This window comes from Daphnia pulicaria, chromosome 2, assembly GCF_021234035.1.
Source record: "Daphnia pulicaria isolate SC F1-1A chromosome 2, SC_F0-13Bv2, whole genome shotgun sequence".
In the NCBI taxonomy this organism is placed as follows: domain Eukaryota; kingdom Metazoa; phylum Arthropoda; class Branchiopoda; order Diplostraca; family Daphniidae; genus Daphnia; species Daphnia pulicaria.
The window spans coordinates 6,912,960-6,984,431 of record NC_060914.1 but is presented as its reverse complement, the minus strand read 5'-3'; the positions used below and the strand labels follow the sequence as shown (position 1 = coordinate 6,984,431).

At 46.6% G+C, this 71,472-nt stretch overlaps 3 protein-coding genes and 2 long non-coding RNA genes across 5 annotated transcripts; 1 reads left to right on the top strand and 4 right to left on the bottom strand.

Annotated features, from left to right (window-relative positions):
• Positions 1 to 19,195: 19,195 nt before the first annotated feature.
• On the bottom strand, positions 19,196 to 21,147 carry LOC124327673. The gene is made up of 3 exons (XM_046786669.1): positions 19,986 to 21,147; positions 19,816 to 19,940; positions 19,196 to 19,738 (listed from the first exon to the last, which is right to left on the bottom strand). The coding sequence occupies exons 1-3, from the start codon at positions 21,145 to 21,147 to the stop codon at positions 19,196 to 19,198; spliced, it is 1,830 nt and encodes a 609-aa protein (XP_046642625.1).
• Positions 21,148 to 22,349: 1,202 nt separating this feature from the next.
• LOC124325905 lies at positions 22,350 to 22,930 on the bottom strand. Its single transcript, XR_006915445.1, has 3 exons — positions 22,776 to 22,930; positions 22,612 to 22,714; positions 22,350 to 22,547 (listed from the first exon to the last, which is right to left on the bottom strand). It is a non-coding gene; the product is annotated as an uncharacterized LOC124325905 (long non-coding RNA).
• Positions 22,931 to 31,724: 8,794 nt separating this feature from the next.
• On the top strand, positions 31,725 to 31,863 carry LOC124327558. Its single transcript, XR_006916183.1, has 2 exons — positions 31,725 to 31,765; positions 31,826 to 31,863. It is a non-coding gene; the product is annotated as an uncharacterized LOC124327558 (long non-coding RNA).
• A 677-nt stretch (positions 31,864 to 32,540) lies between these two features.
• Positions 32,541 to 36,740, bottom strand: LOC124327672. The gene is made up of 5 exons (XM_046786668.1): positions 36,156 to 36,740; positions 35,271 to 36,071; positions 33,149 to 33,748; positions 32,924 to 33,095; positions 32,541 to 32,881 (listed from the first exon to the last, which is right to left on the bottom strand). Exons 1-5 carry the CDS (start codon positions 36,738 to 36,740, stop codon positions 32,541 to 32,543), a joined length of 2,499 nt encoding a protein of 832 aa, XP_046642624.1.
• Positions 36,741 to 37,065: 325 nt separating this feature from the next.
• Positions 37,066 to 37,905, bottom strand: LOC124327671. The gene has a single exon (XM_046786667.1). It carries the CDS (start codon positions 37,903 to 37,905, stop codon positions 37,066 to 37,068), a length of 840 nt encoding a protein of 279 aa, XP_046642623.1.
• Positions 37,906 to 71,472: the final 33,567 nt, after the last annotated feature.

Sequence of the window (71,472 nt, the reverse complement as noted above, 5' to 3'; positions counted from 1 at the left end):
AGGAAAACTACATCGACTTGTTTTAGGTTAGGGAAGGTTGCTATTTTTGTCATTGTAGATTTTACTTTATATAAACCAGCAGAGCTATACTAGACTCCTGGTCGCTTCACGGCTGTGTTGGCTTCACCCATCCCGGTTTCAGGGTAAACGTAAGCCGATTTTTCAGAGATTTTAGGGCGGGGCCTGTCAGAATTGTGCTGTGGAAACTGGAAACAGCGCCATCTAGGCTCTCAAAAGTAGCTGGACGTTGTAGCTGACACACTCACTAGAGGCGCTCATTCCAGTTTCCAAATCGGCTTACGTTGGCCGCTGTGGTGCGCATCGGCGTAAACTGCGCACGACTTTTTGGCATGTCTACTACTTTTTCATTGGAATAACATCTATAAAGTATGTCTCGCAAACAGAAATGGCTGCAGGGTCATTCCATCCCAACTCGAATTTTTCCGTCGCGGAAAAAAAAAGAATATTCTGATTTTTTACAGAACATTCCCTATACACCGATCATGTAACTGTGTAAATTATTCGATTTTTTAAACAAACAGGAAGCTGAATAATTGAAATTGAAGTTTCCGTTTTTCCGTATTTTTTTTCTCCGGAAATTGCGGTTTTCCCGTTTTTCGACCGTTCTTCTTATTGAAATCGAAAAACAAATTGACAAGTTCCGGATGCTGAGTTGCACAACCGCTAAATTAGGATCGTGCGCCAACGTGTCCTTTTAACGTTGTGGGGATAGTAGAAAGTGGGTTTTTTATTATTTAAGCATAGAATTACTTATCTAATCTTAGAAATGTTCAGGATTATCGTTGTTTAGAACATTCTGCTTTTTATAGAGTAATTTTAAATGTATAATTCAGCTTAGTTTACCCATTAAAATTAAAGAAAGTCCAAGCCTGGGATGCTGTTTAGTCTTTTCTTGTGTGTTTGAGGCTTTGAGCTTGTCACTTGTCAGCACTATCCACTTTCAATAACTTTTCAAGATACTTTTCTTTTTCTTTTGGCACTAGTCCTTTCGCGTAGTCGGACAATTTAAAAAGGGTTAAAGTTTGCCCAAGTATAGGATCACTAGCATTAAGATCACCCATGTTATTGTTTACATCTAAGATTCTAAGTATTAAACACAAGAAAAGACTAAACAGCATCCCAGGCTTGGACTTTCTTTAATTTTAATGGGTAAACTAAGCTGAATTATACATTTAAAATTACTCTATAAAAAGCAGAATGTTCTAAACAACGATAATCCTGAACATTTCTAAGATTAGATAAGTAATTCTATGCTTAAATAATAAAAAACCCACTTTCTACTATCCCCACAACGTTAAAAGGACACGTTGGCGCACGATCCTAATTTAGGGGTTGTGCAACTCAGCATCCGGAACTTGTCTATTACAGGAAAAAACTGAAAATAATTCAGGCTTTCTGGTTCTCTTTTCAAAAATTAAATTATGTTTTAATAAGTTACCTTAATGTTAATTTGAAGTAATCAATTTAAAATTAGTAGTGATGAAATCTCTGTTGCTGCAGAGATTGGAAATTTTTACAGCATGTAGATAATATGAGCATAAATATCAATAAAAAGTTTTCTTTTGGGTCAGATTGTCGTGAATTAGCTATGACTTATTTGAAATTAGAAGTTAGCCCTATCCTTTAACATGGGACAAAAGTTCTAGAAGGGGGAACGGCCCCAAGGGATATATGCGTCTTGCGAGTTGCGCAAGGGGAGATCCTACGTCGTACGACGGACGGATGTGGTTTGTCGTACGACAGAATAGGAACAGCAAACGGGACGAGAAGGAGTAAGGGGAGACCGGGGCTATATGGGACAAATTCTCAAAAACAAATTAAAGTTGGTTTAAGTAGCATTAAATTAGATGGATTTTCACTTTTTTTGTATAAAAGTTATAGGAAATTTTCTCCTCTCTTTTTAAAATCTTCTTTCAGAATTCATTTATTTGAACCTTTTAATTAACTACAATTTTTTGAATGAATATATCTTTTTTTGTCGTACGGAAGAGAGTGCCGGGTTACTTGGGACACTAATTTTTTTCTATTTTTTAACTTTAATTAAGAAATATACGTGGATTTTCAGTATAGCGGAGGTTGACAAAGAAAACGCACCAGCAGAACTTAGTGTTATCAAGGAGCTGGGCAACTAACGCAAATAAGGTGTATCTCTAAAGCTAACTGGAAACGAAATAATGGCCCACTCAAATCTTCTTTGCATAATATTTGCATTGAGTTTATTGATGAAGACGAGCAAGATGATTATTGGGGGCTGTCGCTGCAACTTCAAAATCTTACAGATATTGCATTTTCTCCCACTCTGAAAAATAGCGTGTTGGAGTTTTACAAAGCACAAGAACAATGAATCAAAAAAATGGGAAGTAGCAACTTGCTACTTCCCATTTTTTAAATTGCAAATTTTTTGACTTACGTTTAGTTACTGGTCTCTAAATGTTTGTGTGGTGTATTGCCAAAAATGTCGAAAATCTATTGCCTTTTTTTAAAGAAAGTGGAAAAAATGCTGTCCCCCGGAGTAGTATAATGAAAAGCACAATTCTATGGTTTAACACTCTTTATTTTTTGAGCAACTACCCGTTGCAATTCAGTTACATTTAATTCACTAACAAGTATTTCACGGAGACTCGTGAGAGCTACCGCTACAAATCTCACATTCAGACAGACAGAAACCAAGACAAAGACTCCACCTACTCACTGCAGAGCGCCATCTCTTGCTCTCTGTAAAATACATTAAAATTATTCAAATTTAGAATTCTTCTTGGCTTGACAACGCGCCCCGATCTGGTCACTTTATAGTTTTCACGACAGAAGGAAACCTGTTTGAGATTTTCTTCAATTCAGTAAATTTATTTTTCTAACTAGACTTTTTCTTTTGTATTTAGTTACCAGTTATTCCAGCCGTATATTTAACTTTTGTGAATATTTATAGTGGGGGCAGAATCAAATTGTCAAAAAATTGAAGTTCAAGACTGTGACGGCTATGAAATATCGTCAGACAAGGAGTTTCAGCGTATATCTTCAAAAAAAGAACAGCCGAAGGTTATCGTTATTTATCTGGAGGAAAACTCCGTCGGCGCTGATTAAAATTGTGACTCTATTCCGCCAGCTGAAGTGGAAACTTCTGATACCGTTCTTGCAAGTGACAGTAATGAGGTGGTTGTCCTTGACAAATCAAAGGTTATTTCTCCTTTTTAAATAATTTAAATTTGTGTATAACGTTTTTAAACGTGTAATGTAGTGCCGTTTCAATGTCAATGTCGTGGACATACAGTGGGTACCGAAAGTATCCGTACGGTTGAGAGGATCAGTAGGAAAAACGCGTTTTTCAAAACGCTCCCAAAAATAGAATTCTCAGGGGAATTCAATAATTTTTTTTTCAAAGGTTAATATTAGAGCGAAGTATCATATGATTTTTTTTTTGAATTTTTCAACAACGCGATATGTGGTTTTTATCGCGATGCGTAAGTATCCGTACGGCCGAGAGGCCTAGTAGGGAATGGGCTAACTTTGGAGGCCTGTCATTCGGTATCTACGTAATATTATAGGGTGGGAAAGTTCTTAAAAAAAGAGCTGCATTAGCTCTATGTGTGGTAATAAGATCAAATTTTTCAAGTTTCATTTATAATAATGAAATCGAAATTGAAAACACGAATTATAAATTTTCCGTTTTCGTCCCCTCGATTCCCCATCACCAGTGTTGCCATATCCCAAAATATTTACCCTTTCTCTTTCTCCCTCTTCCGTCCAAGGGAAGAAAGAGATTTTGAGAAATAGAATGAAACCAGACAGGTTGTCTGGAACAGCCTTAGGCTCACAGTTAATTTTTGAAAAAGTGACGGGAAAACCAAAAAGCTGCTAATGAAAAACGAATAAGAAAACGAGAAAAACTTAAAGGAATTGCCTTAAGTAACTTGTTTAACAATCGGCAATGAGCTTAATTCGGTTGAATTCATTTCTCGCGCCATGAAAATTCCAGATAGCCTGTCTTATTTCATTCATATTGTCACGGGTGAGGAGGCTAACACGTTCGGTTTTGAGAGCGACCTGAAGCTGTTTGGTAAAAGACAAACAAACAGACTGGAGGTCGCGACTCCACCACCGACACACACACCAACACAGAGAAAAGTCCAACCGACACGCACACCAACACAGTGGAAGTCCAACACCGCAGAAACATGCTCACCCTTTTTGTATGTTTCTGTAAACGTTGTCTCGTCCTTAATGACTATTGTTGTCAAGCGTCGGGGAATCGTTAAGTTCTTAGGACTAGGATCGTATGGGAAACGTCGGTTCTGGGATTGGTAAATGTCTGTTCTGGGAACTAATCGGTTGGAACGTGACATTTTCCCCGCCCACGTAAATGATCGTCCCGATCATGGCATTACTTCCATAACGACATTGATGATGGAGAGCTCTCAGATGGATAGCTTGGTATCTGGTAGAATACATAAATAGTAACTGACATGTATCGACGTTATCCAGGTTAAGGTGAATACATCCACGAAGCTCTTGATCTAAACTTGGCTAAGAACACACGCAAATATCACACACTAAAAAATACATTCACATAATGATTATTTTGCAACTCCAAGTTGCTCAACAGTTTTTAACTCTCGTCTGGACCGTAAGTTATCATAAATAACACGGGGGTTTTGGGAGCCATAGAAGGGAATTGGGATTGGTTTGGGATTTTTTGCCTCTGTCAGTGTAATTGTCCAGGAGGTTCCGACCGTATTGTCTCCTCCCGGATTTCCGGCAAAGTCCTCGACTTTCCTACACTACCGACCGCTCTCGAGATTTCGGCAAAGTCGTCCTCGACTTTTCTATCTCTGTAGGTAAAATAGGGTCACAGAATGGAAAGGTAATTTTTACAAGAATTTTTACATTTGATTACATAAGTAACGTTCGACAGCTTTTTGACAATAGGGAAAGGACCGTGGTGGGAAAACCGAACGTGTTCCTCTCTACCCTGCATCTCCACCACATGTCACGGGTGAGGAGGCTAACACGTTCGGTTTTGAGAGCGACCTGAAGCTGTTTGGTAAAAGACAAACAAACAGACTGGAGGTCGCGACTCCACCACCGACACACACCAACGCAGAGAAAGTCCAACACCGCAGAAACATGCTCACCCTTTTTGTATGTTTCTGTAAACGTTGTCTCGTCCTTAATGACTATTGTTGTCAAGCGTCGGGGAATCATTAAGTTCTTAGGACTAGGATCGTATGGGAAACGTCGGTTCTGGGATTGGTAAATGTCTGTTCTGGGAACTAATCGGTTGAAACGTGACAATATATACATACAGTCGCGGCTGAAAGTTTGTATTCCTTGTGTTCAAATATACGCCTTTTTACTCTGTATTGGCGGATAGTGTGAGCCTATCACAAGAGAAAAGGTTGTTATTTGTGCGCATTTTTCCTTGTTAACCCAAACCCCTCTATCCCCTCTTTTCTTAATTCTACCCCTTAACATCACTAGCTATTTTCCCGCGATGCGGCAGACGGTTAAGCACCTGACGCTAAATGAATAGAGAATAAGGTTTATAGACCAATTCTATTAATCGCCCCTATTCTGTCATATCACCGTTTAATTCTAGAACTCTTGCTAATCTAGCGTTCGTAAATTTCATTTAGTGTTCCGTGCTACGGGCTTTACCCTATCTTATATAACATCTTTCATAACTTAGAGAGGATAATATCGGATTTAAAAAAGGCCATACAACATTCCTGCGAACAGGCTTTGATAGAATTTGAGGTTTTTAGCTGCTGGTTCCACTACGACTAAGTAAACGATACAATCTAAATCAATCCATTATTGCTACAGGACATCTCGAGAAAAGCCCAAAACTTTAGATTGCAGTGCGTGTTAAAGATGACTTGCACTTAAAACCTGTTTTCTCCGTAGATTCCGACCTAGCCTCCAGCTAAATCTGTGAAGATACTGTTAGCCCCACCGAATGTAGGTCTGCTAGTTAGTGTTCCTAATTTCGCCCCTTGTCTTTGACGTTTAGCTCTTTAAGAGTCTACATCCGTCAGTGTGTGTTCTCTCAAAAGAGTAAGGTATGTCCGTTTGTACATGTATGTCTATCTTGCTTGAACATACAGTAGGCACCAAAAGTATCCAGACACCCGAGAGAACCTTATGGGAAAACACCGTTTTCGCAAAGCGAAAAAGTAGTCAAATTTTCATTCGATTTGAATGAACATTTTTCTGTATGTTCTCTCGGGTGTTGGGAACAATCCTATTTTTTTTTTTAGAATTTTAAAATAATTGGAAGGGTAAGATTTTGACGAACCTAAAAGTATCCGGACAGGAGAGAGGCCCATATGTAAATGGGCTTACTTTAGGTTCCAATTGTGACTCACTGGGAAATGCTAGAGAAACGCAAACGGTCTTAAAAAAAGATCTGCGTTTCTTCTATGGCACCCGCCCTTTGTTTCAGAAAAACGTGGGGGAGAGTAAGCAATTCCGTAGACCTGGCAGCAGTGCACGGCGATTTTGGCAATTTTGTAAATGATGTTTTTTTTATTCTCTAATCTTTTTTTCTGAATTTCTGATTAATTTTGCGAGTTTTTTGGGAAAAACAAAATAATTTGAATCGGAAAAAAATTTGTTTGACGTTTGGTTTTCAATTTTTCTTATACTTATATAAATATTTTCATAAAACCCAGATAGCTATTTGATAAGGTTTTCTTTCTAGTTTAAGATAGTATTTATATTTTATAAAAAAATGTGTTTCCAAGTATTTGATAATTTAGTTTATTTGATGTTGTTGGGGTCCAGCCATTTAAAAAAAAGGTTAAATGGTACAGCCATCTGTTGCCAGGTAAATGACCAAAACAGATCGAAAAAAAGACATCATTACTATTTTGATTGTATCTCCATTTATACTCAATAGAATGAATAAAATTGCAGTAATTCTGAAAGAGAAATGAATTTCCTTTTCACTAGTGCGTTTTTCAATAAATTTAATCCATCCATTGCAGAGAAAAATGGTGTTCCGTTTTGCCCCTGGCTCTGTTCCGTTTAACCATAAAATTTTTTTCCTTCATTTTTTTCAAATTAAATGAAAACACATTTAATTAAATAACTATTACATAGTTTGACGAAAAAATTTGAAAAAATAACCTAATGTAGAGAAATGCATGGGAATCACTCCTATACTACTGCGACCGTCAAACGAATAACAAATTATTTTTTGAACTATTGGAGTCAGAATGTAACGTCAAAGTAATTTAGCGTCTTCCGCAGCAGATTTAAATTTCGAGGAAGACGCGTTTACTAAATTGGATTGTCATTGGTGGTTCAAAAAGCGTTAGAGAGGTAGTCTTCTGAATTTTGTGGATTTTTTACGCAAGTAAAGGATCAATAGTTTAATTGCACCAACACCATTCAAGAAATAGTCGAGCATAATTTTTTGATGCAATAACAAATTGCTGAAAATTCTACCAAGATATAACAGAAAAAGGTACACTCTCGGCTATCCCTAAGACCGACGGGTGTTTAGTAACGGTCCCAAGATTACTCGCTAGGTTCGCAAGGTTAGGAATCTCCTCGCCTCTTGGGGATAGCAAAAATAGGGGTTTTTCGTTCGTAATCTATAAAATTACTAATCAATGTGTCCAGACATTAATTTAGTTCAAACTCAATTAAATTCCCTATCCTTAAATTCCTTATTCATCTAGATTAGCCAATTTTTTAAATGCTAAATTCGTAATTGAAATTCACAATTTTTTGAAAATTTCGCACAAAAAAACAAATCAATTGTGTTTTTAATTAATTTGTTTGTTTATTCTATTTTAAAATAGATTACAAATGAATTTTAAAATATTAAAAATGAATTTTTAAATATTAAAAATGAATTTTTAAATATTAAAAATGAATTTTTAAATATTAAAAATGAAAATTTTTAAATATTATAAATGAATTTGAAAATATTCAAAATGAATTTTTAAACATTATAAATGAATTTGAAAATATTAAAAATGAATTTGAAAATACTAAATGAATTTGAAAATTCTGAAAATGAATTAAAAAATGCATCGTTAATATTTCGACGCTTCATTACATCATCCACCGGACCGATGGATTATGTCCCGTAATCCCAAGTTCAATATCGTCGTCGTAGTTGGTTGTCGATGAAGTCGGAATCCGCAGAAAACTGCGGAGGTCCCCTATGAGGCTGCAACATCCGCAATAGATGCAAACTCGTCATCAGCTGTTCTAGCCACGATTTTTTGGCGGCGGCGTCTACCACTCTACTGAGAACTATTGAGGTGCCCAAGGTGTGGGCAGCTTAGTAGTTTCCTGCCGAATGCTCGTTCATGGCGGCTACGATGTCGGCCATGATGTTCATATGGTCCGTTAGCATGGTGAAAACAGAACAAGTTTCCAACCGTCTAAATTGAAAAGTTTTTATACTTTGGCTGCAGGCCGCACAAAGTCAGTTTTGTTGAATTATAAAAGTAAAAGGAGAGACGAAAAACACACTTTTGTACGCTCTAGTCAATTTGTATTGAATCTTCTGAATAAAAAGGTAGATCTCTGTAAGAGGGCTTGAAAGACACTAAGCCAGAAACTTCTCTTCCACAAAGAAGAGGGAGAAAGAAAAGACGATTAGCAAACGATCCGAAATACTTGGAAATACAGATGCTAAGTAAACGTTGATTCAAACGTCGATTCCGTGTTTACATTCAACACCCTCCCTTAAACAAGGAATACGGTTTTTATGAGACATATGAGACAACTCAGTATTGATTTTTAGAAGTTAAATACTTCTTCTAGATTTAGAAGGAAAAACATAAGATTTAAATGTGAGAAATTGATGATGAATCATCACTCAGAAAATGAAACAATACTTCTTCCAAATTTAGAAGGACAAAACAAATCGCTTGAACAGTATAAGAGTTTGAAGAATAGATTTAAAATGTCAGACCATATTTAAACTAATAAATCTTCAATCCCAATTTGCCGGCGTAATTTTTCGAAACGTGGGCCAGGAAGAGGTTTAGTAAATAAATCTGCGAGCTGTTCTTCTGTAGGCAGGTACTGCATATGAAGAGATCCATCATTCTGCTTTTCACGGATAAAGTGGTGCTGAACATCGATGTGCTTAGTTCGCTTGTGAAATTCAGGATTGAACACAAGGCGGACAGCACTTTGATTGTCACAGAACAAAGTGGTAGAATCAACTTGCTCAAAACCAATCTCATGAAGTAGATTGCGCAACCAAACTATCTCCTTTGCGGTGTGGCCGGCAGCGATGTATTCTGCTTCTGTAGTAGAGAGAGCTACACTTTTTTGTTTGATGCTACCCCAAGCCACTGGTCCGGCGTTCAGTGTCAGCACATAGCCAGTTGTAGATCTTCGGGAATCCAAGTCACCAGCATAATCGGCGTCCGTAAATGCAAACAAAATTCCATTTGATTGATTCTTCTGAAAACGTAAACCATAAGTGGATGTTCCCTTCAGATAGGAAAGTATACGTTTTACAGCCTCGCAATGAGACTTTCCGGGATAAGTAGTGAACTGAGCCACTTGGCCCACTGCATAGCTGATATCAGGTCTTGTAGTGATCATGCAATATAGGAGACTGCCGACCACTTCTTGAAAAGGGAATAACTTGCTGGAATCTGAATCTGCAGTTGAAGACTCTTTGGTCAGTCTATTAAATGGATCGGCTGGAGTAGCTTTAGAGTGACAATCCTGTATACAAAATTTGGACAAGATTTTGCTTATGTAAGTTGGCTGGGAGAGATGCAGATACTTCTTGTCACGGTTTCTGTTAATCAAGAGGCCAACAAATAAATCAGCCGGTCTTGATACAATTTCAAACTGGAGCTGCAGATACTCGATGATTTCTAAAACAATTTTCTTACTGCTGCTTGCCACCAAACCATCGTCTACCCAGATGCTTACGATAGTAATCTCTGCATCCTTTCGAAGAAAAAAGACGCACAAATTGGCTTGACTGGGGGGACAAGTCCAAATTTGGTCAGAAATTCATCAAATTTCTCATTCCAATTTCGCGACGCCTGTTTCAAACCGTACAGGCTTTTTTGAAGACGATAAACTTGAGTTTCTTGTCCAGGGATGACATGACCTTCTGGTTGTCTAAGGTAGACTTCTTCTTTTAAAACACCATGAAGAAAAGCCGTGGTCACATCTAGTTGATATAATTCCAGATCTTCTGCAGCTGTAACTGATAAAATAGTAGCAAAGAATCATACTTGACTACTGGAGAAAAAGTTTGGTCGTAATCAATTCCGGGACGTTGGGAAAAACCTTTAGCAACCAAGCAAGCTTTGTATCTTTCGATAGAACCATCAACTCGGTGTTTAAGCTTGTATATCCAGCGGCAATCTACAGGCGAACGACCTCTAGGCAAAGTAGTCAATGTCCAGGTATGATTGCGATTGAGTGCTGCCATCTCCTCCTCCATGGCTTGTTTCCAGAGCAAATAATCCGGTGACGAGATAGCATCGTCGTAGCTTAGTGGCTCTGTAGTTGAAGTTTCTGCACTTAAAGCATGAAGCGAACTTTTTGGAACTGCTTGATGTCTCACTCTAGCTGGATTTCGGCGATCCCCCGGAGACGGAACATCTTTGTTGATGTCAGATGGAGGAAAAACGATGTTCTTTCTCTTCGGTAGAAATGAAGTGGACGAAGGGAGTCCGTTGCTTATTTTCTCTGGAAAAAGCGGATTGGCAGGAAACACGGTTTCGTCTTTTTCACAAAAAATAGCGTCTCTACTGATTACTATTTTTCTTGTCTCCTGACACCAAAAACGATATGCTTTCTGAGTATCACTATAACCAACAAAAATGCAGAGTTTGCTCTTCGCGTCAAGTTTTTTACGTTCCACCCCAGGGATATGAACATATGCCTTAATACCAAAAATTCTCAGATGAGAAATAGTTGGTTTCTGTTTGTACCATCCTTCAAAAGGTGTACAGATTTTGTTGTTGGTACTTAAAGCACGATTGAGACAATAAACCGCGCATGCCACAGCTTCAGCCCAAAGTTCAAGAGAAATGGCTTCTGCATGCAATAGACTCCTCGCCGACTCCATGAAGATCCGGTTTTCACGTTCGGCTACTCCATTCTGCTCCGGGGTATGCGGCGCACTGGTTTCATGTTTGATCCCTTCTTTGCTCAGAAAATTTGAAAATTCACTGCTAGTAAACTCGCCTCCATTATCCGTTCTCAAAATCTTTACATGTTGATTAGTTTCGGTATGAAGTCGAGATGAGTAAAGTTGAAAGTAATGAAACACCTGTGATTTGTGAGTAAAAAATTTAAAACTCTAAAACCAGTGTAGTCATCTTTGAAAATCAAAAAATAAACAGCCCCACTTGGTGATGCTACACTCATTGGACCGCACAGATCCGAGTGAACGAAATGACCAATTTCGGTAGCTTTGATGTGTCCGGAAGTAGGAAAAGACAGCCGTTGACTCTTGCCGTACGCGCATCCTTCACATTGCTGTACTGGAAATTCTTCTGATTTTGACAATTGTAAACCAATAACACAATTTGTTGACTCCATTAACTTGATAATTGTTGTGCTGATATGCCCCAAACGCAGATGCCAAGTTGAGAGAGGAACAGATGAGACCGACAAAAAAAGCACTTGCCGTGGTTGGTACAAACTCAATATTTAAATAATACAAATCGTCTTGACTAGAGCGCGTGCCAACAGCTACTGGAGTATTATTCTGACAAAGTTGGATCTGGTTTTTGTCAAAAGTTACAACACAGCCAAGATCAGCTGCTGTCCCGATTGAAAAAAGAGTGATTCCCAAGTTGGGCACATACAGGACTTTTTCCAAAATACCATCATACCAGATGCCATCAACTTTACTGCGAATGTTAACTGTGCCGTAGCCGTGAACTTGCAGTGCTGAATCGGTTCCAATTCCCTTTATTTTCCAATCTCCAGGTGTAACGGCTGTAAAAACGTTGAAGATATGCAACTGATCACTCATATGATCAGTAGCTCCAGAATCAGCTACAAATAAAGTTGATCTAGACCGTCTAGAAGAGGCAGATGAATACGCCGGAAACGCCATAGTGTCATTGTTTGGATGCCGATCACCATTCAGATCTTCTTTTTCTTTTGCAGAAGCATCTTCCTTTTTAGAAGCATAACCGTTTCGATCCTTTGATTTCTTCGCTCTTGTTTTTGTGGCAGCTAACTCTCGTTCATGCTTCAATCGAATTGAACAATCCTCAACGCGATGATTTTCCCAGGTACAATAAGTACATTTTTCCTGTTTTTCACTGCTACCTGAAGGTGGGACGTCAGTAGATTGATTCCATTTACGTTTGCGACAAGTGGCAGTAGAATGAAGTCCAGGTCCACAAGCAGAACAAAATAATTGTTTTGCAGACAAACCGTGAGATCTTGGAGGGTGAGATCTTGGAGGTGCTGAACCTGTTCGTTTGTTAAAAAATGCTTGATCTTTTTCAGTGTGGCCACCAAAATGCTTGTTCATTGTTTCGGCTAAAACAAGTTTCGATGTCAGAGTGGCCAAGGTTTTTTCTTGATCTGGTAAAAGATCCCAGGCAGACTGAAAACTTTGAAAACTAGGTGGAAGAGTAAGAAGAATCTTAGTCATTAATTGCGTAGCACCAATTTCCACTCCTAAGTCTGTTAGTTGAATTGCCATGCCTTCAATGGCAGAGATGTGTGCCATTACTGAATTACCGGGTTCAAAGGCATATTGATAGTATTGATTGCAAAGAATATGCTTACTCTCAGCTACATTTTGCTGATACTGAACGGTTAACCTTGTCCACATTTCAGCCGCTGTGCGACAGTTTAACAAACTTCTTTTGCAGGAATCTTCAATTGTGCTGATTAAACACGAACGGGCTGCAACATCTTTCGTCTTCCAAAGGGTGATTGCGTCTCGATTAGCAATTAGTTCGTTTTCTTGGACATCAGGTAACGGACAGTTTTCTCGACCCTTAACAACACTCAAAAGTTGATGCTGTTCTAAAACCAACTCCACTTGAAACTTCCAGAACGAAAAATCCGTTCCATCAAACTTTTTAATGTGACTAACATCTTTTGAAGAATATGCCGCCATCACTTAAAAATTTGTAAATTAAACAAAAAACAAATAATTCTCTGGGCTCATAACCTGTTGAATTATAAGAGTAAAAGGAGAGACGACAAACACACTTTTGTACGCTCTAGTAAATTTGTATTGAACCTTCTGAATCAAAAAGTAGATCTCTGTAAGAGGGCTTGAAAGACACTAAGCCAGAAACTTCTCTTCCACAAAGAAGAGGGAGAAAGAAAAGACGATTAGCAAACGATCCGAAATACTTGGAAATACAGATGCTAAGTAAACGTTGATTCAAACGTCGATACCAAAAGTCAGTGTATCGCTTCAAAACATCAAGTGTTTCGAGCAAAATTCCCTCACCAACGGTTGCCTTGGAATTCACCGGATGTGCACCCAGTGAAATAGCCTTTCATGGAATGAAGGTCACACCAAGACCATACGTCCCCGGCCCCGGCCCCCCAAGATGCTCGAAGAGATGCCAGAGACTTGGCCACACAAGTAACCACTGCAAAGAAGAAGTAAAGTGCAACAATTGTGGAACAGCGCACGACGATATGGCCAACTGCACAGCCCCACCACGTTGCATCAACTGTGAAGGGAAACATCCCGCGATCTCCGCTTCTTGCCCGAAATTCCAAAAAATGAAAATGGCCACCAGGACACCAACAAACGAGCAAGGTAAATCAATTTCCCCACACAGCTCCAGTCGTTTTATCTATAGCCAGGCCCTATGTGAATCAATGCACAGCACAAGCCCTACAATAGCGATCTTGGAGGAAAAAATCACTGCCATGCAGCAAAATCTTGCAGGAATCACCTCTAAACTCTCGAAAGTGCAAGAACTGGATATAAAGGTTAAGGTACCTTAGACTCTATGGTTGCCAAAATTCAAAGCTCGTTCAGCAAGCTTGAAGCCGGACAGGAAGCTTACAATACCAAAAATTGACAAGTTGTGCCTTCTACTAACCAAGTTACTCCCGGACCTAGAAGTGGAAAAAATGGATACAAGCCAGCCAGAGGGAGACGCCCAGAACAACCAAAAATCCTCAAGCGGACAACAGATGAACCCCAGTACCAAAATTCCCCCAAGAAGTGAATCGTCTGATCCTGCAAGCTTAAAGCTAAGAAGTGGCCCAGGCATTCAACAAACAAGAAGATGATTAATTTAATTCAATATATTGCAAGAAGCCTCACAAAATCTAATTTAATTGAGTTTAAATCGTACCTACACAAGCACAAACCGCATCTAGTCTTAATCTCAGAAACATTTTGGAAGGACACGTTTAGTGTCAAATTCAAGCAATATTATGTTGTCAACAAGAATCGCTCAAACCAGCCGGAAGGCGGCGTAGCGATCCTGATCCACAAATCGCTCCAATATTCGATGCTACAGCTCCCAAATCTGCAAACAATTGAAGCAATAGGTATATCGGTGTCAATAGAAAACAACGGCCAGAAAGAAATGCTAAAAGTTGTCTCCATCTACATACCCAATTGCCACCAGAGCAACGAAGACGAGCTAGACCAGCTAATAGCAGACAACAATAGCCTGATCATCAGTGGTGACTTCAACGCTAAGCACGGACTCTGGGAAACCGACTGTCAACACCCCAACCGCAGCGGTCGAGCAGTTTTCAGCCTCCTGGAAAAAGAAGACAAAATTATGTTAGCAGATTTTTACCAAGATAGCGAACCCTCAAACAAGCACAGGATATTCTACAATACCCTAGTGGCAGCAAACAAATCGAGCGGAATCAAACTGAAAAAAAACCATCGAATGCCCTTCAATCAGAGCCCCTTAAAGTGTGGTGGAACGAGGACTACAGGAGAGCAGTCGCCCAATCAAGAAAAGCGAGAAATGCATGCGATCCCAAAAGAGGAGGGATAAACTGCGAGACCAATAGAGCCATCTGGAGAAAAAAGGAATCTGAAAAAAAGAAAACTATCCTTAAAGCCAAACAAACGGCCCTCAACAAGCACATCAACAGCCTAAACCCAAAAAGTTCCCCAACCAAAACATGGGCATTTAAAAGAGCCTGGACAGGTAGCCCTCCAACGCCAGATCTATATTCCTCACCTCTAAGAGATCCAGAGACAGGCCAGCTGACAACGGACCTCGATGAAAAAGCTAGGATCCTGGCACAAAAATATGACCACACTGACAAGAACTCCCAAGACAACCCGACCAACGAACAGCACATCGCAAGGATGATGGACACCCCTGAATTGAACGGCCTAAATTCTCCGATAACGGAGCGAGAGCTGCGGGACGGGATGAGCAACCTGAAGAGCAACGCAATGGGCCAGGACATGGTCCACAACATGATGCTGAAGAACCTATCGAATGAAAATAAAAGCCCCTTGCTCCACCTCCTAAACTCCATGCTCCAAACAGCCAACGTGCCAGATGACTGGAAGAAAGCCTCCTCTCCCTCCTCCTCATTATCTTAATCCTTTAACCAGGCAAACCATCTACCGAATCAAAATCATACCGTCCAATCTCATTAACATCGTGCTTAGGAAAAATCATGGAGAGAATCGTAAACAAAAGACTATCATGGCTTCTTGAGAAAAATGGCAAGAGGCTAAAAACACAAGCAGGATTTCGCAAAGGAAGAAGCACCTTGACAACATTATCAGTCTGAACCACTACATCAGACAAGATTTCAATCAGCCCAAGTCACTCAACACCTACGCAGTCTTCCTCGACATCTCAAAAGCTTTTGATTCGACATGGATTCAAGGCCTTCTGTTTAAATTAAGCAATATCGGTATAACAGGCAACGTTCTCCGCTGGATATCTAATCTACTCCGCAATAGAACCTACAAACTCAGGCTAGGGCATACAACTTCTGAAAATCGCGATCTAAGAATAGGCGTCTCACAAGGTTCTCCACTTAGCCCATTCCAGTTTTCAATCATGATCGACGACTTCCCAATACTCGCAAGGCCCGGTGAAACCCTACTATTTGCTGATGACATTGAGTGCAATGCCCACGCAAGAGACGGAGCCGAAGCTGAGACCATCCTAACCCCTTATCTAAAGAAAGTCTCCAACTGGAATAAAAAATGGAGGTTCAACTTCTCCGGCCTCAAATCCAGACTCGTTAACTTCTCAAGACAAAGAAAGAAAGAAACAAAACCGCTACTCTTCATTTCCGGATCAAGAATTCCAGAAGTCAGTGAAATAAAACACCTGAGAGTCTAATTTGACAAAGGGCTACGATGGGCCAAGCAAACAGACGAAGTCTTACTCAAAACACCCAAGCTGAAAAGCCTCCTTAAAATACTCACCAACACCAAGCATGGACCAAGCATCGAATCCCTCGTCATTATCTACAAAGCACTAGTCAGAAGCCGCATCGATTACGGCATCGTGGTCTTCGGCTCTCCGAACCAGGTCAGAGAAACCAAGCTCGAAACTATTCAAAACAGCTTCATGAGGTGTAGTATCTTGACACAGGTGCCGTGTAACGAACTAAGGCTAGCACTTAGACGATGGGAGAGGATAATTAGACCTTGTGTATTCCTGGCTATGGCTCTGTTGCAACTACCCTTAGCCAACGGCTAGCGGGGCGACGTTGCCACATTTGGGATGCTACATTTCTCCCTCCTTCAGATAAGAGACACGGAATATATGATGACCTGAAGTGGGAATTACAGTTTTTGGGGAAATCTGAGTTTCGGGGTTGTTGTAGTAGGCTGCGGTTCTACTATTTCAGAGTGAGCGATTAACGTGTGACAGATTGTTAGAAAGGATAAGGACAGACAGTGAATGCGGTACATAATTTAAACTTGTGAGTTCTTGCCATCTTGCTTCTTCCCTTGTACGCCCTTTCCCACGTAGTGAAGAGGATCTGGACGTCTCCTGGGTCGCAATCCGCACCGCTCGGGTGCCGGTGGACGCTGTGGGACGTCATCTTCTTCGTCGGATGATAGGGGAGGAAAGTTGTCAGCGACGAAAGGTTCTGCGTCCGGCAAACCTTGAAAGTCGTCTCCGGCTTGGCGTGCCGGCGGCTCCGCCGCATTTTCGTGTGAGGGTTCATCTGCGGCATCCGGCGGAGGAGGATTGGGAAGTGGAAGGGCCATCGGCGCCGGGACTCTAGCACCATCGCTTTCCATCAGTACAGGATCACCACAGTCAAAAGGTTTGAAGAATGAGGAATTTCTGGTGACCAATTTTTTCGCTGATGATGCCGTGATCATGCTGCCCTTCTTTTCAGCTATGGTTAGCGGTTCGGGAAAGAAAGCTGGGGCCATTTTATTTTTTAATTTTTTTTCATTGCGCAGCAGCACCGTATCGCCAACTTGAACTGTAGATGGTTTTCGGTAGCGACTGTTGTTCGCATAGACTGCAATTTTTTGTTTCGCCTCGCCGTCATTGACGCGGGCCTGACGATGATGGTCACCTAAATGATCTGCATTTTCCCGCGGGATTTCCGGCAACAGGGTTTTGAGTTCCCTATTGAAAAGGAGTTTGGCTGGGGAGAAACCTGTGACTGTGTGCGGTGTTGCTCGGTAGCTTAAAAGAAAACGGTTCAAACCGTCTTTCCAGTTTTGTACCTCCACGCCGGCTGTCTGAATCATTTTGGTGAGGGATTGCATGATCGTTTCGACTTCTCCGTTGGCTGGGGCCCAAACTGGGGTGACTTTTCGGAGATGAATTCCCATTTTCTTCATATACTATGAAGATTCTGATCCATTGAACGGCGGACCGTTGTCAGCACGAATAACAGCTGGAATTCCGTGTTGAGCGAAGATACGTTCTAGACATGTGATCGTACTTCTGGTCGATGTGGAATTAACGTGGTGCACTTCTGGAAAACGGGAGTAGTCATCGATGACGACAAATACCTCTTCGCCTGTTGAAAGGGAGTAAAAGTCCATGCTGAGATTAACCCACGGGCCAGAGGGCATTGGTGACATCGCCACCGGCTCTTTTTTTTGAGAAGCGGTGCAGGCCTGGCACGGAAGGCATCTCAGAATCGCTGTTTCCACATCTTTGTTGATGTTGGGAAACCAGATTTTGCTTCTAATTAGCTCCTTCGTTTTTGACACTCCTTGGTGGCCTTGGTGGGCCAACTGAATGGCTTTTGCTTGCAGCGCTCGGGGAATACACAACTTATTGTTTTTTGTGAGTGTTTTTCTGTCAGTGCTTACCGATAGCTGCTCACGGCATTTAAAGTACGCTGATGTCTTTAAGTTTGTCCAGTTTTGTGATGTCATGGCCTTAATGACTGCTTGAATTTCCGGATCGGCTACAGATGCTTCTTGGACCTCAGGGACAGACATCGATTTCGGGATCGAGGACGCCGTAATAAAGTTAATGTGTTGTTCTGCCGTTTTAGTTGCCATCGCGTCGTTGGTGATGGCAATCGGATGGCGCGACAGGTAGTCAGCTGGATTTGTTGCGCCCGGGATATGCTTGATTGTTGCGTTGTATGGAGCTAGTTTGAGGCTCCATCTTTCCAACCTGGTGTTGCGATGTGACATGCCATTGAAGATGGAGATTAATGGTTTGTGGTCGCTGAGCACCGTCACTGGTTTCCCAAAGATGTAAATATGAAAATACTGGCATCCCCAGAGTACTGCGAGAGCTTCTCGTTCGAGTTGGGAATACCACTGTTCCGTGATGCTGAGCGATTTGATTGCAAATGCAATGATGCGAAAATCGTTATCTCCATATTGTTGGGTTAAGATTGCGGCTAGTCCAATTGGGCTTGCAACGACTATGATTTGGGACGGGATGTTCGTGTTGAAGTACGCCAGGACTGGCTCGTTGGCCAATAGTTCTTTGATGGAGTTGACGGATGCCTCACAATCGACCGTCCATTGGAATGTTGCGTCTTTTTTCGTTAGTTCCCGTAGGGGTGCTGTGATGTCTGCAAAACCGGGTATGAATCGCCGTACGTAGTTGGCCATGCCAAAGAAGCTTCTTACGGCGTCGCACGATTCCGGAGTTTCGAGGGATATCACTGCTGCTATTTTTTCGGGATCAGCTTGAATGCCGTTACGAGAGAAAATGAATCCGTAAAACTTGATTTTGGCTTGACGGAATCGACACTTCGCTTCGTTGAGAGTGATGTTCATATGATGTATCTTTTATAATACCGCGTTGAGGCGGCGGTCGTGTTCTTCCGTGCTTTTTCCCCATACAAGAATGTCGTCACTGACGTTTATGGCACCATCTAATCCAGTGAGGGTCTGGCGAATGGCATTTTGAAACACCTCCGCTGCGGAATTGACACCGAAGAATAGACGTTTGTACCGCCAGAGTCCAACGTGAGTAGAGAAAGTTCTGATGAATCGGCTTTCTTCATCCAGCTCCAGTTGATGATAGCCGTGAGCCAGGTCCAAGGCTGGTGAGAACATCACTGCTCCGTCTAGATCGGATAAGATGTCATCTAGCGTGGGTGTGACGTGACGTTCCCTCTCAATAGCTTTGTTAGCTTCTGTCACGTCGACGCAGATTCTAATTTTGGTATTGTCGTGCGGCTTCGTGGTGACTACTGTAGGAGAGACCCATGGAGTTGGGCCGTCGACTGGCTCGATGATGTTCATTTCAACCAAGTGTTTGAGTTCCTTTTCGACTGGTGGAGATGGAGTGGAATGCGACGATGAGTGTTGGCTACCGGCTTGACGGATCTATCGATGTGGAGTTTGACGGAGAAATCTTTCAGCTTACCGATTCCATTGAATAGCCTGGGAAATTTTGTGTTTACGTTGAAAATGTTGCTGGTGTCCTCCTGGATCGACACTGCGTTGGTCATGTGCATCAGACCTAGTTTAGAGGCCATTTTCCCGCTCAACAGATTTCCACCGTCCCCCGGACAGATGTAGGCTGTTCCTGCAACAGTGTTACCATTGTGGGATATTTGGACCTGTTAAGCACCTTTCAGGGGCAGTGGTTCTTTTGAGTTGTACGTGAATATCTTAATTGATGTAGCCGTTAACTGTGGCTTTCCGAGGTGGCGGTAGGCTTGTTGATCTAGGAGAGTTACTGTAGATCCGAAGTCCGCGATGACTGGAATGTTGACGTTGTTAACGGCAACTTCAAATCGAGCGCTTCGGAGACCTTTGGCCGTGATTTGAAACGCGTTTTCGTCTTCGGACTCGGAGTCGGATTTTTCGACGATCGTAACGTTTGCTCTTTCCTTTTGTTTCGTAGGGTGATAGGATTTGGTCTGCTGTTTGAGTATGCTGCTGTTGGATTGGTTAGCTCGCTCCCTCCAGGGTGAACGACAGAACTGTTCGAAGTGGTGAATGTTCAGGCAGTTGCTGCACTGATGAAAGCGGGCAGGGCATGTTGATAATCGTTGGTGGAACTGGCCACCACAGAATGAGCAGCTTCGTCTGTCCGTGGGTTGGTTTGGCTGGTTGGTTGTGTCGTGTTGACTCTGTTTGTTCCGCCATTTTGGCTGGTCTCGAGTTGATTTGTTTTGCCGCATCGCCAGGGCTGTTTGATCCATTTCCTTTTCCATTTTGTTCGCCTGGGTGGCTGCAGCCTCTAAAGCTCTTGCTTTGGTCAGTACACCGTCCAGTGTCATTGCTGGTTTTTCCAGTATTTTTCGTCTCAGCTCGGTTGAGGTGCACCCTATTGTCAATTGGGCTTTGATCTCCCTATCTTTGTCGGTGAAGCCACAGTTTTTTGCGGATTGTTGGAGTCGCGTGTGGAATGAATCGAAGGACTCACCGTCGTGCTGTCGAGACTGTCGAAGAAGAAATGTAAACATTTCAAAATCCGTGTTCACTCTGGGTGCGAAGTGGTCATTTAACGCACGCCGTGCTGCTTCGTAGATGGTCTCGTTAACTGCAGCCACTCCCGCCGCGGCAGGTGTTTTTACACGGATGTTTGAGTCGAGAGTATCGAAGATTTCAAACACGCGTTCTCCACCGTAGTGGAGAATCAGGGATTTTCGTCGTGCATCATCGGTGATGTTGAGTGCTGCTAAGAAATTGTCAAAGCGATTGACCCATTTGGCCCAGCGAGGTCCCACTGATGATTGGTCTTCGTCCACGTCGAATGGCGGAAAAGATGGTAGGGACGACGCCATGATGGACACCACGTTGTGAGATGCACTAAGACTAGCTGTGACCGGCTTCACTTTCAATCGCAAGACAGAGAAAGCTGAATAATCAGATGCACACAGTTACGGTTCGATAAATCTCGTCGCCAATGTAGTATCTTGACACAGGTGCCGTGTAACGAACTAAGGCTAGCACTTAGACGATGGGAGAGGATAATTAGACCTTGTGTATTCCTGGCTATGGCTCCGTTGCAACTACCCTTAGCCAACGGCTAGCGGGGCGACGTTGCCACATTTGGGATGCTACAATGAGGATCATCTTTGGCGCAACAAAATCTACACCCATTAAAGAAATGCTGCTCGAACTGAACCTTCAGCCTCTGAAGACAAGGAAGACTTGGCTATCGGGGAGATTCATCATCAGAATCGAGAAACAATCAAATCAACCTATGTATCCAATCTGCCTAAATCTCAGGAGAAATCCAACAAACTGGAAAAACCAGAACACGCCCTCCCTCAAACAAGCAACATCGCACATCACTTTGGCCGGCCTAAAACTCTTCCAAAGTACACAGCCTTCTACGCACAAAATAAAGCCATGGGAGATAATCCCAATCATCACCGACTATCTCGAAATTTCCAAAAAAGAAGCCCTATCCAACCCGATGAAAGCAAGATTTCCCTTCTATGAGTACAAAAACAAACTAAACATCATAGAAGCCTACACTGACGGATCTTTAAATAAAGACACAAAGAATACGACCTATGCAGCAGTCCTTCCTTCCTGGAATATAGAAGAAGCAGGAACCCTGGCAGAAGGAACCTCAATCTTCACAGCCGAAGCTTTCGGTATCCTCAGAGCTATGGAAATAGCGTACTCCCACGAGGAATACATCGCCGAATTCGTCATCTTCACCGACTCCAAATCAGTCTTGAAAGCACTTGACGGCCCTGTAAAGAACAAACACCACGTCATTCAAGAAATAATCAAAACTTCACTGAATCTAAAAAGTAGTGGTACCAGAGTGAGAATCTGCTAGGTACCCAGCCATGTAGGCATTCCAGGAAATGAAAGAGCCGACATCCTAGCGAATCTCGAAAACTCTCTCAACAACAGAACCTCACTCGGTAAGGCGCTCTCAATTTCGGAAGAAACTTCTATCTTCAAGCTGTACCTAAAATAATTTAATATGAAAGAATTAAAAATAAGCAACGATAAAGTCAACATCCAAAACAGAAAACAACCTGGCTTTCTCAAGTGGCACCTCCATAAATCCCGAACAATAACAAGAATCCTCTTTAGACTGAGGACTGGCCACAATAGACTGCGTGCCCAACTAGCCAGGCATAGACCAGAACAAGACCCAAGCTGCGAAGAATGTGATGCACCTGAAACAACAGAACATGCTCTAATACACTGCACCGCCCTTGAAATGAAAAGATTAGACATTATTAACTTTTTTGCAACGAAAAATATCAGCTTAAACCTACCAAATCTCCTTGGCCTCAACCTCGATTTAAACCACAGCACCCAACATGAGATCAAGTACCTTCTGGTAAGGTTTTTAAAAAACACAAGACTCGTCAACAGAATCTAGCAAGGGAAAAAGAAAACTTTAAGCAATCACAAGGAACCAATTTAATCGTTTCACTACCAAATGCGGCCGCCAATCTCCACAACTAACTTTCACCAGGTCCACACTCAGCACATAAAAGAAAAAAAAGACAGCGAAGAAGAAGGTGGGGGCTAAAGGGCTATCCACAGCCCATCATATGAAGAAATCTCTGGCTACCAGAGGGCCTCTTCAGAGCCCCATGACTATTATTTTAAAAAAATCGTTTACAAGTTTGTTGTCTCTGAATACCATTACTTGGTCGTTGCACCGATGACTTTCATACATAATTTGACACTCGGTGAAGGAGGTATCTAATGCCACTCGGTTGGTCACGATCACCACTTATCTGAAAAAGTCGACTAAGACCCGCTTTTGGGGCTTCAAATGTGCACATAATTGTCCCGGAAATTTCGCCTTAGCTCTTTTTTCAGTGTAGACCGTGTAGTTGACTGAGAGTGTGGATGAATGTCTTCGTCCGGATGGCAATCTTTGTCTGAGAATTGAAGAATTCCCACATGGGTTTGTGTGGTACAGTCGCACACGGTGAGATTGAAGGCCAGTGGTGACGTTATGTACAACCCTAGAAAGAGAATGATTTGGGCCAGCAGCATGATGCTGTGGCACAGTACAGATGGAAATAGGAGAGATAGGAATACGGCGATGATAGACAACACAAGAATCGGTAACATTTTAAAAAAGAAGAAAGAAAACATTAAACATTCAGCACTTGGGTTTCATCTGCTCCGTCGGCGTAGCGTGCAGGCCTACGACGGATTCTTTTCCCCAGTTGTTCAAATTTATTGTCTGGGGTCGAATTTTCATTGTTATTGAGGGTTTCTTCATTTGCCTTGTGTGATGGGGGTGGTGGGTTGGATTGGGTGGGTTGAGGTTTTGGACTACCAGCGCAGTTTTGCGGGGGGTGAACTGAGTGGCTGTTTTTCTAGTGCGACCAAATTTTTTCTTTACTTTATTGGGCGACGGAGATGTTGATGATTCGACTACGGATTCTGCAGGTTGAATTTTTTCTTTGTCAGTTGTTTTTTTCTTGTGGCGTTTCCGTGGCGTCTTGTCTTACACCTTTTTTCCCACAGACGATTGTAGTTTGTTCTTTGTCATTTTCGTCGTTTTCAATCTCTGCAAGTTTCCTATTGTGATTCGTTGTCTTCGTCACCGCAAGTGGCGCAAGTGGCGCTGCTGTAGCTTTCAGCACTCTGCGCGTTTCCATTTAATTTGTCTGTGGTCTGCGTGTTTTTCTCTATCGTTGCTTTCTATCCATTGCCTACATCAAATGTCGATTAGAATGCGGGGCATGGCTCTTGTCGCCAGAGCATTGTTTCAAATAATGGTTTTAAGCGGTTTACATGGACTTGTTGGGGGTACATATGAATTATCGGCTATACCTACTGTCTTGTATGCATAGACTTTGATGATTCTATCAGGGCCTTATATTTCGAAGTAAATTTTTTACTATCAACCGTTAATACTACACGGATATAGAAAAACACGTAATCTCCTACTTTATATTCATTTTATTTTGCGCTACCCTTTGAAATGAAAAGCGGAGGCTGTTGACAAGTTCTCCAACATAGCCCGATGGGGATTTATCCGTTTTGGGGGCTGCATCGAGAAATTTATTTATTGGTACGTTGGGATCCCTTTCTTGCACAATGTAGTAGGGGGATATGAAAGATTGGCGAAAAGGAGAGGGTCGAGTAAATCCTCCCAATTTGAATGAGCGCCATCAACCAGCTCTTTCCTTAACATGGTCGTGAGCGTGTGGTTGAAGCGTTCATTTTCGTCATTGCTTGCTGAATGATAAGCAGTCGTGAATTTCTGCTTCATTTGTAGCTTGTGGCAGAAATATCGAAAAAAATTCGACGTGATGATAGTCCCGTGGTCAGAAACCATTGCTGTTGGCATTCCGTGTCGTGACAAGACAGTGTAAAACACAACCTGGTCTCACCAAACGCGACAAATGGTTCTGTCGAACCCGATTTTTGTCGCTGACAAAAGGTCCCAGCGGAGTACCAACACTTTTTTTTCTTTTTTTAGGCATCTCCGGAGGAGGGCTGGCAACCGTTTTTTGTATTTGAAATTTTATGATTTACCCCTTTCTGAACAATTTCAGCCATCGAAAACGAAATTTGAAATCGTGCTGCCCCCCTCCGTTTGCGGCCGATCGAACACCGATTTTTTTTTATCCCTTAAATTTTTTTTTCTACTTATGAACCTTTTTTGTGAAAGACCGACGAGCCCTAGAACTAATGGCAAGATTGGAAATTTTATATACTACACTTGAAAAACCTTTTTTAAGGCAACGCGACAAAAGGTCCGATCGAACACCGATATTTACAACATTTTCTTTTACCAAACCTTGTCGTATTGCCTCAGCTTTTTTTCATGAAACGCAATAAAAGAACCTTCAGATCGCATTTTAAGGGTCACCACAGTTTACTGAATCTTTTCGAACCCCTTTGTTTCAGTCTTTTCATACGCAACGCGACAAAAGAGCCTGTCGAACGATTGTTATTTTATCAAATTTATTTACTCTGTGTATGAACGTGACATCCTCTTGTTCTTATAATCTAACTCCATATTTCCATAGAGTTTGTCAAAATGAATGAAATTTTTTGTTCAAGTATGAAGTTTTTCTTAGGTGACGCGACAAAAGGATCTGTCGAAGGTTACAAAAATTTAAATTTCTTCACAATTCTAGAAAAGGGTATTTTTTTTATTTCAAATCTATCTAATGTGCTGTGCCATTATCTGAAAAAACAACCTTGTTACGTTTTTTCAAATATTTCGAAAATTATTCCTTTTATTCTAATGGTAGGGAATAAATAAATATTTTCATTGGTAGGCCTTTCTTGGTCCAACTATGAAAAACGGTTTCCTCATTGCGATGTTGTATAAGCTCTTTCGTCAAGAGACGGTTTTATCGACATTTGGTTTGGTCTACGGGCTGTTTTGTCTTGATCCTGAAATTTTTATTTTATCTTACCCTCATATATTTTCCCATTATTCAGTTATCTATTCCCAATAAATAACCATTAATTTCTAATATTTTGGCTTTTAAATATGCTAGGTTACACAATATGTATTACAGAGTTAAGAGTTTTTAAGGGGTTTTGCATTAACTGGACTGCAAACAATTGCAAAAAAAAGAGAAGAATACGTAGTTCTATTCGTAATCAGAAGAATCTTCACTTGTTTCATCTTCGGATGATTCTATTTCATATCTCGGCAAAAGTCCATTGAGCCTTTTGATTTCTTCGTATATTAAAAATGATCTCGCCATCATGCACCGAGAATTCTAAAATTAAAGAATTATAATGATACTCTTCGTGCAATACTTCTTCTACAAACACTTACCCCTTTTTCTGTTTTTTTTTTCATATTTTGTCTATTTAATCCCCTTTGAAGTTTCCTTCTCTCTTTTTCCAGAACAGAGATTTTTTTACGAATCGATATGTCATATGTTATTATTTCCTTCTCTACTAGATGTATTTCCTCTTTGTGTCGTAAAGAAAGCATCGATTTTTCGATTAGATTCATGTTATTTCTGTGATCGTCTGAAATCGATTTGAAATCTCATAATTATTTCATTGTTTACTAACGAAGAATGACTATACGTTACTCTTTTGGTCGGGTAGTTGCCAGGGGAAAAGTCCTTTGCAAAAATCCTCCAAAGTTATTAGCTAGATCATTAACAATTTCATTTTCTGGATGGGGCTGCTGGTCGTGATGCCATTCATTTATTTTGTCTATTAAACTTATTGCCTTTTTCTTAGTGGCACCAATGACACGGTTCATCTTCGATCTTTCTTTTGCTGTGGCTAATTAGTGTAAGGTATTAGTTATCAATAACGAAATTAAATAGATATGAGAGTAGAATGGTGCAATAATATAAGACACGTACTTGCAGTTTTTTCTCTCCTCTTTTTCAAAATCTGCATTTCGGAATATTGGGCCTCCAAATCGTTCATGAGATAACAAGGCGGCCCGGGTCCGTCGTCGTTTTTCCTTGCACTGCTTGCAGCTTTTTTCTTAAGTCGATCTTTAATTCCTGGTAAATCAGTTTCGGAAAGTTTAAAGGTCTCTAGCAAATCCTTCAGTTCCATTGAAAAGGCCTCAGCTAAAATACGGGACTAAAAGAAAAAATGAAACCAGTTCCAACCATGACTTTAAATGAAAATACTTTAAGTAATCGGCTGGCGAGAAATTTTGGCATTCGATCGAACCTCTCTGAATTGAGATACATCATACCAGCAGATAAAGTATCGTTTCTGTCTAAAGAGAAAAAAATTTCCTTCTTTTTCTTTTGGTGGGATTGTAATTTATTACTTCCTGGCGTCATGTGTTTGGTCCGGTTACCATATAATGACATAGATGCATTGACCTGTTCTTGTTCTTCTCCAACAGTAGCCCCAACACCATCAATCCAATGACCAGCCCATAGTATCTAAGGTTGAGTACAAAATTGTAAATATTAAATTATTTAAATCATTTACAAACACACAAAATAATTTTACTCACGTAGCAGTGCCACACATGCGCAATGGCGTGAAAACGAGCCAAGAAGGGGGTCATTTTTTCTGTTAAAATCGGAAATCTATCGCATTTTTCTTTGGGTCTCTTTTCCGATTTTCAAACATTTTAGCTCCTACTTTTTTTGCCCATTTCCAGTAAAGGCAAACAATGTCGTAGCAAAAGATTTTATAACCGAGGTTATACAAGAGGTTATGGAGATAGTGCACGTGAAGATACGTTTCGCCTACAAACATATTGACCGCTTGCAAAATAATGAGATGACGACAACAAGCCATAATAAGACCCGTCTCGTCAAGGTGCTTTTTGTTCGTCGAGCTATCTTTAGCTGCTTTAAAAACATTGCCACCGCAAGGATTTTTCTGACGCTCCTTGATTTATAATAATAAATGATTGTGTACTAATTTTAATACGGATGCATTATGGTTACATACCGGAACGATGTCTTCATCAATTTGTTTGATGTGAGAATTAACCTGTTCGTCTTTTGCGATCACTGCATTTTTCAACAAAGACTCATCGTGGTAGTCGGTGAAATAGGACTGAAACGAAATAGGACTGGTAGAAATAGGACTACGTTTTAGGACTAGTCAAATTAGGACTGGTCGAAATAGGACTACATTTTGCAAATCATTATTGCCAGTCCTATTTCTCCTTACGAGCAGTCCTATTTCTACCATCCACTAGTCCTATTTCTACCTGTCCTATTTCAACAGGTAAGAAATCTGGCATCCTTGTCGGATAGACAATATCTATGGTAATGAATTGCAAATTACCATTTGAACACTTTATTTCCTTCCTCTCAAATCAGCAATGGTGTATTGTTAATCAATTTGAGTTTCGAATTTTTTAAAAATAAAAATCGTCCAAAAGCTTCCGGCAACCACGCAATCACGCAACAATCACACACATAACGGCAGTTTTCTAAATCAAAAATAGTTAACTTATGGAAAGCGGAATTGTAACAAGATTAGTTACAGCAAATACTCCAAGGAAATATGTCGAACCAACTTAGTCTCTCACTGGAAGAATTCCTAATGTTTTTTGACGATGTACCTGCTGCAGCTTCGACGCCATTGGAGCCTTTTGCAGGAGTAGTAGACTCCATTTTAGTTAAGTAAATTTGAGTTTTTTTTTCTATTATATTTGCTATTCATTACCATAGATATTGATTTATATAATGCAATATGTGATTGATTGATATTACAGTACCTGAAGCTGTTGTAATTTAAAATTTTCAAAATTAAATTTTCATTTATCTCGCCTTGACCGAGAATCGAACCTCGATCCTCAATCCATTAGCATGAAAGAACGGATTGCTAATCATTATATCACCATTGCCGTTTTAGCCAAAGGGAAAAGATGGTGCCGTATGGTATGGCGCAGGTAAACCCCCCTTCTCTTACCCCTCTCCCATGGGTACGTACAATCCCCCCCCCTTCCGACCCCCCTTCTAGCCGGCTTGGGCTGCGCGTCAGTCCCGTAAAACGAAACTTTTAATACAATATCTTATTTCCAAATAAACCTTAAATTGCATTTCAAATTGATATTTCTAACAAATGGGCTTTATTAACATGATTGTATTCAACCTTTTTATAAAAAAAAAGTAAAAAAAGTTTTGAAATATACAAGTTATAAATGAAAAACGAACTGGACTATTACTAACATAGTTTAATTGGCTGAATAGTATATGAACGGTGCCGGATCTACACTACACTACTATCTTTGGCAAATCCGACAAGGATACCAGATCTCTTATCTGTTGAAATAGGACAGGTAGAAATAGGACTAGTGGATGGTAGAAATAGGACTGGCAATAATGATTTGCAAAATGTAGTCCTATTTCGACCAGTCCTATTTCTACTTAGTCCTAAAACGTAGTCCTATTTCTACCAGTCCTAATTCGTTTAATCCTAAATCACCGCCAATCCTCATCGTATCTAAATCAAATCTAATTAATTCGATTCACTTCATTTTTTTTTTTTTTAAGTTGCTAACCCTTTGCTTGCTGATTCAAGACGAGGGAGTCTGAAATTTCCGTCAACACAAGCAGCACTAGGATTATCGCCACAAGCCGGACAAGTGGTTTTATTTTGTTGCCTAATATCGGTGTCAAAAAAACCGTATACAAAATAATCGTATTCCTGACTTGCTTTGTTGAAGAGAGTTCTGTTGATGACATCAACCTAAAATGCCGAAACAGATGTTGTATTTGAATACCAAAACAGAGATTATACCGTATTTACCCTATCAGAAGCTTTTGAAATTCCATTCAGTGTTTCAATAAACTTTCGCTCCAATGACCCCAAGTTTTGATGTTTCAGATGAAACCAGAATTGCAGAAGATCTTCAGAGAATAGATATGTGGAAGAAGACGGAGTTCCGGGCCACCAGTTTGACTGAATCTAGTCTTTTTCAGTCAGCTCTGCACCATAGCTACAACTATCAGAAGAGCAACAAACTAATGTGGAATTCAAATCGAAACGACCTGCACATTAAAAGTTAAAGTATTATGAACACAACTATGTGAGAGGATTTTTAATTATTTACCGTCATTTGTAATTACAATTTTCTCTTTCTCTCCGCCTTGCAAGTTTAGAGTTCCGGTCATGGAACATTTTGGGCACGATAGTGGGAGTTAGCATGGAACCAGAACGACTTCAGATTGAAAAAAATTATGAAAAAAGCGCACTAAAAATGGTATCAGAATTACCCCTGCTTTCAATCATTTGTGTTGTGTGATTAAAGACATGACGAGGAAGAAGTTTGGTTTCGGACAAGTCTTCTTCTTTGTATAGTGTCCTGCTATGGAATGGTGAATGCTCGTGCACTTTTGAATCGCAAAGAGAACATAAATCTCTCTTGCAATTTGAGCAACAAATTACATAGTGATGGAGCTCGTTAAAACACGAAGCACACACGTTAAAGTCGGGACATTCTCTTTCGAGTCGTGATTCCCAAAATATTTGTCGATTCCTATCCCAAGCTTGGTGAACAATTTTCATTCGTTCCTTCCAATTGTGATTAACAGGAATATTTTCTGAGCTTCTTGTTTCTTCCTCTAAGGCCGTGCTAAGCAGATCTGATGCATGATTACTGATCATATTTATTTCTTCCCGTAAGCCACTGGAGCCTGCAATATTGATTGTTTGTATTAGTTACAATTAGGTACAGGCCACTAGCCTTCGTCGCAAAAAAAGTACTGGACTTCGGATCTGTGGCATAGATTGTTACCATTTAAGAGATAACTTTTAAGAGATAAATATAAAGTAATTAGCATTAAGTTGGCTGATTGCTTAGCAGGCCACTTATTTAATAATACTTCAAAATACAGTTACAGATCTTAAATTATTTTTTTGTATGTCAAACTTGCGAACAAACAAAGTTGACACGTAACAGTCTTTTTGGTTTACATTAGCTTAGTACTAGCAATTTCTATTATGCTACTGAGGACTAAGAACATTGAGGTACTATAATTTATAATATTCAAATGTAATGGGGTATAACCGGGTATATAATTAATTCAATAGCTGTCTATTGTTTAAAATTGGACGTACAAATGTTTGATTAATTTTCTCTCTGATAACTCCCAATCTCAAAATACTCTTTTAAGTGGTAGGACGGGGTCCAATAGATATAAATAACTCCAATTTTCTTTTGACTGGTATCAACACTTTTGACGAGTAGATCACTATCAGCATGAGGCTCCTCTTGAGCATGTTGCGAACCTTTCATTTGCTCATGCAGCATTATAGCTTGCCTGTCAATGTTTTCTTGCTTTTTTTTTAAATTGTCTGTTGGAACTTAAATAATTATACGAGAATTAGAATTGATTCAGATACTTATACAACTGCTTTGCTTGTGTTACCCAATTTGTTGACAGTTGTTGAAAAACACTGCTGAGGAATAACCCTCTTTACTCTTTTGGGAATTCTAGCCTTTTTTACTCGTTTGCTCCCGTCTTCTTCTGCACTGTCGCATTCTTAACGTAGTTTTTACGTTGCTTATCTTCCATAGCAAAAACACGAATCGTAATAAATCAAAGCTGAAGCGACAAAACGTTTGGTGAAAGAAAACGAATGTTTCATGTAACTGGCATAACAATTCGTCTGCTTTTCAAAAAAGAAAGGCAGCCATCTGACGCAACTTGTTTGTAACGTATTGTAACGGAAAGTTTATTAGGGTATTTAGGGATTTGATTTAATTTGAAATTGTAAGTCGAAAAATTCCAAATAAGGAATTTTTCCGTTTGGCAACCACGCTTAATTGTTTACACTAGATTGTTTTGAAAACGACTGAGCTTATTGTCTGTTTCCACTCTAAACATATGGAGTGTTGTGTGTTACATTTTCAGTTTCTTATTGCATTTCATCGTGTCTTATTTAATACAGGTCAAGCATCCAATCAACTTCTTTATAAGAAGAGAAACATGGAAATCTTAAACTGATACTGTTGTACTGGAAAACATCATCAACTTACAAGTAAGGAAAGACTGATGTCTTAATTCAAAGAAAATTACTAAATTATGCATGATTTTTCAGCAGGTAGATGAAAACCAAACAGAAGAAACTCCTGTAGTTGAAAAAAAGAAGGAGAAATCTACTACCAAAAAATAAAAGAAAACAAAAGAAGATGTTGCTTCTAAGACAACGGTACAGTTACTTTCTATTTACCATAATAGATTACTGATGTAGGTATTAGCCAATATTAAACAACTTTTCTTCGTTTAGAAATTTGAAGGGAAAAAAATTCATGTCCGTTCTGTTGATGCAGCACAGGTCCAGCAGAAGTCCAATAAGGTAAATACAGAAATAGAAAGTCTACAAGATAGAAACCAGTTAACATACACAAGAAAACATATGTTACTTTTACAAGTAGCATCTGATGCTGATGCCGCTACTACTCTTTGCAAGCTTTGCAACAAGCAAGTTTTTCACTTGGAAAGTGTGAAAGCTGAAAAGTTGATTTGGCACAATCATTGCTTCAAGTGCACTGAATGCCAAAAGAATCTAACGAGAGTAGGCATATTATATTAGTTCAAATCAATTTATGTTCGGAAGGAAGTAGTGTGTCAATCTTTTACCTTACCGAATAGATGAAATGAATAGAGATGACACAAGTTTTAGAGATTTGTTCACGCTGACTGTATTGAACTGACTTGTAGTATGGATAGATTGAGACAGAGAGGGCCCGATCCCCTCCTGAACATTACATTGACACCAGGGGGGGGGGGGAGGGCACAAAGAATTGGTGCAGTCAGGCGGGTAACAAGGGGCCACCTATCGGGGGCCCCGAAGATCGTATTCCCGTAAATGGGCCGGAATCCTGGTTGTCCGGCCGGATCTCGTCGTCGGCCTTTGGGGACGTCTTTCGTTTCCAACCAGAGCCCTTGCCTTGGGACTCGACCTCGCCGACGTCAGTAGCGGCCGGATTGGCCACATGATCATCTTCTTCGACGTCAGTTGGATCGATCGGAAGCAATGGGAGCGGAGCCGGATCGGGTGGATTTGGAAATTGCGGAGCAGTTGCTTCAACTGGCTCCGGATTCAAGGCACCGTCTGCGATCTCCACATCTTCCGGTTGATCTTCTCTCAGTTCTACGGGATACAAACATTGAATGGCTCGGGTTAATAATTTACCGTTTGGGAATTCGACTATCGCGGATCGGACTAGGCCGTCGCAGCTGGGGAGTAATTCTTTAACTACTCCCGTCTCCCACATGAGCCGTTTAGAAAGTTTGTCGTGGATTACGACAACTTCTCCGACGCGGATTTTCCTGCCCGACGCTCCTTTTGCGTGAAAATTATCCAGCTGCATCAGGTAATCGGAGACGAACCGCGAGCACAAGTCACTGACGTAATCACGCCTGTTCTAATCCATTTCTTGAGTAGTTCACTTGTTGAATCGGGAGCCAATAGATTGACTGCTGGCTCCGGCGTAGCACAAGTTGAACGACGATTGTTGAGAAACTGATTCGGAGTGATCGGGAGCGGATCGTCCGCTCCTTCTCCAATGTAGTTCAACGGTATCGCGTTAATCACACTTTCCGTTTCGATTAAACTCACTTCTAGTTCGTCGTACGCGAGACATGCGCGCCCGTTGGATCGTCTCAATAAATCTTCCGTGATCCTCACCATTCTCTCCCAAAATCCGCCCCACCATGGAGCGAGGCTAACGGAGAAGATCCAGCTGGTTCTTCTCATGGCGAGGAGGTCGTGAACGGCTGGGTCGGATCGAATGTTTTTAAGATATCGAGACGCACAACGGAAAGTTTGGGCATTGTCACTGTACATTACTGACACTGGGCCTCTTCTGGTGGAGAATCGATGGAAAGCTAACAGAAAAGAGCCAGCCGTCATGTCTTTGGTTAACTCCAGATGAATCGCTCTCGTCACGGCACAAGTAAAGATGCACACGTAACTTTTCGGTTGCTTTTTGGGCTCTTCCCTACCAAGACAGGTTTTCTGATATCGAAAAACGATTAATACAGGGTTGTAGATCTTTTTACGCTGATCATTTTTAATATAGGGTTTAGGGTGTGCAAATGAGCGGAAGTGCCCATAAAACGCGTTCAAAGTTTTGAGTTTTACGGAGCTGACGCGCAGCCCAAGCCGGCCAGAAAGGGGGTCGAGCGGGGGGTGGCGCGTACCCATGGGAGAGGGGACAGTGAAGGGGGGTATACCTGGGCCATACTATACCATCCCATGTTTCCCCCTTTACTTCCATATCACCGGTGGTCTAATGGTCAGCATCCCGATCTGTTATGTCGTAGGACCGAGGTTCGAATCTCAGCCAAGTCAAAATAAAAATTCGATATAAATTGAAATTTTGAAAATTTTAAATTTTAATAGCATCAGTCACTGAAATATCATGCGGTCACATGTTGCAAACATAAATTAATCTTTGTGGGGAGCTACCATACAGTTCGTGCTTTCCCTTAACATATTCATGTCAATGGTAGCCTTATGGTTAGCGACCAGTGCTGCCATGCCAAAGGACCGAGGATCAAAACTCGGTCTTCGGGCGAAATCGCTTAGAAAAACTACGTCGGATTTTGATAAATTAAATTTAAAAGCTTCTAGAGTTGATGGAAGTGGAAGATCGGTGGTAAACTGGTAACTCACGACCGCGACAAGAGCGGGAGGCGTGGCGTCGTCGTGAGTTACCAGTTTACCTTATTTCTCTTTTCGACTTTTTATAGAATTTTTTTTTACTTCCGGCCGAGATTCGAACCTCGGTCCTTCGACATATTAGCCCAGGATGCTGACCATTAGACCACCAGTGACATGGGAGCAGATGGGCAAACATGGGATCGTATAGTATGGCCCAGGTATACCCCCCTTCACTGTCCCCTCTCCCATGGGTACGCGCCACCCCCCCCCCCCGCTCGACCCCCTTTCTGGCCGGCTTGGGCTGCGCGTCAGCTCCGTAAAACTCAAAACTTTGAACGCGTTTTACGGGCACTTCCGTTCATTTGCACACCCTAAACCCTATAATAAAAATGATCAGCGTAAAAAGATCTACAACCCTGTGTTAATCGTTTTTCGATATCAGAAAACCTGTCTTGGTAGGGAAGAGCCAAATTTTTGTTGATTTGTTGCGCTGGATCCGGTTGGTCGCCATCGTCTTCTTCTTCGGGAGCTTCTTTGGTGGAAGCTCCGCTGCATCCGGGTTCTCTTTCTCTGGTGGAGGTTCCGGAATGACTCGTTCGACGGATGGCGCCGACTTGGATTTCCTTTTTGGAGTCGCGTTTTTGTAGTATAGCGGGCCAGCAAAATCGGTTCCTGTTATTTCGAATGCCCTGGCATCGCGGAGTCGGTTGGCTGGTAGCGGCGCTGCTATTTGTCGGAAAGGAGGTGAAGTCAGCTTCTGGCACTTCACACAGGCGTACCAAACGTTTCTCACTTGTTGGCGTCCTTTCACGATCCAATATTTCTCTTTTAGTTCTGACAGTGTCGTTTTTACTCCTGTGTGTGAATTAAATACATGTTTATTGGTTATCAACATAGTTACGACCGGATGATTTGCTGGGAGAAGGATCGGTGGTTGAATGTCTCGATCCCTGAGGGCGAGCGCCACTCTTCCAGTGACTCGGATGAGTCGATCTCGATTGTCCCAGACCGGTCGGAGCGATGCGATTTTCTCCTTCCGGTGAATCTGCAGTCCAAGCTGGAGTGTCCAAAAAGCTTTGGGATAGCGTTCTACTTGGAGCTGTCGGCAGATGGCTAGCTCCGCTTCGTTCAGCTCTTCGGTGACTATCTTGTCGATTGTAATTTCTTTTCCGGCGACTGTGATGATTTCTTTTAGTTCGAGTCCTGGGCCGCGCGTTCTTTTCTTCATACGGTTGAGCGCTCTGAGGATCCAGGCTGTTCTAAAAAGTAGTTTGGTCCATGTAGAGATTTTTTCGAGGTGCCATTCAATTGGCTGGGCGGTTTTGACCGCTGCAAAGGAGACGGTCGCCGTTTTCTTCGTCTCCTCTTCCTCGATTTTCTCTTGCGTTTCGGTGGAATGGTTTTCTGGAGAGTTCGGCCATTCGCTTTCTTCTTCTGTCAGCCAGGCTGGTCCGTGCCACCAAAGTTTCGATTCCACCAGCGCATGCGCTGGCGCTCCCCGCGAAGCGAGATCGGCTGGATTCTCCAATCCGGGGCAATGTCTCCACCATTCCGAGTTGGAAAATTTTCTGATGGTTTCCACTTGGTTTCGCACGAACGGTCTCCAACGATAAGGATCTCCTCTTATCCATCCTAGTGTGACGAGGGAGTCTGTCCAGTAAGTCGTTTTCCATGACTCGGTGTGAAGGGAGGTTCAAATTTTTTTTCCTAAATGAATTGCTAACAAAGAGCTTAGTAGTTCGAGTCTGGGTAACGTTACTTTCTTTTTCGGAAGAGGCGCCACTCTCGTTTTGCTGGCTAGGAGGATGGTGTAAGGAGTTCCGTTCTCCAGTTGGAGCCGTGCGTAGGCTACTGCTCCGTAGGCTGCTTCTGATGCATCGCCGAACACGTGAATTTCTGCGGAGACGACGGAAGGTTTCGAATATCCAATCCATCGTGGGATCTCCAAATTATGTAGATCCTTCAGTCCTTTCATGATGCTGCTCCAGGTGTTCTTCACTTCGGGTGTGGCGTCATCGTCCAAACCTATGTCTCCTTCCCAAAGTTTCTGATAGATTATTTTTAAAAGTAAGACTGTAGGAGCTAGAAAACCAATTGGGTCGAATATTCTTGCTGAGATGCTCAGAATTTTTCTTTTGGTGATTTTCTCTCCTATCTCCATGGCTGCTTCCATTATAGATGTAGGGTCAAATTTAAATGAATCGGAGCTCGTGTCCCATCTAAGACCCAGTGCCTTGTGCTGGCCATCTATTGTGGGTGAAAGGATTCCGACAATCTGGTTCGACATTTCTTTTTCGGTGATAAAGTCACGGAGCTGCTTGTTGTTTGTTGCCCAGCTCCTCATGTTGAGTTGGGCCTCTGAAAATAACGTGACGGTTTCTCCCACCGTAGTTATGGCTGTTGGAACGTTGTCTGCTCCTCCAAGGTAGTCATCCACGTAAAGTTGCTCTTCTATTTGTTCGACTGTTTTTGGAAATCTAGGTTTGACTGAGGGCAAATGCTTATTAATGGTGACTCTTAAAAGGAATGAACTTGAACTTAGCCCAAATGGAACTCTTTTCCATTTGTATGCGATGAAATCGGAGTCGGGATTTTTCGGCTCCCTCGGCCATAAAAATCTGACTGCTTCTGCGTCTTCGGGCTGCAGCGCGATGTTGAGGAATGCTTTTTCATTTGATCCAGGCGATCCGGTTCATCCGGAAGCGCATTAAGACCGAGAGGAGATCAGGATTGAGGTTTGGTCCGGTCTCCAAAATATCGTTGAGGCTCGGCCCATATTTGGATCTTGCGGCGCCGTCAAAAACTGGTCGAATTTTTGTGGTGGCCTTGTCTGTCCGGTAGACTGGATGATGCGGTAGATAAGTGTGGAGGCCTTCGTAATTGAAATCAGCCTCTTCTACAAATCCGTTAGCTATTAGTTGGTTGATTTCTTTGGTGTAGTTATTCAAGTCGACTGGAGATTTGCGTAGTTTGAACAGCATGCGTCTCAATGTTGAAGCTACCATATGGTGGTTGATTTCCAGTCTCCATCTGTCAGTCTTCCATAGAATTGGCGAGCAATACCTGCCGTCTTCGAATCGCGTGATTTCGTCGCAGAAGGAGCGGAATTGATCGTCCTTCTCCACAGCAACACAGTCGTTCAAATTTGCGAAATTCTCTAGACGCCAAAATAACGAGAGATCAAAATTCAACTTCTCCCTTTCAAACCTTTTGTTTTCTTTTGTCGTGTCGAAAAAGCAGATCTGTTCAGAATTTTCTGGTAGTGGAAGGAGACTGGAATTTCCTGTCTCCCTGCTTTCCGACTGGTCTGGTTGGATGCTGTTGAAAAATTTCGATGGCTGTGAGGTGATCTGTGGTAGAGAGCAATGTGAATTAATTAGGAGTTGACTGACAATTGTTTGACTTTGTTTCGATGTTTTTTCTTGTGATGGACCGCCGATAACTTTTCCTAGTTTTGAAGTGTAGGCTCTGAGTTCGCACGGGCTGATAGTTGCTGGCTCGTTGAACATGATGTTAAACATTTGGTCCATTCCAACAAGAATCCCGACGTCCTCGTCTCCTCCTTCACGCTCGAAGCGGTCGTCTGCCAAATTTTCATTCCCCAGCCAAAGCTTTCTTGCAAATTCTGTAGTTTGGTACGGGCCGGGCGGGGTTGGTGCTTCCAACTTTGTCGGTTGCTTCTAAAGCTTCAATACGCACCGTTGGGGCTCCTGGCCAGGTGCCCCGCACCGTCATCTCGACCACATTGTGAGTTTCTGCTGGAGGGGCCTCTGTCTGGCGGAAGGCCCGGTCGCGATCTGTTCCACCTGGATGATATTCAGTTGAAGTTCTTTCGAAATCTGCTTTTTAATCCATGTTCTATGGCTGCCATCGTCGAGGAAGAGAATTGCTCGGATCTGTTTTCCATTTGGGCCTGTAATGTAAACGGTTGCTGTTTTTAGAATAACTTCACCAAAGGAGCTTGCGCACGCTGTTGTTGAGCTGCTCCCAGCGACCGGTTTGCTTGGAATTATAGTTGAGGATCCGAATCTGGTATCTTTCTCGGCACACAAAGATGTGTGGTTCTTGGCTCGGCATCGTTGGCACCTGTGAGGATTAAAACAAACGGTGGTCTCGTGATGACCAAAACAGTTAGAGCATCTTCTTTCGTTGGTGATGACTGCCTTTTTTTCTTTCAGCTCCATTGGGCAATTTATAGCCCAATGCATTTCCTTGCAGAACACGCACGGCAGCAATGGCTTTCTTGGAGATGATGCCGTCGCTTCTCTCCTTGGTGATGGACTGCCATTTCTTCTTGTTTTGCTTGAATGTTTTGATTGTGGAGTCGGCTTGCTGCTGACTCCAAGCTGAGAAGCTGTCGGTGTAGTAGGTGGTGTTGATTTGGCCGGCTGTTGAGAATTTTGGGCCGGCTTTTGTATTGTAGCTCTCAGACGACTGAGTCGCTCTACAGCTTCAACTTGCTCTTCGATAAATTTTAATACTTGATCAATGTCTGTTACCTTGTTCGTTGCTGATTTGGCCCACTCTGCTTGAAGTTTGAGTGGGATCGAGCGTAAAATTCTTGATCCAAGGAGACATCCGTGGCTCGTTCTTGCAACTCCAAGTGTCTCCAACGCATTGATATGTGACTGGATAGTCAGCTGGAAGCACCTGAGTGCCGCGGTATCAGCTACGTCTACGTCTGGTTGCAGAGTGTCCAATTTCTGGGTGTGGGCCTCGATCAGAACGTCCGTTTTGCCGTACATCGCCTTCGGGAGATTTACTGCAACGATGTAGTTTGCGTCTGTGAGCTCCAGATTCTCCACGCACAGCTGTGCTTCACCTTTCAAGTAGTCTTTAAGATATCCAAATTTTTTAACCGCCGGAATGGCCGATTCGTGGACGGCTGCGTTGTAACCTTCCCAGAAGGCCGTCCATTCGAGCACGTCCCCTTTGAACGGCTTGATTTGACGTTTTGGCAGTTTAGTTGACGCAACTGCGGCTGGAGCTGCCGGCGCTCCTGGTGCAGCTGCTGCCGGAATGGCAGCAATCAGTTGTCGGAATAAGTCCTGTTGATCTAGATTTTCTTGTTGACGGATTGCTCTTTCCTGTGCTCTTGCAGCGTCTTCATCGATTTTTTCTTGGGCCCTGGCAGCGTCTTGATCGGCCTTTTTTTGGGCCCTGGCTGCGTCTTGATCGGCTTTTTCCTGGGCTCTGGTGGCATCCGCTGCTATTTGTTGCGTCTTGTGCATGAGCAATAGCGTCTCATCATGCCGTTTTCTTTCTTCAGCGTCTTCAATTTTTTTGAATTCTTCTCTTTTTCGTTTTACGATCATGAGTGCGTCGCCGACATCTTCGTCAACTTGGATTTGGCCGTCGACTTCATCCTGAAATTCTTCTTAGGTCGCTCCTGCTTGTTCCATGTCTCTGGCGACCAACTCCGAGATTCTCTTGTATTTGCTGTACATTTGCCGTAGGTTGGACTCAGCTCCCAGCACTAGGTTGAGGACTGTTAGATCCACTTTTACGTTGCTGTACTGCTGGATGTTATTAATCCAGCGAGTGACGTGGCTTTTCATGGCTCTCCGAGACACTTCGTTTGTCGGGGCCATCTTGATTGTTTATTTTTTTTGAAAGAGAAAAAGATTTAGATTAGTTTTTTTTGTTTAATTGTTAATTGTTTGGCCTGTTTGTTTGTTGTTTGTTTGCTTGAGGTGTCTGCTTCAAGTTCTGAGTGCAGCGCCTCTTGCGGTGTTGTGGGAGAGTGGCTGCTTCAAGTTTGACTGCAGCGCCTCTGCCGGTGGTGTTGGAGAGTGAAAGTTTTTCGTCTCTCCTTCCTCTCAGTAGATGGCGTGACGAGCGGCGGGTCGGCTAAGTTTTGGCTCGACCCTCGTTCACCTAATCACCTTTGGAATGCTGCGTTCCTGTTTGTTGAGAGGAAAAGAAAAAGTTTTTGTTATGGAGGTCAGCTTTTGGCTTGTCTCCCGTTTGATGTAAGAATGTTTTTTTTTTTTTTAGAATTGAAAAAGTTAAAGTGAGTTAATTGGAGAGAGGCGCATCCTGTATTTATCGACAATTCGACATTCCTTAGAATACAGTGATGGGAAAATTATTGGATTTGGATCGCTCCCTTGGGCTCTCCCTAAAGCTCTTTTCAAGACTCTCTCGCGAGAACATCAGTAGCCCCCTCCCTCTAGATCGGCCTTGCCGTTTTGGCTCTGTTGGTGGTGGTGGCGGGATGGGGACTTGTGTCTGCTCTTCGAGTGACAGGCTCTCGTAGAGCATCTGCAGAGTGTCGTCCTCTTCTCTGGCCTCACCTCCAACTTCTCCTTCTTCTTTTTCTTCTGTTCCGCCGACGGCTTCCTCTTCTTCCACTTCGGCGGCTGCTTGGGCTGGCGCGACCGTATGATGCTGTTCGGGGCCGTGAAACAGCCCCCTGGTGATTCTGAAGTCTTGGACGGGACGTGCTGTCAGTTTTCTGGCAATTTCAGCCCACTCGGCCGGCGTCGGGACGTTTTTCGGAGGAGGGGCGGCTGCGTCTAATCGATCCAGGGCCCGGCGTAGATTTATTGCCTGCTGTTCTAGTGATGGCGTCGGGATGACCGGGTCGTTAGATGGGACGGCGCATGGGACGATCGGCCGGTTTCGGTATTCCTCGCGTCGTCCTTCTCTCGTGTTTTTACGGAGAGACTCTCTGATTGGGCCCGTCCATGGAGCAATTTCTCCTTTCAGGTGGGCCTGGTGTCGCTTTCGTTTTTGTTCGGGCCTAATTTTGATGAAAGAAAAGGAACCCTGCCTTGGAGCTCCGCTAAAGTGGAGCGTTGAGAGAAAAGAAAAAAACGGTTAAGTTGTGAAATGAAATGTGGGAATAAGTAGAGAGAGAAAAGAAGAAAAAAAATTATTAATGCAAGAGAGATGGGAGAATTAATCAATTTTCTACTTTCTGATTTAATTTAAGTTGATATTAAGGAGAGAGAGAGAAAGAAAGAGTGTTTATTTGCTTTTAATTTTACGAATAATCAAAAAATGGGAATGAGAAAGATTTTACAGTTGAGTGTGTGCGTGTGTGTGAGGCGCTCAGACTTTCTGACACCTCAGGCCGCCACGCGGTTTCTCGAAAAAATGGCGATGACGGCTAGACGAATAGTCGTAAATCACACACAAATATACACTCAACTAAATTGATTGGAATTTGATAGAGAAGCACAGTTTTTAGATGAAAGAGAGTCAGTGGGTCTTTTGTTGCCAAAGAGACCCGAACGCTTTGCTGGGAAGCGTTCTCGTTCAGTCAGTTTCACAAAAAAAAATTGGTTCAAAATAAGGTTCGAAGGACCATGTTCGGAAGGAAGTAGTGTGTCAATCTTTTACCTTACCGAATTAGATGAAATGAATAGAGATGACACAAGTTTTAGAGATTTGTTCACGCTGACTGTATTGAACTGACTTGTAGTATGGATAGATTGAGACAGGGAGGGCCCGATGCCCTCCTGAACATTACATTGACACCAGGGGAGGGGGGAAAGGGCACAAAGAATTGGTGCAGTCAGGCGGGTAACAAAGGGCCACCTATCGGGGGCCCCGAAGATCGTATTCCCGTAAATGGGCCGGAATCCTGGTTGTCCGGCCGGATCTCGTCGTCGGACGTTGGGGACGTCTTTCATTTCCAACAATTTATATAAGTGCAGATTGGAAGTCGCTCACTGATTTGAGAGCGCGCTCAGAGCTTTTCGCTCAGTGCTGAAAAGTGAGCGGCGCTCAGCTCTCGCTCGCAAAAAAAAGTGAGCGCGCTCGCGCTCTTCGCTCACATACAAAAAAATTCTATTTTGAAATCTCTATATTTCCGTCTTCATGTAGCATTATAACTGCATTACAACTTACTTAGAAGATGAATTCTACTGATTCTTATCGGAATTCCCGGTTTTTTTTCAAAAAAATTAATTTGTCAAAAGTGGCAAAAGATCTGAGATGATGTGATTCTGACATTCTGTATAAGAAAGAGAATTATAGTCGATTTTGAATCGTCATCTAACTCATCTTTCAAATTTAATTCCAAAATTCTTACCAGTATCAAATCGTCAAACTGTTTTTGTGTTTTTATTTGCTTACATTTCGAAGCACTGGAAATCAAGTGCTCATCTACCTTACTTTGAAAGACATTTCCTTTTTCAGCAATACCAGCATAGCATTGCATTACTAATTTACTATTGTTTCCATCTTTGATTTTCTCTTTACACAATCGTTCAAAATCGGCCATAGTCTTGAAGCCTCGTCTGAGTGACAGTATGCATTTGGAAATATTCCGTCATCCAATTAGTTTTAAATATTGACCGCTTGATGGCGTTGCAGTCATTGAGCTTCTGCTCAGGAGGTCTTCGCTCGTGCTCTCGCTCACCATTTTTCAGTTTGAGCGATTTCGCTCGCCGCTCTGAGTGGCACTCAGAGCGCGCTCACGAAAAGAGCGTGCTCACGAAAAGAGCGCGCTACCCCCAACTCTGTATAAGTGTTACAACTAAATATTTAACTTTAGTAAACAGGGTAGACCTACAATAGTCATGAAGGCCTCATTTACTGCAAGCCTCACTCACCTCAACCTGGTCTCAGCTGGCGCGCCAGCACGTTAACGCGTTAGCAAGTTAACCTTACGTCGAACGTTCTCCTTGACGATTCTCGCTGTATATGTTCATTCCCAGAGGGAAAAAAAAAGAAATGAATTCATTGATCAATGAAAGATGAGCGATATGGAGACCCTTCTATATCCTTTTGTGAAACTATTCTTTCTCATATGGTCAGTCGTGTAATAATGTAGTTATGTCTCGGATCGCCAAGCCCTCCACCACCAGCACCACCATCGCCGCAACCACCAATCTACACAGAAACTATGTAGAAAATCGCACACACGCACGTAAATAACAAAATATATGTATATGGTACGTAAAAGCAGGAGCATGCAGCATCTCCACCGAATCACGACCGGAATGAAAATCTCTTATTTCTTTCTCTTCTTCTTCTTTTAATTTTAGAAACATTTCTTTTTCTGCCCCGGCATACAAATACTCCCGCTTATATACTGCACCACCTCCATACAAAGCTTTAATTGTGTGTGGTGATGCTGTTGCTTACGTTGCCCCTGCGTATTATAGGTACCTGTTTATGAAGCCCCGACAACCGTCACATACGTTGCGCCAACAACCGCTGCCTAAACTGCTGCTCCGGCTTAGTCTGCTCCGGCCTTTCCTGTCCCGCCTTTCGCTGCTTCAGCTTACTCCGCCCCGGAGTATTATAATTCCACCAACAGTCTTTAGCAATCGTCCTAGTAACAGGTTGTGTAAATCGCAATCGACCACAATTCAAAGACAGCAACTCTGCCTTTTCCGTTTCTATCATAATTATGTTTTTAAAAATACAAGTTTTCAAAAAGAAAATTGTAATTGTCTTTATGGTATTATCTTTACCATTTGAGAAAAACCGTATTTCCCTTAAGTATTAATTACTCTAGAAGAAAATAGAAATAAAGAGAGCATACATAATAATACTTAAATTCCAATTTTCATTAAAACATTGATTACAGTATGGAACCAAAGGACGATATGAAACAAATTTTCTTCCAGCGCAAATTCGCTGGAAGAAAAATACCTCGTCACTCATGACAATCTAAATAGTTTGGAAAAATGAATTACCAAGTGTTTCAGTGGGAAAATGTTAAAAATTATAAGTTCACTATGCATGTTTGGGTCCTACATATGTAAACAATGCCCATATGCCCTGTACAAAACATTTAATTAGTATGACTTCCACTACTTCAATAGTGGAAAACTTACATGCTACGGATTACCTGAATGATGTAGTATTTTTAAATATTTTTCTTTGGTCGAAGTTGTTATCCAGTTAGGAGAAAAAACACTTTGAAAAAATACTTCCATAAGAGCCCGTGTAAAAAAAGGGTGTGGTTTTCTCAATATGGCGGATTGCAGCGTTGTCAGACTACAAAAATCCTGCTATCCGCACGGTGCAAGAGGTCTATTGCATATTTTTGAAAGGAATCATTCGTATGTATCTACATAACGTATGGCATTAATATTTGCGTATTTCAATAAACTGTAATGTGCTGCATAAAGTGACCTGTCGACAGAATTATTAACCCCGTAGTTCTGTGTTTAATTCAGTGGGAAAAAGTAGGCATTTTTGCTTAAAAAAGTTTGGCCGAGGCCATGATACCCCCTTCGGCTACTTGATCAAAAATTCTGACATTTTGCTTGGTTTGGCAACGTCAACTGTTGTTGATTATTTCATACGTTCTTTTTTTAGTTAAGGTTTTGGTTTCTTGTGTTGTGTTGTTTATATTGTTTGTATCAAGTCGTCTGCTGAGTCGCGCCCGAAGTGGCAGCACCAAATTGAGCTCCCGACATTTTCAGTTTATTCTCTAAGTTTTTATAGTTTCACAGTGTGTCTTTCACCTTGAATATACTGTTTGCTGTGCTGCATATCGTGATTTTCTTTCTACGGCGTGAAATTGGAATTTCATCTCCTCTACAGTTCTAGTGTGAAGGTGTCATTCAATGTTTTGCCTTTATGCCCCATTGCGATTTTGGATCAGCTGTTCTACTCTCTTCGCTTCTCTTCCCTGGTGCCCCAGCGTCTTTCGAGCACAATGCTTCGGGTCGTCAGATGTCTCAACATTGCTGCTGTCCCATCTTCGCGTCGTGGCATGAGGGGAGGTAAATCAGCAAAGATTGCCAGAGCTAGATCAAGATTCCTTTTCTGTGGCCTCGCCAACGCCAGATCTCTTGTCAGCAACAAACACTTGTTCAATTACCATATTACTGTTACTGGTCTAGATCTATTAGCTATCACCGAGACTTGGCTGAATGAAGACATTGGTGACGTTACACTTCGTGACGTGTGCCCAGCTGGTTACTCAGCGATACATTGCCCGAGAGCTAGTGGAAGAGGGGGAGGAATCGCCCTACTTTTTCGTGACTCAATTCGTGTAAACGGCCTTAATGTTGACTTCAAGCCTGCGTCTTTTGAATATCTTCCTGCATCTCTTTCTGTGAATGGCAATACGATATGCTTGGTGGTGATATATCGCTCTCCCTCACTCAGCCCTAGTCTATTTTTGACTGAGTTTGCTGACTTGCTTGAGCTGCTTCTTCCTACTCCCTCAAAGCTGTTGATCGTTGGTGATTTCAACATCCATGTTGACACCAAGTCTAACCTAGTGTGCCAAAAGTTCCTTTCCTTTCTGGAATCTTGTGATCTGCTTCAGCATGTTAGTGGCCCTACTCACATTAGTGGCCACACGCTCGACTTGGTGATTTCAAGGTCGGTGGATAGTTTGGTTCTAAACTGTGATGTGTTTGATCCTTTGAGTGATCACTATGCCGTTCATTGGCTTGCCAAGGCCAGTCGCCCTGTTCGACCCAAGAAAACTGTCTCACTCAGAAACTTAAAAGCTATCGACATGGATAGGTTTGCTACTGATCTTCTCTGCCTTCCTCTGCTCACCGATGAAACTGATGACATCGCTCGCCTTCTAGACTTGTACAACGCTGGCTTAACTGAGGTACTGGATAAACATGCACCACTACAAAAAAGAGTATTCACTATTCGGCCTGACAACCCCTGGAATAATCAAGAAATTGCCTCTACTCGTAAGGAAGTTAGGAGGCTGGAGAGACGTTGGAAAGCTACAAGTCTGACTATTGACAAGGAGATTTTGCATCATGCTCTGAGCAAATTGAGATCCCTTATATCTTCTGCGAAAGTGGATTTTCTCAATTCCAAGATTACTGAGCAAACCGGAAAGAAGTCGTTATTCAAGATTGTTGACTCGTTTCTTTTGAGGAAGCCTGCTCTTCGCCTTCCATCGCATACTGATCTACCTGCTCTTCTTGAGAAATTTGGTGACTTTTTTCTGAAGAAAATTCATGACATCAGGACGAGCCTAGACGTCTTTCGATCGACTTCGGTAACCGAACAACCAATGACTTCTCGTTCTTTCACAAAGTTTGCCCCAGTAACGAGTGCTGATGTTCTTTCTTTGATTACTCGCTGCCCAACTAAGTCTTCGCCCCTGGATCCCATTCCGACATTTCTGTTGAAGAAGGTTGCTGAAATTCTTGTCACACCTATAACTAAACTGGTGAATCTGTCCCTCTTGCTGGGTGTCTTCCCTGATGATATGAAACTTGCTGTCGTGACACCATTGTTGAAGAAGCCTAATCTGAACCCTGAGGTCCTAAACAACTATCGGCCTGTATCTAATCTTTCTTTTTTGTCCAAAATTATTGAGCGTGTTGTCGTTAGACAACTTCATGATTATCTGGAAACTGAATCTGAGTCTCTCTTCGTCCCCGTGCAGTCGGCTTACAGGCCGTTTCACTCTACTGAAACTGCTCTTTTGAAAGTCTGTAATGATTTACTTGTTTCTGCTGACGAAAAAGATGTAGCTACTGTTGTTGCCTTCCTTGATCAGAGTGCTGCTTTTGACCTTGTTGACCATCAGATCCTTATTGCTCGGCTTTCTGCTAAATTTGGTATTTGTGGCCCCACGCTAGCATGGTTTCAATCTTACCTTTCGGATCGGCGTCAATCTATCAGTGTGTCAGGCCAATTTTCATCTGCTGTTCTTCTCCCCTCTGGTGTTCCTCAAGGGTCTGTTCTCGGTCCTGTCCTGTATATCCTATACACCACCCCGATCCATGAAATATCTACCAGCTATGGTATCTCTGATCATCAGTATGCCGATGACGACCAGAAATATGTATCATTTCGGATCTCCAAAGATGGTGCTGATCAACGGCGAGCTTTTTCTTCTCTATCTGCCTGCATAGCTGAAACGAGGAGATGGGGTGCGCAAAACATGATCAAATACAACGACTCGAAGACTGAAGTCATGTTGGTGTACTCCAAGCATGTGGGTGTTGAACCTGCTCCTTATTTCCTGACTGTTGGCGACGCTGATATTCGACCGGTCTCTACAGTGAGAAGTCTTGGTGTGATACTTGACTCGCACCTCACCATGGATGCTCAAGTTCGTTCGGCTTGCAAGAAGGCTTTCTACCATTTGAGGAGAATTTCTCAAATAAGAAAATTCCTCACCGAGTCCGCACTTGCTCAACTTATTCATGCCTTTTTCATCACTCAACTAGACTACTGCAACTCTCTCCTAGTGGGACTGCCGAAGTCATCACTAGATCGTCTCCAGCGTGTCCAGAATGAAGCGGCTCGTCTCATCAAAGGCGCGAAAAAGTGCGACCCGATTTCTCCTATTCTCCTCGATCTCCATTGGCTTCCTATTGCATTTCGAATTGATTTCAAAATTGCTCTGCTCACGTATCGTTGTCTACACTGTCTGGCTCCTCGTTACTTGTCGTCCCTCCTCCGTCTACCTGTCTCCTCTCGCTTGGCCTGTGATAGACTAATTTCAATGAAGTCCCGTACCAATACTTATGGCTGCCGGTCCTTCAAGACGTATGCTCCCCAGCTTTGGAATTCTCTTCCTCAGAATGTCCGTATTGCGTCTTCCCTAGCCCAGTTCCGCTCTCGCCTGAAGACCCATTTAATAACTGTTGCATTTAGAGATGTAATTGATCAACGTGCTCGTCGGGAAAGAAAGCGCCTTTGATCATGTTAATGGAAAAGGCGCTATATTAAGTGAAATACATTATTATTATTATAGTGCACGCCAGAGCACGCCAGTGCACGCAAGAGCACGCCAATTCACACTAGAGAACGCCAATGCACGCCAGAGCACGCCAGAGCACGCCAGAGCACGCCAGTGCACGCCAGAGCACGCCAGTGCACGCCAGAGCACGCCAGTGCACGCCAGTGCACGCCAGAGCACGCCAATTCACACCAGATCACGCCAGAGCACGCAAGAGCACGCCAATTCACACCAGAGCACGCCAGTGCACGCCAGAGCACGCCAGTGCACGCACGAGCACGCCAGTGCACGCACGAGCACGTCAATGCACGCCTTAGCAAGCCAGTGCACGCCAGAGCACGCCAATTCACACCAGAGCACGTTAATGCACGCCAGAGCACGCCAGTGCACGCCAGAGCACGCCAATTCACACCAGATTACGCCAGAGCACGCCAGTGCACGCCAGAGCACCTCAATGCAGGCCAGAGCACGCCAGTGCACGCCAGTGTACGCCAGAGCACGCCAATTCACACCAGAGCACGCCAGTGCACGCCAGAGAACGCCAGTGCACGCCAGAGCACGCCAGTGCATGCCAGAGCACGCCAGTGCACGCCAGAGCACGCCAGAGCACGCCAGAGCACGCCAGAGCACGCCAGTGCACGCCAGAGCACGCCAGTGCACGCCAGAGCAAGCCAGTGCACGCCAGAGCATGCCAGTGCACGCCAAAGCACGCAGCACACTGCACACAGCACGAGTGCACGAGTGCACGAGCACGCAGCACGCAGCACGCAGTGCACGTCAGAGCACGCCAATTCACACCAGAGCACGTCAATGCACGCCAGAGCACGCCAGTGCACCCCAGAGCACGCCAATTTACACCAGAGCACGCCAGAGCACGCCAGTGCACGCCAGAGCACGCCAGTGCACGCCAGAGCACGCCAGTGCACGCCAGAGCACGCCAGTGCACGCCAGTGTACGCCAGAGCACGCCAATTCACACCAGAGCACGCCAGTGCACGCCAGAGAACGCCAGTGCACGCCAGAGCACGCCAGTGCATGCCAGAGCACGCCAGTGCACGCCAGAGCACGCCAGAGCACGCCAGAGCACGCCAGAGCACGCCAGTGCACGCCAGAGCAAGCCAGTGCACGCCAGAGCATGCCAGTGCACGCCAAAGCACGCAGCACACTGCACACAGCACGAGTGCACGAGTGCACGAGCACGCAGCACGCAGCACGCAGTGCACGTCAGAGCACGCCAATTCACACCAGAGCACGTCAATGCACGCCAGAGCACGCCAGTGCACCCCAGAGCACGCCAATTTACACCAGAGCACGCCAGAGCACGCCAGTGCACGCCAGAGCACGCCAGTGCACGCCAGAGCACGGCAATGCACGCCAGTGCACGCCAGAGCACGCCAGTGCACGCCAGAGCACGCCAGTGCACGCCAGAGCACGCCAGTGCACGCCAGTGCACGCCAGTGCACGCCAGTGCAAGTCAATGCACGCCAGAGCACGCCAGTGCACGCCAGTGCACGCCAGTGCACGCCAGAGCACGCAAGTGCACGCCAAAGCACGCCAGTGCACGCCAGAGCACGTCAATGAACGCCAGAGTACGCCAGTGCACGCCAGAGCACGCAAGTGCACGCCAAAGCACGCTAGAGCACGCCAGTGCACGCCAGTGCACGCCAATTCACACCAGAGCACGCCAGTGCACGCCAGTGCACGCCAGTGCAAGTCAATGCACGCCAGAGCACGCCAGTGCACGCCAGTGCACGCCAGTGCACGCCAGAGCACGCAAGTGCACGCCAAAGCACGCCAGAGCACGCCAGTGCACGCCAGTGTACGCCAGAGCACGCCAATTCACACCAGAGCACGCCAGTGCACGCCAGAGAACGCCAGTGCACGCCAGAGCACGCCAGTGCATGCCAGAGCACGCCAGTGCACGCCAGAGCACGCCAGAGCACGCCAGAGCACGCCAGAGCACGCCAGTGCACGCCAGAGCACGCCAGTGCACGCCAGAGCAAGCCAGTGCACGCCAGAGCATGCCAGTGCACGCCAAAGCACGCAGCACACTGCACACAGCACGAGTGCACGAGCACGCAGCACGCAGCACGCAGTGCACGTCAGAGCACGCCAATTCACACCAGAGCACGTCAATGCACGCCAGAGCACGCCAGTGCACCCCAGAGCACGCCAATTTACACCAGAGCACGCCAGAGCACGCCAGTGCACGCCAGAGCACGCCAGTGCACGCCAGAGCACGGCAATGCACGCCAGTGCACGCCAGAGCACGCCAGTGCACGCCAGAGCACGCCAGTGCACGCCAGAGCAATTCAATGCATGCCAGAGCCCGCCAATTCACACCAGAGCACGACAGTGCACGCCATAGCACGCCAATTCACACCAGAGCACGCCAGTGCACGCCAGATCACGCCAGTGCACGCCAGATCACACCAGTGCACGCCAGAGCACGCCAGTGCACGCCAGAGCACGTCAATGAACGCCAGAGTACGCCAGTGCACGCCAGAGCACGCAAGTGCACGCCAAAGCACGCCAGAGCACGCCAGTGCACGCCAGTGCACGCCAGTGCACGCCAATTCACACCAGAGCACGCCAGTGCAAGTCAATGCACGCCAGAGCACGCCAGTGCACGCCAGAGCAATTCAATGCACGCCAGAGCACGCCAATTCACACCAGAGCACGCCAGTACACGCCAGAGCACGCCAATTCACACCAGAGCACGCTAGTGCACGCAAGAGCACGTCAATGCACGCCAGTGCACGCCAGAGCACGCCAGTGCACGCCAGAGCACGCCAGTGCACGCCAGAGCACGCCAGTGCACGCCAGAGCACACCAGTGCACTTCAGAGCACGCCAATTCGCACCAGAGCACGCCAGAGCACGCCAGAGCACGTCAATGCACGCCAGGGCACGCCAGTGCACGCCAGAGCACGCCAATTCACACCAGAGCACGCAAATGCACGCCAGAGCACGTCAATGCACGCCAGAGCACGCCAGTGCACGACAGAGCACGCCAGTGCACGCAAGAGCACGTCAATGCACGCCAGAGCACGCAAGTGCACGCCAGAGCACGCAAGTACACGCCAGAGCACGCCAGTGCACGCCAGAGCACGCCAGTGCACGTCAGAGCACGCCAGTGCCCGCCAGAGCACGCCAGTGCACGCCAGTGCACGCCAGTGCACGCCAGAGCAATTCAATGCACGCCAGAGCACGCCAGAGCACGCCAGTGCACGCCAGAGCACGCCAGTGCACGCCACCAACCGCTAATTCACACCAGAGCACGCTAGTGCACGCAAGAGCACGTCAATGCACGCCAGAGCACGCCAGTGCACGCCAGTGCACGCCAAAGCACGCCAGTGCACGCCAATTCACACCAGAGCACGCCAGTGCACGCCAGAGCACGCCAGAGAAAGCCAGTGCACGCCAGAGCACGTCAATGCACGCCAGAGCAAGCCAGAGCACGCCAGAGCACGCCAGAGCACGCCAGAGCACGCCAGTGCACGCCAGAGCACGGTAGAGCACAGCAGAGAACAGCTCACCACTTGAAGTTGCTATAGTATTTTTTTCACTTGTTAAAACCATTTTTTAATTACAGGATGTGTCAATCAATGTCCATTACACCATTTCAAGTCTATTTAATCAATAAATTTTTAGAGCAAATCATGAACAAAAAGTTTGAGAAAAACGCACATCACAGCACTTGAATTTTTAAAAATTATTCAAGTTATTTGAGTTCTATTGTCGGGTAGAGGATTTCTATTGTCAAGCACTTGAGTTCTGCATAGCAGAGCACGCCAGAGCACGACAGAGCACGCCAGTGCACGCAAGAGCACGTCAATTCACACCAGAGCACGCCAGTGCACGCAAGTGCACGCCAGAGCAAGCAAGAGCACGCCAGAGCCTGCCGAGCACGCCAGTGCACGCCAGAGCACGGTAGAGCACAGCAGAGAACAGCTCAGCACTTGAAGTTGCTATAATATTTTTTTCACTTGTTAAAACCATTTTTAATTACAAGATGTGTAAATCAATGTCTAATACACCATTTCAAGTCTATTTAATCAATAAATTTATTGAGCAAATCATGAACAAAAAGTTTGAGAAAAACGCACATCACAGCACTTGAATTTTTAAAAATTATTCAAGTTATTTGAGTTCTTTTGTCGGGTAGAGGATTTCTATTGTCAAGCTCTTGAGTTCTGCATAGCAGAGCACGCCAGAGCACGACAGAGCACGCCAGTGCACGCAAGAGCACGCCAGTGCACGCAAGAGCACGTCAATGCACGCCAGAGCTCGCCAGTGCATGCCACAGCACGCCAGTGCACGCCAGAGCACGCCAGTGCACGCCAGAGCACGCCAGTGCACGCCAGTGCACGCAAGAGCACGCCAGTGCACGCCAGAGCACGCCAGTGCACGCCAATTCACACTAGAGCAAGCCAGTGCACGCCAGAGCACACCAGAGCACGCCAGTGCACGCCAGAGCACGTCAATGCACGCCAGAGCTAGCCAGAGCACGCCAGAGCACACCAGAGCACGCCAGTGCACGCCAGAGCACGGTAGAGCACAGCAGAGAACAGCTCAGCACTTGAAGTTGCTATAATATTTTTTTCACTTGTTAAAATCATTTATTAATTACAGGATGTGTAAATCAATGTCCAATACACCATTTCAAGTCTATTTAATCAATAAATTTATTGAGCAAATCATGAACAAAAAGTTTGAGAAAAACGCACATCACAGCACTTGAATTTTTAAAAATTATTCAAGTCATTTGAGTTCTATTGTCGGGTAGAGGATTTCTATTGTCAAGCACTTGAGTTCTGCATAGCAGAGCACGCCAGAGCACGACAGAGCACGCCAGTGCACGCCAGAGCACGCCAGTGCACGCCAGAGCACGCCAGTGCACGCCAGAGCACGCCAGTGCACGCCAAAGCACGCCAGTGCACGCCAGAGCACGCCAGTGCACGTCAGAGCACGCCAGTGCACGCCAGTGCACGCCAGTGAACGCCAGAGCACGCCAGTGCACGCACGAGCACGTCAATGCACGCCAGAGCATGCCAGTGCACGCCAAAGCACGCCAGAGCACTCCAATTTACATCAGAGCACGTCCATGCACGCCAGAGCACGCCAGTGCACGCCAGAGCCCGCCAGTGCACGCCAGAGCACGCCAGTGCACGCCAGTGCACGCCAGAGCACGCCAGAGCACGCCAGTGCACGCCAGTGCACGCACGAGCACGTCAATGCACGCCAGAGCACGCCAGTGCACGCCAGAGCACGCCAGTGCACGCCAGAGCACGCCAGTGCACTTCAGAGCACGCCAATTCGCACCAGAGCACGCCAGAGCACGCCAGAGCACGTCAATGCACGCCAGGGCACGCCAGTGCACGCCAGAGCACGCCAATTCACACCAGAGCACGCAAATGCACGCCAGAGCACGTCAATGCACGCCAGAGCACGCCAGTGCACGACAAAGCTCGCCAGTGCAGGCCAGAGCAATTCAATGCACGCCAGAGCACGCCAGTGCACGCCAAAGCACGCAAGTGCACGCCAAAGCACGCCAGTGCACGCCAGAGCACGGCAGTGCACGCCAGAGCACGCCAATTCACACCAGAGCACGCCAGTGCACGCCAGAGCACGTCAATACACGCAAGAGCAAGCCATAGCACGCCAGAGCCCACCAGAGCACGCCAGTGCACGCCAGTGCACGGTAGAGCACAGCAGAGAACAGCTCAGCACTTGAAGTTGCTATAATATTTTTTTCACTTATTAAAATTATTTTTTAATTACAGGATGTGTAAATTAATGTCCAATACACCATTTCAAGTCTATTTAATCAATAAATTTATAGAGCAAATCATGAACAAAAAGTTTGAGAAAAACGCACATCACAGCACTTGAATTTTTAAAAATTATTCAAGTTATTTGAGTTCTATTGTCGGGTAGTGGATTTCTATTGTCAAGCACTTGAGTTCTTCATAGCAGAGCACGCCAGAGCACGACAGAGCACGTCAATGCACGCCAGAGCACGCCAGTGCACGCCAGTGCACGCCAGTGCACGCCAGTGCCCGCCAGAGCACGCCAGTGCACGCCAGAGCACGCCAGTGAACGCCAGAGCACGCCAGTGCACGCCAGTGCACGCACGAGCACGTCAATGCACGCCAGAGCATGCCAGTGCACGCCAAAGCACTTCAGAGCACGCCAATTCACACCAGAGCACGTCCATGCACGCCAGAGCACGCCAGTGCACGCCAGTGCACGCCAGTGCACGCCAGAGCACGCCAGTGCACGCCAGAGCACGCCAGTGCACGCCAGAGCACGCCAGTGCACGCCAGAGCACGCCAGTGCACGCCAGAGCACGCCAGTGCACGCCAGAGCACACCAGTGCACTTCAGAGCACGCCAATTCGCACCAGAGCACGCCAAAGCACGCCAGAGCACGTCAATGCACGCCAGGGCACGCCAGTGCACGCCAGAGCACGCCAATTCACACCAGAGCACGCAAATGCACGCCAGAGCACGTCAATGCACGCCAGAGCACGCCAGTGCACGACAGAGCACGCCAGTGCACGACAGAGCTCGCCAGTGCACGCCAGAGCACGCCAGTGCACGCCAGAGCACGCCAGTGCACGCTAGAGCACGTTAGTGCACGCCAGAGCAATTCAATGCACGCCAGAGCACGCCAGTGCACGCCAAAGCACGCAAGTGCACGCCAAAGCACGCCAGAGCACGCCAGTGTACGCCAGAGCACGCCAGTGCACGCCAATTCACACCAGAGCACGCCAGTGCACGCCAGAGCACGCTAGAGCACGCCAGTGCACGCCAGTGCACGCCAGAGCACGTCAATGCACGCCAGAGCAAGCCATAGCACGCCAGAGCCCATCAGAGCACTCCAGTGCACGCCAGTGCACGGTAGAGCACAGCAGAGATCAGCTCAGCACTTGAAGTTGCTATAATATTTTTTTCACTTGTTAAAACCATTTTTTAATTAAAGGATGTGTAAATCAATGTTCATTACACCATTTCAAGTCTATTTAATCAATAAATTTATAGAGCAAATCATGAACAAAAAGTTTGAGAAAAACGCACATCACAGCACTTGAATTTTTAAAAATTATTCAAGTTATTTGAGTTCTATTGTCGGGTAGAGGATTTCTATTGTCAAGCACTTGAGTTCTGCATAGAAGAGCACGCTAGAGCACGACAGAGCACGCCAGTGCACGCAAGAGCACGTCAATGCACGCCAGAGCACGCAAGTGCACGCCAGAGCACGCAAGTACACGCCAGAGCACGCCAGTGCACGCCAAAGCACGCCAGTGCACGTCAGAGCACGCCAGTGCCCGCCAGAGCACGCCAGTGCACGCCAGTGCACGCCAGTGCACGCCAGAGCAATTCAATGCACGCCAGAGCACGCCAGAGCACGCCAGTGCACGCCAAAGCACGCCAGTGCACGCCACAGACCGCTAATTCACACCAGAGCACGCTAGTGCACGCAAGAGCACGTCAATGCACGCCAGAGCACGCCAGTGCACGCCAATTCACACCAGAGCACGCCAGTGCACGCCAGAGCACGCCAGAGCAAGCCAGTGCACGGCAGAGCACGTCAATGCACGCCAGAGCAAGCCAGAGCACGCCAGAGCACGCCAGAGAACGCCAGAGCACGCCGGTGCACGCCAGAGCACGGTAGAGCACAGCAGAGAACAGCTCACCACTTGAAGTTGCTATAATATTTTTTTCACTTGTTAAAACCATTTTTTAATTACAGGATGTGTCAATCAATGTCCATTACACCATTTCAAGTCTATTTAATCAATAAATTTTTAGAGCAAATCATGAACAAAAAGTTTGAGAAAAACGCACATCACAGCACTTGAATTTTTAAAAATTATTCAAGTTATTTGAGTTCTATTGTCGGGTAGAGGATTTCTATTGTCAAGCACTTGAGTTCTGCATAGCAGAGCACGACAGAGCACGACAGAGCACGCCAGTGCACGCAAGAGCACGTCAATTCACACCAGAGCACGCCAGTGCACGCAAGTGCACGCCAAAGCAAGCAAGAGCACGCCAGAGCCTGCCAGAGCACGCCAGTGCACGCCAGAGCACGGTAGAGCACAGCAGAGAACATTTCAGCACTTGAAGTTGCTATAATATTTTTTTCACTTGTTAAAACCATTTTTAATTACAAGATGTGTAAATCAATGTCTTATACACCATTTCAAGTCTATTTAATCAATAAATTTATTGAGCAAATCATGAACAAAAAGTTTGAGAAAAACGCACATCACAGCACTTGAATGTTTAAAAATTATTCAAGTTATTTGAGTTCTATTGTCGGGTAGAGGATTTCTATTGTCAAGCACTTGAGTTCTGCATAGCAGAGCACGCCAGAGCACGACAGAGCACGCCAGTGCACGCAAGAGCACGTCAATGCACGCCAGAGCACGCCAGTGCATGCCACAGCACGCCAGTGCACGCCAGAGCACGCCAGTGCACGCCAGTGCACGCAAGAGCACGCCAGTGCACACCAGAGCACGCCAGTGCACGCCAATTCACACCAGAGCAAGGCAGTGCACGCCAGAGCACGCCAGAGCACGCCAGTGCACGCCAGTGCACGCCAGAGCACGCCAGTGCACGCCACAGACCGCTAATTCACACCAGAGCACGCTAGTGCACGCAAGAGCACGTCAATGCACGCCAGAGCACGCCAGTGCACGCCAGTGCACGCCAATTCACACCAGAGCACGCCAGTGTACGCCAGAGAACGCCAGAGCAAGCCAGTGCACGCCAGAGCACGTCAATGCACGCCAGAGCAAGCCAGAGCACGCCAGAGAACGCCAGAGCACGCCGGTGCACGCCAGAGCACGGTAGAGCACAGCAGAGAACAGCTCAGCACTTGAAGTTGCTATAATATTTTTTTCACTTGTTAAAACCATTTTTAATTACAAGATGTGTAAATCAATGTCTAATACACCATTTCAAGTCTATTTAATCAATAAATTTATTGAGCAAATCATGAACAAAAAGTTTGAGAAAAACGCACATCACAGCACTTGAATTTTTAAAAATTATTCAAGTCATTTGAGTTCTATTGTCGGGTAGAGGATTTCTATTGTCAAGCACTTGAGTTCTGCATAGCAGAGCACGCCAGAGCACGACAGAGCACGCCAGTGCACGCCAGAGCACGCCAGTGCACGCCAGAGCACGCCAGTGCACGCCAAAGCACGCCAGTGCACGCCAGAGCACGCCAGTGCACGTCAGAGCACGCCAGTGCACGCCAGTGCACGCCAGAGCACGCCAGAGCACGCCAGTGAACGCCAGAGCACGCCAGTGCACGCACGAGCACGTCAATGCACGCCAGAGCATGCCAGTGCACGCCAAAGCACGCCAGAGCACTCCAATTTACATCAGAGCACGTCCATGCACGCCAGAGCACGCCAGTGCACGCCAGAGCCCGCCAGTGCACGCCAGAGCACGCCAGTGCACGCCAGTGCACGCCAGAGCACGCCAGAGCACGCCAGTGCACGCCAGTGCACGCACGAGCACGTCAATGCACGCCAGAGCACGCCAGTGCACGCCAGAGCACGCCAGTGCACGCCAGAGCACGCCAGTGCACTTCAGAGCACGCCAATTCGCACCAGAGCACGCCAGAGCACGCCAGAGCACGTCAATGCACGCCAGGGCACGCCAGTGCACGCCAGAGCACGCCAATTCACACCAGAGCACGCAAATGCACGCCAGAGCACGTCAATGCACGCCAGAGCACGCCAGTGCACGACAAAGCTCGCCAGTGCACACCAGAGCACGCCAGAGCACGACAGAGCACGCCAGTGCAGGCCAGAGCAATTCAATGCACGCCAGAGCACGCCAGTGCACGCCAAAGCACGCAAGTGCACGCCAAAGCACGCCAGTGCACGCCAGAGCACGCCAGTGCACGCCAATTCACACCAGAGCACGCCAGTGCACGCCAGAGCACGCTAGAGCACGCCAGTGCACGCCAGAGCACGTCAATACACGAAAGAGCAAGCCATAGCACGCCAGAGCCCACCAGAGCACGCCAGTGCACGCCAGTGCACGGTAGAGCACAGCAGAGAACAGCTCAGCACTTGAAGTTGCTATAATATTTTTTTCACTTATTAAAATTATTTTTTAATTACAGGATGTGTAAATTAATGTCCAATACACCATTTCAAGTCTATTTAATCAATAAATTTATAGAGCAAATCATGAACAAAAAGTTTGAGAAAAACGCACATCACAGCACTTGAATTTTTAAAAATTATTCAAGTTATTTGAGTTCTATTGTCGGGTAGTGGATTTCTATTGTCAAGCACTTGAGTTCTTCATAGCAGAGCACGCCAGAGCACGACAGAGCACGTCAATGCACGCCAGAGCACGCCAGTGCACGCCAGTGCACGCCAGTGCACGCCAGTGCCCGCCAGAGCACGCCAGTGCACGCCAGAGCACGCCAGTGAACGCCAGAGCACGCCAGTGCACGCCAGTGCACGCACGAGCACGTCAATGCACGCCAGAGCATGCCAGTGCACGCCAAAGCACTTCAGAGCACGCCAATTCACACCAGAGCACGTCCATGCACGCCAGAGCACGCCAGTGCACGCCAGAGCACGCCAGTGCACGCCAGAGCACGCCAGTGCACGCCAGAGCACGCCAGTGCACGCCAGAGCACGCCAGTGCACGCCAGAGCACGCCAGTGCACGCCAGAGCACGCCAGTGCACGCCAGAGCACACCAGTGCACTTCAGAGCACGCCAATTCGCACCAGAGCACGCCAAAGCACGCCAGAGCACGTCAATGCACGCCAGGGCACGCCAGTGCACGCCAGAGCACGCCAATTCACACCAGAGCACGCAAATGCACGCCAGAGCACGTCAATGCACGCCAGAGCACGCCAGTGCACGACAGAGCACGCCAGTGCACGACAGAGCTCGCCAGTGCACGCCAGAGCACGCCAGTGCACGCCAGAGCACGCCAGTGCACGCTAGAGCACGTTAGTGCACGCCAGAGCAATTCAATGCACGCCAGAGCACGCCAGTGCACGCCAAAGCACGCAAGTGCACGCCAAAGCACGCCAGAGCACGCCAGTGTACGCCAGAGCACGCCAGTGCACGCCAATTCACACCAGAGCACGCCAGTGCACGCCAGAGCACGCTAGAGCACGCCAGTGCACGCCAGTGCACGCCAGAGCACGTCAATGCACGCCAGAGCAAGCCATAGCACGCCAGAGCCCATCAGAGCACTCCAGTGCACGCCAGTGCACGGTAGAGCACAGCAGAGATCAGCTCAGCACTTGAAGTTGCTATAATATTTTTTTCACTTGTTAAAACCATTTTTTAATTACAGGATGTGTAAATCAATGTTCATTACACCATTTCAAGTCTATTTAATCAATAAATTTATAGAGCAAATCATGAACAAAAAGTTTGAGAAAAACGCACATCACAGCACTTGAATTTTTAAAAATTATTCAAGTTATTTGAGTTCTATTGTCGGGTAGAGGATTTCTATTGTCAAGCACTTGAGTTCTGCATAGAAGAGCACGCTAGAGCACGACAGAGCACGCCAGTGCACGCAAGAGCACGTCAATGCACGCCAGAGCACGCAAGTGCACGCCAGAGCACGCAAGTACACGCCAGAGCACGCCAGTGCACGCCAAAGCACGCCAGTGCACGTCAGAGCACGCCAGTGCCCGCCAGAGCACGCCAGTGCACGCCAGTGCACGCCAGTGCACGCCAGAGCAATTCAATGCACGCCAGAGCACGCCAGAGCACGCCAGTGCACGCCAGAGCACGCCAGTGCACGCCAGAGCACGCCAGTGCACGCCACAGACCGCTAATTCACACCAGAGCACGCTAGTGCACGCAAGAGCACGTCAATGCACGCCAGAGCACGCCAGTGCACGCCAGTGCACGCCAGTGCACGCCAATTCACACCAGAGCACGCCAGTGCACGCCAGAGCACGCCAGAGCAAGCCAGTGCACGCCAGAGCACGTCAATGCACGCCAGAGCAAGCCAGAGCACGCCAGAGCACGCCAGAGCACGCCAGAGCACGCCAGAGCACGGTAGAGCACAGCAGAGAACAGCTCACCACTTGAAGTTGCTATAATATTTTTTTCACTTGTTAAAACCATTTTTTAATTACAGGATGTGTCAATCAATGTCCATTACACCATTTCAAGTCTATTTAATCAATAAATTTATAGAGCAAATCATGATCAAAAAGTTTGAGAAAAACGCACATCACAGCACTTGAATTTTTAAAAATTATTCAAGTTATTTGAGTTCTATTGTCGGGTAGAGGATTTCTATTGTCAAGCACTTGAGTTCTGCATAGAAGAGCACGCTAGAGCACGACAGAGCACGCCAGTGCACGCAAGAGCACGTCAATGCACGCCAGAGCACGCAAGTGCACGCCAGAGCACGCAAGTACACGCCAGAGCACGCCAGTGCACGCCAAAGCACGCCAGTGCACGTCAGAGCACGCCAGTGCCCGCCAGAGCACGCCAGTGCACGCCAGTGCACGCCAGTGCACGCCAGAGCAATTCAATGCACGCCAGAGCACGCCAGAGCACGCCAGTGCACGCCAGAGCACGCCAGTGCACGCCAGTGCACGCCACAGACCGCTAATTCACACCAGAGCACGCTAGTGCACGCAAGAGCACGTCAATGCACGCCAGAGCACGCCAGTGCACGCCAATTCACACCAGAGCACGCCAGTGCACGCCAGAGCACGCCAGAGCAAGCCATTGCACGCCAGAGCACGTCAATGCACGCCAGAGCAAGCCAGAGCACGCCAGAGCACGCCAGAGAACGCCAGAGCACGCCGGTGCACGCCAGAGCACGGTAGAGCACAGCAGAGAACAGCTCACCACTTGAAGTTGCTATAATATTTTTTTCACTTGTTAAAACCATTTTTTAATTACAGGATGTGTCAATCAATGTCCATTACACCATTTCAAGTCTATTTAATCAATAAATTTATAGAGCAAATCATGAACAAAAAGTTTGAGAAAAACGCACATCACAGCACTTGAATTTTTAAAAATTATTCAAGTTATTTGAGTTCTATTGTCGGGTAGAGGATTTCTATTGTCAAGCACTTGAGTTCTGCATAGCAGAGCACGCCAGAGCACGACAGAGCACGCCAGTGCACGCAAGAGCACGTCAATTCACACCAGAGCACGCCAGTGCACGCAAGTGCACGCCAGAGCAAGCAAGAGCACGCCAGAGCCTACCAGAGCACGCCAGTGCACGCCAGAGCACGGTAGAGCACAGCAGAGAACAGCTCAGCACTTGAAGTTGCTATAATATTTTTTTCACTTGTTAAAACCATTTTTAATTACAAGATGTGTAAATCAATGTCTAATACACAATTTCAAGTCTATTTAATCAATAAATTTATTGAGCAAATCATGAACAAAAAGTTTGAGAAAAACGCACATCACAGCACTTGAATTTTTAAAAATTATTCAATTTATTTGAGTTCTATTGTCGGGTAGAGGATTTCTATTGTCAAGCACTTGAGTTCTGCATAGCAGAGCACGCCAGAGCACGACAGAGCACGCCAGTGCACGCAAGAGCACGTCGACGCACGCCAGAGCACGCCAGTGCATGCCACAGCACGCCAGTGCACGCCAGAGCACGCCAGTGCACGCCAGAGCACGCCAGTGCACGCCAGTGCACGCAAGAGCACGCCAGTGCACGCCAGAGCACGCCAGTGCACGCCAATTCACACCAGAGCAAGCCAGTGCACGCCAGAGCACACCAGAGCACGCCAGTGCACGCAAGAGCACGTCAATGCACGCCAGAGAACGCCAGTGCACGCCAGAGCACGCCAGTGCACGCCAGAGCACGCCAGTGCACGCCAGAGCACGCCAGTGCACGCCAGAGCACGCCAGTGCACGTCAGAGCACGCCAGTGCACGCCAGTGCACGCCAGAGCACGCCAGAGCACGCCAGTGAACGCCAGAGCACGCCAGTGCACGCCAGAGCATGCCAGTGCACGCCAAAGCACGCCAGAGCACGCCAATTTACATCAGAGCACGTCCATGCACGCCAGAGCACGCCAGTGCACGCCAGAGCACGCCAGTGCACGCCAGAGCACGCCAGTGCACGCCAGAGCACGCCAGTGCACGTCAGAGCACGCCAGTGCACGCCAGTGCACGCCAGAGCACGCCAGAGCACGCCAGTGCACGCCAGTGCACGCCAGTGCACGCACGAGCACGTCAATGCACGCCAGAGCACGCCAGTGCACACCAGAGCACGCCAGTGCACTTCAGAGCACGCCAATTCGCACCAGAGCACGCCAGAGCACGCCAGAGCACGTCAATGCACGCCAGGGCACGCCAGTGCACGCCAGAGCACGCCAATTCACACCAGAGCACGCAAATGCACGCCAGAGCACGTCAATGCACGCCAGAGCACGCCAGTGCACGACAGAGCTCGCCAGTGAACACCAGAGCACGCCAGTGCACGCCAGAGCACGCCAGTGCAGGCCAGAGCAATTCAATGCACGCCAGAGCACGCCAGTACACGCCAAAGCACGCAAGTGCACGCCAAAGCACGCCAGTGCACGCCAGAGCACGCCAGTGCACGCCAGAGCACGCCAGTGCACTCCAATTCACACCAGAGCACGCCAGTGCACGCCAGAGCACGCTAGAGCACGCCAGTGCACGCCAGTGCACGCCAGAGCACGTCAATGCACGCCAGAGCAAGCCATAGCACGCCAGAGCCCACCAGAGCACGCCAGTGCACGCCAGTGCACGGTAGAGCACAGCAGAGAACAGCTCAGCACTTGAAGTTGCTATAATATTTTTTTCACTTCTTAAAATTATTTTTTAATTACAGGATGTGTAAATTAATGTCCAATACACCATTTCAAGTCTATTTAATCAATAAATTTATAGAGCAAATCATGAACAAAAAGTTTGAGAAAAACGCACATCACAGCACTTGAATTTTTAAAAATTATTCAAGTTATTTGAGTTCTATTGTCGGGTAATGGATTTCTATTGTCAAGCACTTGAGTTCTTCATAGCAGAGCACGCCAGAGCACGCCAGTGCACGCCAGAGCACGCCAGTGCATGCCAGTGCACGCCAGAGCACGCCAGTGCACGCCAGTGCACGCCAGAGGACGCCAGTGTACGCCAGAGCATGCCAGTGCATGCCAGAGCACGCCAGTGCACGCCAATTTACACCAGAGCACGCCAGTGCACGCCAGAGCAAGCCAGAGCACGCCAGAGCACGCCAGAGCACGCCAGTGCACGCCAGTGCACGCCAGAGCACGGTAGAGCACAGCAGAGAACAGCTCAGCACTTGAAGTTGCTATAATATTTTTTTCACTTGTTAAAACCATTTTTTAATTACAGGATGTGTAAATCAATGTCCATTACACCATTTCAAGTCTATTTAATCAATAAATTTATAGAGCAAATCATGAACAAAAAGTTTGAGAAAAACGCACATCACAGCACTTGAATTTAAAAATTATTCAAGTTATTTGAGTTCTTTTGTCGGGTAGAGGATTTCTATTGTCAAGCACTTGAGTTCTGCATAGCAGAGCACGCCAATTCACACCAGAGCACGCTAGTGCACGCAAGAGCACGTCAATGCACGCCAGAGCACGCCAGTGCACGCCAGTGCACGCCAGTGCACGCCAATTCACACCAGAGCACGCCAGTGCACGCCAGTGCACGCCAGAGCACGCCAGAGCAAGCCAGTGCACGCCAGAGCACGTCAATGCACGCCAGAGCACGCCAGTGCACGCCAGAGCACGCCAGTGCACGCCAGAGCACGCCAGTGCACGCCAGAGCACGCCAGTGCACGCCAGAGCACGGTAGAGCACAGCAGAGAACAGCTCAGCACTTGAAGTTGCTATAATATTTTTTTCACTTGTTAAAATCATTTATTAATTACAGGATGTGTAAATCAATGTCCAATACACCATTTCAAGTCTATTTAATCAATAAATTTATAGAGCAAATCATGAACAAAAAGTTTGAGAAAAACGCACATCACAGCACTTGCATTTTTAAAAATTATTCAAGTTATTTGAGTTCTATTGTCAGGTAATGTATTTCTATTGTCAAGCACTTGAGTTCTGCATAGCAGAGCACGCATGAGCACGACAGAGCACGCCAGAGCACGCCAGAGCACGCCAGAGCACGCAAGTGCACGCCAAAGCACGCCAGTGCACGCCAGAGTACGCCAGTGCACGCCAGATTATGCCAGTGCACGCCAGTGCACGCCAGAGCACGCCAGTGCACGTCAGAGCACGCCAGAGCACGCCAGTGCACGCCAGAGTACGCCAGTGCACGCAAGAGCACGCCAGTGCACGCCAGTGCACGCACGAGCACGTCAATGCACGCCAGAGCATGCCAGTGCACGCCAGAGCACGCCAGAGCACGCCAATTCACACCAGAGCACGTCCATGCACGCAAGAGCACGCCAGTGCACGCCAGAGCACGCCAGTGCACGCCGGAGAACGCCAGTGCACGCCAGAGCACGCCAGTACACGCCAGAGCACGTCAATGCACGTCAGAGCACGTCATTGCATGCCACAGCACGCTAGTGCACGCCAGAGCACGCCAGTGCACGCCAGAGCACGCCAGTGCACGCAAGAGCACGCCAGTGCACGTCAGAGCACGCCAGTGCACGTCAGAGCACGCCAGTGCCCGCCAGAGCACGCCAGTGCACGCCAGTGCACGCCAGAGCATGCCAGTGCACGCCAGAGCACGCCAGTGCACGCCAGAGCACGGAAGTGCACGCCAATTCACACCAGAGCACGTCAATGCACGCCAGAGCACACCAGTGCACGCCAGAGCACGCCAATTCACACCAGAGCACGCCAGAGCACGCCAGTGCACGCCAGAGCACGTCAATGCACGCCAGAGCACGCCAGTTTACGCCAGAGCACGCCAGTGCACGCCAGAGCAATTCAATGCACGCCAGAGCACGCCAATTCACACCATAGCACGCCAATGCACGCCAGAGCACGCAAATTCACACCAGAGCACGCCAGTGCACGCCAGAGCACGCCAGTGCACGCAAGAGAACGTCAATGAACGCCAGAGCACGCAAGTGCACGCCAAAGAACGCCAGTGCACGCCAGAGCACGCCAGTGCACGCCAGTGCACGCCAGTGCACGCCAATTCACACCAGAGCACGCCAGGGCACGCCAGAGCACGCCAATTTACACCAGAGCACGCCAGTGCACGCCAGAGCACGCCAATTCACACCAAAGCACGCCAGTGCACGCCAGAGCACGCCAGAGCACGCCAGTGCATGCCAGTGCACTCCAGAGCACGTCAATGCACGCTAGAGCAAGCCAGAGCACGCCAGAGCACACCAGAGCACGCCAGTGCACGCCAGAGCACGGTAGAGCACAGCAGAGAACAGCTCAGCACTTGAAGTTGCTATAATATTTTTTTCACTTGTTAAAATCATTTATTAATTACAGGATGTGTAAATCAATGTCCAATACACCATTTCAAGTCTATTTAATCAATAAATTTATAGAGCAAATCATGAACAAAAAGTTTGAGAAAAACGCACATCACAGCACTAGCATTTTTAAAAATTATTCAAGTTATTTGAGTTCTATTGTCAGGTAATGTATTTCTATTGTCAAGCACTTGAGTTCTGCATAGCAGAGCACGCATGAGCACGCCAGAGCACGCCAGTGCACGCCAGAGCACGCCAGAGCACGCAAGTGCACGCCAAAGCACGCCAGTGCACGCCAGTGCACGCCAGATTATACCAGTGCACGCCAGTGCACGCCAGAGCACGCCAGTGCACGGCAGAGCACGGCAGAGCACGCCAGTGCACGCCAGAGCACGCCAGTGCACGCCAGAGCACGCCAGTGCACGCCGGAGCACGCCAGTGCACGCCAGAGCACGCCAGTACACGCCAGAGCACGTCAATGCACGTCAGAGCACGTCATTGCACGCCACAGCACGCTAGTGCACGCCAGAGCACGCCAGTGCACGCCAGAGCACGCCAGTGCACGTCAGAGCACGCCAGTGCCCGCCAGAGCACGCCAGTGCACGACAGTGCACGCCAGAGCATGCCAGTGCACGCCAGAGCACGCCAGTGCACGCCAGAGCACGGCAGTGCACGCCAATTCACACCAGAGCACGTCAATGCACGCCAGAGCACACCAGTGCACGCCAGAGCACGCCAATTCACACCAGAGCACGCCAGAGCACGCCAGTGCACGCCAGAGCACGTCAATTTACGCAAGAGCACGCCAGTTTACGCCAGAGCACGCCAGTGCACGCCAGTGCACGCTAGTGCACGCTAGTGCACGCCAGAGCAATTCAATGCAGGCCAGAGCACGCCAATTCACACCATAGCACGCCAGTGCACGCCAGAGCACGCAAATTCACACCAGAGCACGCCAGTGCACGCCAGAGCACGCCAGTGCACGCAAGAGAACGTCAATGAACGCCAGAGCACGCAAGTGCACGCCAAAGAACGCCAGTGCACGCCAGAGCACGCCAGTGCACGCCAGTGCACGCCAGTGCACTCCAATTTACACCAGAGCACGCCAGGGCACGCCAGAGCACGCCAATTCACACCAGAGCACGCCAGTGCACGCCAGAGCACGCCAATTCACACCAAAGCACGCCAGTGCACGCCAGAGCACGCCAGAGCACGCCAGTGCATGCCAGTGCACTCCAGAGCACGTCAAAGCACGCCAGAGCAAGCCAGAGCACGCCAGAGCACGCCAGAGCACTTCAGTGCACGCCAGAGCACGGTAGAGCACAGCAGAGAACAGCTCAGCACTTGAAGTTGCTATAATATTTTTTTCACTTGTTAAAATCATTTTTTAATTACACGATGTGTAAATCAATGTCCAATACACCATTTCAAGTCTATTTTATCAATAAATTTATAGAGCAAATCATGAACAAAAAGTTTGAGAAAAACGCACATCACAGCACTTGAATTTTTAAAAATTATTCAAGTTATTTGAGTTCTATTAACGGGTAGTGGATTTCTATTGTCAAACACTTGAGTTCTGCATAGCAGAGCCCTCTAGAGCACGCCAGTGCACGCCAGAGCACTCCAGTGCACGCCAGAGAACGCCAGTGCACGCCAGAGCACGCCAGTGCACGCACGAGCACGTCAATAAACGCCAGAGCACGCCAGTGCACGCCAGGACACGCCAGTTCACGCCAGAGCACGCCAGAGCACGCCAGTGCACGCCAGTGCACGCCAGAGCACGCCAATTAACACCAGAGCACTCCAGTGCACGCCAGAGAACACCAATTCACACCAGAGCACGCCAGTTCACGCCAGAGCATGCCAGAGGACGCCAGTGCACGCCAGAGCACGCCAGTGCACGCACGAGCACATCAATGCACGCCAGAGCATGCCAGAGCACGCCAATTCACACCAGAGCACGCCAGAGCACGCCAATGCACGCCAAAGCACGTCAATGCACGCCAGAGCACGCCAGTGCACGCCAGAGTACGCCAGTGCACGCCAGTGCACGCCTGAGCAATTCAATGCACGCCAGAGCACGCCCATTCACACCAGAGCACGCCAGTGCACGCCAGAGCACGTCAATGCACGCCAGAGCACGCCAGTGCACGCCAATGCACAGCAATCATCAATCACAGCACTTGAATTTTTAAAAATTATTCAAGTTATTTGAGTTCTATTGTCGGGTAGCGGATTTCTATTGTCAAGCACTTAAGTTCTGCATAGCAGAGCACGCCAGAGTACGACAGAGAACGCCAGTGCACACAAGAGCACGTCAATGCACGCCAGAGCACGCCAGTGCACGCAAGAGCACGTCAATGCACGCCAGAGCACGCCAGTGCATGCCAGAGCACGCCAGTTTACGCCAGTGCACACCAATTCACACCAAAGCACGCCAGTGCACGAAAGATCACGCCAGAGCACGCCAGTGCACGCCAGAGCACACCAGTGCACGCCAATTCACACCAGAGCACGCCAGAGCACGCCAGTGCACGCCAGAGCACGTCAATGCACGCCAGAGCAAGCCAGAGCACGCCAGAGCACGCCAGTTTACGCCAGAGCACGGTAGAGCACAGCAGAGAACAGCTCAGCACTTGAAGTTGCTATAATATATTTTTCACTTGTTAAAACCATTTTTTAATTACAGGATGTGTAAATCAATGTCCAATACACCATTTCAAGTCTATTTAATCAATTAATTTATAGAGCAAATCATGAACAAAAAGATTGAGAAAAACGCACATCAAAGCACTTGAATTTTTAAAAATTATTCAAGTTATTTGAGTTCTATTGTCAGGTAGTTGATTTCTATTGTCAAGCACTTGAGTTCTGCATAGCAGAGCACGCCAGAGCACGCCAGAGCACGCCAGAGCACGCCAGAGCACGCCAGTGCACGCCAGAGCACTCCAGTGCACGCCAGAGAACTCCAGTGCACGCCAGAGCACGCCAGTGCACGCACGAGAACGTCAATGCACGTCAGAGCACGCCAGTGCACGCCAGAGCACTCCAATTCACACCAGAGCACGCCAGTGCACGCCACAGCACACCAATTCACATCAGAGCACGCCAGTGCACGCCAGAGCACGCCAGTGCATGCCAGAGCACGCCAGTGCACGCACGAGCACGTCAATGCACGCCAGAGCATGCCAGTGTACGCCAGAGCACGCCAATTCACACCACAGCACGTCAATGCACACCAGAGCACGCCAGTGCACGCCAGATCACGCCAGAGCACGTCAATGCACGCCAGAGCATGCCAGTGCACGCCAGAGCACGCCAGTGCAAGCCAGAGCACGACAATTCACACCAGAGCACGTCAATGCACGCCAGAGCACGCCAGTGCACGCCAGAGCACGCCAATTCACACCAGAGCACGCCAGAGCACGCCAGTGCACGCCAGAGCACGTCAATGCACGCCAGAAAACGCCAGTGCACGCCAGAGCACGCCAGTGCACGCCAGATCACGCCAGTGCACGCCAGAGCACGCAAGTGCACGCCAAAGCACGCCAGTGCACGCCAAAGCACGCCAGTGCACGCCAGAGCACGCCAGTGCCCGCCAGAGCACGCCAGTGCCCGCAAGAGCACGCCAGTGCCCGCCAGAGCACGCCAGTGCCCGCAAGAGCACGCCAGAGCACGCCAGAGCACGCCAGTGCACGCCAGATCACGCCAGTGCACGCCAGAGCAATTCAATGCACGCCAGAGCACGCCAATTCACGCCAGTGCACGCCAGAGCACGTTAATTCACACCAGAGCACGCCAGTGCACGCCAGAGCACGCCAGTGCACGCAAGAGCGTGTCAATGCACGCCAGTGCACGCCAATTTACACCAGAGCACGCCAGTGCACGCCAGAGCACGCCAGAGCACGTCAATGCACGCCAGAGCAAGCCAGAGCACGCCAGAGCACGCCAGAGCGCGCCAGTGCACGACAGAGCGCGGTAGAGCACAGAAGAGAACAGCTCAGCACTTGAAGTTGCTATAATATTTTTTTCACTTGTTAAAACCATTTTTTATTTACAGGATGTGTAAATCAATGTCCAATACACCATTTCAAGTCTATTTAATCAATAAATTTTTAGAGCAAATCATGAACAAAAAGTTTGAGAAAAACGCACATCACAGCATTTGAATTTTTAAAAATTATTCAAATTATTTGAGTTCTATTAACGGGTAGTGGATTTCTATTGTCAAGCACTTGAGTTCTGCATAGCAGAGCACGCCAGAGCACGCCAGTGCACGCCAGAGCACGTAAATGCACGCCAGAGCAAGCCAGAGCACGCCAGAGCACGCCAGTGCACGCCGGTGCACGCCAGAGCACGCCAATTCACACCAGAGCACGCCAGTGCAGGCCAGAGCACGCCAATTCACACCAGAGCAAGCCAGTGCACGCCAGAGCACGCCAGTGCACGCCAGTGCACGCCAGTGCACGTCAGAGTACGCCAGTGCATGCCAGAGCAATTCAATGCACGCCAGAGCACGCCAATTCACACCAGAGTACGCCAGTGCACGCAAGAGCACGTCAATTTACACCAGAGCACGCCAATGCACGCCAGAGCACGCCAATTCACACCAGAGCACGCCAATTCACACCAGAGCACGCCAGTGCACGCCAGAGCACGTCAATGCACGCCAGAGCACGCCAGTGCACGCCAGAGCACGCCAGAGCACGCCAGTGCACGCCAGAGCACGCCAGTGCACGCCAGAGCACGCCAATTCACACCAGAGCACGCCAATTCACACCAGAGCACGCCAATTCACACCAGAGCAAGCCAGTGCACGCCAGAGCACGCCAATGCACGCCAGAGCACGCCAGTGCACGCCAGAGCACGCCAGTGCACGCCAGAGCACGCCAGTGCACGCCAGAGCACGCCAGTGCACGCCAAAGCACTCCAGTGCACAACAGAGCACGCAAGTGCACGAGAAAGCATGCCAGTGCACGCCAGTGCTCGCCAATTCACACCAGAGCACGCCAGTGGAAGCCAGAGCACGCCAGAGCACGTCAATGCACGCCAGAGCAAGCCAGAGCACGCCAGAGAACGCCAGAGCACGCCAGTGCTTGCCAGAGCACGGTAGAGCACAGCAGAGAACAGCTCAGCACTTGAAGTTGCTATAATATTTTTTTCACTTGTTAAAACCATTTTTTAATTACAGGATGTGTAAATCAATGTCCAATACACCATTTCAAGTCTATTTAATCAATAAATTTATAGAGCAAATCATGAACAAAGAGTTTTAGAAAAACGAACATCACAGCACTTGAATTTTTAAAAATTATTCAAGTTATTTGAGTTCTATTGTCGGGTAGTGGATTTCTATTGTCAAGCACTTGAGTTCTGCATAGCAGAGCACGCCAGTGCACGCAAGAGCACGTCAATGCACACCAGAGCACGCCAGTGCACGCCAGAGCACGCCAGTGCACGCCAGTGCACGCCAGAGCAATTCAATGCACGCCAGAGCACGCCAATTCACACCAGAGCACGCCAGTGCACGCCAGAGCACGCCAATTCACACCAGAGCACGCCAGTGCACGCCAGAGCACGTCAATGCACGCCAGAGCACGCCAGTGCACGCCAGAGCACGCAAGTAAACGCCAAAGCACGCCAGTGCACGCCAGAGCACGCCAGTACACGGCAATACACGCCAATTCACACCAGAGCACGCCAGTGCACGCCAGCGCACGCCAGAGCACGCCAGTGCACGTAAGAGCACGTCAATGCACACCAGAGCACACCAGTGCACGCAAGAGCACGCAAGTGCATGCCAAAGCACGCCAGTGCACGCCAGAGCACTTCAGTGCACGCCAGAGAAAGCCAGTGCACGCCAGAGCACGCCAGAGCACGCCAGAGCACGCCAGTGCACGCCAGAGCACGCCAGTGCACGCCAGAGCAATTAAATGCACGCCAGAGCACGCCAATTCACACCAGAGCACGCCAGTGCACGCC

Bases quoted from the DNA above. Each gene is read 5' to 3' on its own strand.
- LOC124327671 (XM_046786667.1), bottom strand. From the start codon at position 37,905: ATGTTCAACGAGCCAGCAACTATCAGCCCGTGCGAACTCAGAGCCTAC.
- LOC124327672 (XM_046786668.1), bottom strand. From the start codon at position 36,740: ATGAGGAGCTGGGCAACAAACAACAAGCAGCTCCGTGACTTTATCACC. The intron at 36,072-36,155 runs GTAACGTTACCC...CTTCACACCGAG, and splicing joins CGCCTCTTCCGAAAAAGAAA to TCATGGAAAACGACTTACTG. The intron at 33,096-33,148 runs GTGATTACGTCA...TACCTGATGCAG, and splicing joins AGAAATGGATTAGAACAGGC to CTGGATAATTTTCACGCAAA.
- LOC124327673 (XM_046786669.1), bottom strand. From the start codon at position 21,147: ATGGCGTCGTCCCTACCATCTTTTCCGCCATTCGACGTGGACGAAGAC. The intron at 19,941-19,985 runs GTGCTTAACAGG...ACACTGTTGCAG, and splicing joins AGAACCACTGCCCCTGAAAG to GAACAGCCTACATCTGTCCG. The intron at 19,739-19,815 runs GTAAACACAAAA...CCACATCGATAG, and splicing joins ACACCAGCAACATTTTCAAC to ATCCGTCAAGCCGGTAGCCA.